Consider the following 69,754-nt stretch of genomic DNA (forward strand, 5'->3'; position numbering starts at 1 on the left):
TGAGACTGTCTGAGTGAGACTGGCAAGCAGACAAGGGGAGAGGAAAGAAATGTTGTACAAGGACAACAGGAGAAATCTCAGCATCATAATGAGCCGCTATCTGTGGAAAATATGCTGTTGGTGGTGGATTTTTTTTTAATTGTGAGGTTTTTTTCTCTTTAAGCTCTCATGGCTTCTCTACCACAAACTGCACTGCTCAGCTTATTTAAGTTGGAATGGTTCGGTTGCCTTGATACATGAATGACTGATCCTGCCATCTTCAGAGGCTAAATAACATTTCTGTCTTCACAGGTTGACTAGAAGAGATAAAGATGATGGGATGCCTTCAGCCCATTGTAGGAAGATATTACGATGCAAGAGAGTGAGAATTTACTAAATATTTTCTGCAATTCCTCTTCCCTCGGTGTCTTGACTACGCCTGTATTTGTAGACCTCTAGACCCCTGCCTTTTGAGTTCCATTTGTCAGGTTAAGTGTTTGCTACAGCTCTTTGCAGAAGCATCAGGCATTATTCCGCCTTGAGATCCTGCCAGTGCCCAAAGCCTCGGATCCATCTGGAGAGAAAAAATGAGCAGCATAAATACCCAGTTTGTATATTCTGAAAACTGATGGTTAGCTAAAAAGGTGGTTAGGCTCTCTTCTATTTTTGCGTTTGGGATCCTAAATCTGAGCGTGGGCTTATTACTCTGAATTATATATTAGAGGTAATTTCCTTTCCTGGATAGTGAATCCTACAGGAATGCAAATCTATTCCAAAAAGGATTGCTTGTATCTTTCAGACGCTGCATTTGTCTTGGCTAGTCCTCCTCTTCGGACAAACACATCGTCCAGTTAAAGTCACCGTGATCATTGCTTTTGCCCCCCATCCAGAAAATGAGAGATCATAGACTTAGCACGTTTTCCGGATGCTGAGATTGATATGCAGAGCACTGAAGGAGCAGCAGCTTGCTTTAGCAGCCACGCTCTTGTTGTGGTAGCCTTAAGCAGCCTCGATTGATGTATTTTTAATTTTCCAATGCATTGCCTCCTTTTCTGTGCTGATGTGCTTTGGCAAAGCAGTAATATTTCTAAACCTAAAAGAAGGGGTTATTTTGAAGTTCGCAGTTATGGTAGAGTGAGTATGAATGTTACGATAGATTCCTTAACAGTCTTGTTACATGCTGTAGGCCAGGATCATGCTGGCTGAGATTAACATAGCGCAAACTGCTGTTTAAATCTCCCCGCAGAAAAATCTTGGAATACCTGCGTGAAATTGTTACGTGAAAGCCTGATTAGTGGCACTGTTTCAGGCACAGAACAGAGCAGTAGGAAAAAGGCCATCAAGAGTTAAGGATTCATTGACACAATAAAGGGTAGACTTTTCCTCCCTTCCCTGCCAAGCCCTTTTAAAGATGTCTGAGTAGAAACCGAAAAGCTTGTCGGCCACCACTACTGACTGTGTCACTTCCTTTTCACAGATTCCTGTGCTGTGTCTCTTCACGCCTGCAATTACTCCTTTTATCTCTGTTTTTAAGGTACGGCTCCGCTTGCAATGCATCTGTTCTTATTTATTCTCTGTCCTTTCACTTTTCTAAACTTCATTGTATTCCTATAGAAATCACCTTTCTTTTTCGAGACTCCTGTCTGCCTTGCATTATCTTCCAAGGCCTAGAAGGTCTCTGCATCTTTTCTGTTACCCTTTTTCTATGGAACTTCTTTATCCTCTGTGTATACCTTATATCTTAAGCCCAGTTTCTTCAGCCATTTCCTTCATTCATCTTACTGCTGCTGGATTTTGTACACCTTGTCTGCAGCGTCTTGTCCTTTTGAGTTATAGATGGAAGACTTGAGTTGCAAAACTGCAGGGAACCCTAGACTTCCACAAAGGAATTTTGCAGCCAAATATAGATGTCCAATTCCACAGCAGGTTGGCAACTTTCTGATGTTATTTATGGGTTTTGGAGAAGTATTATTTCCCAAAGGCACTTATATAGCTGGATGTTGGATCAAGTTTTAGTTGGCTAATGAAAGTTTTGCATTGCTTTATGCTCTGCATACAGCCATGTTAACAGATAGAGGACTTGTCCTAAGCACAGTATGGCTCGTGATGAGTTGTGGCAGTTAACTGTGTATCGTTCATGCAAGCTGGGTGGTATATTTTTTCTAGAAGCACTGTTTAGTATCTCTTAAATTGCTGAATTGTGTCAGAATATGGAGTTCTCTTTACTCAAGCCCACCACACGCTGTAGTAATTTTCTAAATTCAGTTTGCATTCTACTTCCTAAAACCAAGGCTAACTCAGCTCTACCTCTGCAACCTCTAACTTGCACATACCTGTCACGTAGAGCTAGTACGAATGATGTGATCCTCCATTTAAATCTTCAATCTAGTTTTTTAATTAAAAGAGCTGCATAACATTACCATTCACAGGCTAGATCAATTTTACGCTTTAAGTTGTGGCGTTTAAGAGAACGGTGAGAATATTCAAGGACTTTCTCACTTCTGTGAACTCATTCTCCGGGTACTGGCAGGATCTCAGCACATCAGTTTGCTGAAGTTGCTGCTCCCAGTGACATTAATGGTACCAGACGCATTCCTTGCTGACTTCTGTTTGCCCTTTTTACCAAGAGTTTAACGTTGCCCTTTCAGGGCACATTTTTGCAATCATAAATAAGTTCTTTCCGTTTACCCAGTTGTGGTCTTGCAAGTGATAATGGGCAGAGATGTTCGCTTGAAACATTTCTTACAGAATAAACAGCAGCAGCCAAAGGTGAGGATGGGATTCTCAGTGCTTCGTTAGCACAGATGTGCTGGGAAAAGTTCCCTAAAAGCCCTGGAACCAAGCATATAAAGTGGGATTCTTGGAAGGGAATGTAAGCTGCCACCTACCTAACAGGGTTAACAACGGGAAAGGTGTTCTAGGGAATGCGGCAGCCTTGCAGCATTCATTCAAACTGGTACTGTTGTCACAGGCAACAGATAACTACCAGTTCTCATCTGGAATATATCTACACGCTGAATTAACCGTGACCATTGCAAGTGTCAACAAACCTGGAGTAGCGTAACCTGCTGTTCCTATGTTGACTAGTACTCATCTGAAAAGCAACCACCTCCAAAGCTGTTCCCTGCTGAAAGCGTGTGGGTATTTTTCCACTGCTATAATCACATTTGCGTTTTGCTGGAGACTCTGTCTCTATCTCCCTTCCTCCCTGCCACCCAGCAGCCTCATGAATTCAGTTGCATTCAGAGCTCTTGATGAGCACCAAAGGGAAGAACAAGATCTGGTGGCTCAGCGCTGTTTTTTCTGGGGACTTATTTTCCTGGGGAGGACTGATCTCTATGTGAAGGGGAATCTGTTATTCTTCAAATTTTGATTTGTTTTTTGTGTTTTAGGTAGTGAACTGAGCACTGATGGTCTCGCTTTTGGAGCAGAGTATGCTGTGTTGCAGTCTCGTGGCAGGACTTTGGCTCTTACACACCGGTGTGTCTGCAGTGTAGCACTAAGAGAAGGCTATGTTACTGAAGGTGAGAATGAAGCGGAGGTCGTACCTCGTGCTTATCTGTGAGACTTCCCCAAAAGCCTTCGGAAAAAAACAGGACAACACTGTTGTAATCAAGGCTGTCTCAGTAAAAAGACTCCCAAGTGAATCAAGTATCTGTTTGGTATGTCATGCCTGCGTATGGGGATGCTGCTTTCTTGTGTTAACAGCTGCTGTCCTACCATAAATTATCACACCTGAATAGGTTGAGACAGAGGACTAGGTGTATTCTGGTTGTACTGTTGTTCTGACGCTGGCACCACGTGGCCGTGGAAATTCAGACTTTCATGAGGGCCCTCATACTGTGCACGCCTCCGTACTTAGACATTTGTGACTTCATTGCAAGAGGTATTCGGTAACCAGCTACTGCAGTTTCTGCTGTGCCCCAAAAATCAAGTCTTCACATACCCAAATTAACAAGCCACCCCCCCCTTTTTTTTTGGCAGCTTTTTTGCCGTCCTCTAAATGCGCTAGCTCTCAGAGGGATTGTGAACATTAATACTCACCAAGCACTATGTAAATATTAAGTATTAAAAGTGTATTAATTTATATAGCACTTTAAATGCTATATAAATTCAACCTCGAATGAAAGCCCCTATCCAAAGATTTATAAAGAGCTTGTACGTTTTGGCATGGGGAGAAAGGAAAATACTTCTTTTTTTTTTTAAAGAAAAGGCAAAAGCTGAAGTCAAATGTCCTGTTATTTACTCATGTATTCATATTGCACAAAACAATATTTACATTTAAATGTATCGGTTTTCAAAGAGAACTTGTTAATTCCATTTTCCAACTTGGAAAGAAAATTATATATGCCAGAAGACTGCAGTAAAAGAGATTTAAAGGATTTCAAATACCATAAAAAAGAGACTATAATAAGTGACTAGTGGACCTGTCAGCTGTTTTAATTAAAACTGGGCTGCTTATTGATCTATCGTACGGATTTACCCCTATCTGCAACATTTCAGCAATATTCCCTTCAAGCATTTCAGAAAATAGCGCTTGTAAAGAGACATTAAAGAATATGGAAGTTGAGAATGGAAAAGTTTTATAACTAGGTGACATTTTGTACAAAGATCTTTTTTTTTCTTTTCTTTTTATAAGTAATGTGGTGAAATGAAAATAGCGTCAATGCAAATTTGGCGCAATTGGTTTTAAAGCCAGAAATGTGTCCTTAAATAGTGGCACCAGCTGTAGCAGAACATCTGCACTGAAAGAAACCGGTGCCGCGCTCTGGTTGTTCAAAAGAAACCGGAGGCACGGCTGTTTCACACCGAACCGGAGAAGGTGGTGACGTATCACAGGGATAAGAGCCCGTTGTTTAATTAAAGTTTACGGAGAGCTTGGCTGTGTTTACAGCGGTTGGCGGTGTGCGTGCCGTCTTCGTTTCCAGGCAGTGCCCAGTGAGCACCTGCTCTCAGTATTGCTGGCCTGGCAGGATGAAGCAACCTATGATTATTATTAAATTAGCTGTATTTTAAGAAAAAAAAAATAATAGGGAAAAGCACAATTGGTTTTCATTGCAAACCAAGAAGGGCTCGGAGCTTGCTGGTAGCACCAGGGGTCAAGGGATTTAAGAAATCAGGGGTAGATGTAGAGATGGTTTTCTCTTTAGAGTGGGAAACCTCATTGTTTTCTTTTTAGATGAGGAAACTGCCTCATTTTCCTCTTACTAACGCAGGAAACCCCCTCCTCATCACTAGGCCGGAGGGCTTTTAGTCCCTAAACCCCTATACAGCCCACGGCCATACTGCCCCGCGGCCTTTTAGGCTTCTCGATGTAAGGAATTTCACATGGGCGGTTAATGTGTACAGCAGCATAAAAAGAAAAGAGGGGTGAAAATCCCCCTGGGGTGTTTCCCGCCCCGCGTTTCCCCTCAGGGCCTCCCCGCGGCCTCAGCCCTCAGCTTTGGCCGCCATTTCCCGGGGGGGTGTGTGTTCGCGCCCGTGGGCGGGGCAGCTTGCCCCCGCGCCGCCTCCTATTGGCTGGTAGCGGGGAAGGTGGGCGTGGCTCCTTCGCTCAGACGTCCTTACTCACCCGGGAGCAGGGGCGGCCTGCCTTGGCGGCGCGGCGATTGGCCGCCAGCCGGGGGCTGCGGGACGTCACTCCTCCCCATCCCCGCGATAGGGTAGGGCGACGGGACGGGGCGGGGCCTCGCGAGGCGGTTCCCGACGCGCCGCCGAGGGGGGCGCTGAGGCCGCAGTAGCGCTTGGGCGGCGGCGGACGATGGTGGCGGCGATGGGCTCCGCGCTGCGCTTTCCCCTCCTGCTCCTCCTGGGGCTCGCCGCCCCCGCCGCCACGCTCGCCGGCTACATCGAGGTGGGTAGGGGCCGGCGGCGGCCGTTGGGGGCTCCGTGCCTCAGCCCTTCTCCTCAGGCGGCTGGGGCAGCGGGTGCGGCCCCGCTCCGAGCGGGCTCCCCCGGGGGGGTACCGGGGCAGAGGGGCCGGGCATCGTCTGGCGGCGGCTGAAGGTGGAGGAGAGGCCGTGGGGAAACGGGGCTTCGGCGCGGCCGAGGTGGGACTTTCTCGCCATCTTACCGGGATGTTTTCCCCGCCCGGGCGGCGAGTTAGCGCGGGGGGGGGGGGGGCTGCGTTATCGCCCGGGGTCAGCCTGCACCTGGGCTGCGGTGGTGAAGGCGGGAGATAAGTGGCGTGTTCAAGGTGTCTCTGCTTCCACGGAAGGAGCTGGAGGTTGACCAGCTTCTGTAAGACCTTCTGGGGCTAGGCGGTGATGAGTTCGTGTTTTTCCCCTTGTCCTCAGGAAAGCGCTCCAACCAGATACCTCCGGCCTCTTATCTGGCCAAAGATCGCATGGTTTAGCAGCTTCGTGTCACTGGGATGCTTTGGGTTTTTGTTGGTTTTGGGTTTTTTTTTGAGAAGTGACCTCTGCATTCTTGGCACGGTAGCAAGAACTGTGAGCTTCAGATTGGTCTAGAAGCTTAGAAGAGTATTAGAGGTCAATTTCGTAGAGAAAAGCCTCGGTTAAACGAATCCATTTGGTTGCTATCGGCTTGATAGACCCCGAATAAATCTTCGGGTTTGAACTGTTGCCTTATCTTTCGGCAGGGATGCTTCAGCCAAGTGTAAAGGGTGTGCGTTTGATATAAAATGGCTTAGATGCCGCAGTTCCTATATATAATATATACACATACACGTGTATATATGAGAATATATGTTACATTTGTATCTCTATATATGAAAGTAATTGGAGGAGGGAAATTCTAACTTTATCTCTAAACCCAAAAACTTCGTGTAATCTAGCTGTCTAAACGACAAGAGGGATAGGAAAAAAACCCTTGTCGATTTAAAACCATCCCACCGTAACCCATCTATTAGAGAGAAACGGCAAGACAGAGAGCAAAGTACCTGCTGAGCTTCAAACGTGGCGCATAAATAGAGTTTAATAATCTGCGCCTGAATGTTGTTTGGAAATGCAAAATAGCTACATCCGTCTTGTATAGGTTCTGGATTATTTAGGGATGGATAAAGAACAGGCTTGTGGCTACTTGTGAATGGCTTGATTTGACAGTTTACAGTAAAATTTAGCAAGCTTGGTGAAGCAGAACATTGACCTCAGCGTGATGCAAAAATCGGAAGCCCTAAGCTGGTGGTTATTAGTAACTGGCAGTAAGCACGGTTCTTAAATATTTTTATTATGTGTCGTGTGAAGTTAGTCTAGTCAGTGACTTTTGCTTATTCAGCCGCTATTGAGGAATAGTATTCCACCTACTTTGTACCAGTTCTGTTAAATTTCTATAAATCAATGGAACGTGGCGACAGTTGTCTCTGGAAAAACTTGTGCGGCGGTTGTCTTGCGGGAAAGATAACTTCAGGCTGGGTAGAGCTGCTCGGAGGGAGTCCAGCTAATGCCAAGGTCGGGTTACTTGGCGTTGCCTGGGTGGTAGGGGACTGTCCCGGCGGCTCCGCGGTGGCCGCGTTAAATCCGATCTCTTGCACCTGTCTGGAAACTCCTCCAGCTGTAGGGTACTTCCTCTGTCATATCCGAGACAAATTCGGCTGCTGTGCACATCCCTTCTGGAAGCTGCTGCTTATGGACATGTGCTACGAAACGCCAAGCTGGAAAACAAATCTAGCTGTCGTTTTATTCCGAAGCCTCGTGTCCGTCTCATGAAGCAGAACCCAGGATTCGCCAGTCACCGGATTGGCGAAGGGTTTGGCACAGAAGGGAGAGCAGCAGTGTCGCGGCTCGGCACCCCAGGAGGGGCTTGCAACCCCAGAGAATGGGGGCGTTGACCTCTTTGAGAAGGATTAAAGTGAAACCGTTTCTGCCTCATTCTTTCGCAGAGGATCGGGTTGGATTTAGAGGCTGTGGCTTGGCTCCTCACCTGCGGCAGCCTAGTCTTCGCTGACAGGAGTCGGTACGAGGTGGGGTTATGTTAGTGCACCAGGCTGTCCTCGGTGCCTCTTGGATCTGTTCAGCCATGCCTGCAGCAGAATTTGCATCCTCTGAAGGCACGGCAGCCACCTTAATCTGCTGACACAAAATGTCAACTGTGGCATTTTAATTCCGATTTTTGCTGCGCCCTCTGCCATTGTCTTGTCTGTGGGGGACTGCAGCTCTCGAGTCTATTGCTGCCAGATTTTTCTCAAGAATAGTATCTTGATGCAGAGCTTAGGAAGCAAAATGGTTATTTGGTTTTTATACTCTGATTGTTATTGAACGATATCAGGTAATGGGATGAAAAATATGCAAGAGATTGATTTATTTTTTTGTTGTGATAAAGGTGACGTTTGAGAGTGTACTGGAGTAAGGAAAATGCGTAGCAATGTCTGCAATTATTAGTTTAGTTGGATTGGCACGGTCCCATTAGGTGGATTTTCTTTCGCTTGATTATCTTAGCTACCAGTCCCTGTCCCTAGACCACCCGGTAATCTTCTTATCGACTACAATTTGTTTTTCTTTCTTTCCTGCACAGAGGAAGGGGAGTGGCAGATATATATATATTTTTTTTTTTAAATTATTGGTATGTGAACCTTTGAACAGGGCGTTCCCAAGGGCTTGTTGTTGGTGACAGTCAGTCTCCCTTTCAGATCATCGCGTGTTGATGGCAGATAACCTTTGATGATCTCTCTTCCAAAGGAATTTGAATAGAAAAGCTTAGAGAAATCATCGATACCCAGCAATTAACGTTTTTCTTTACATAGTAACATGTGTCCCAGGGTTGTGTCTGAATTCAGTGACTACTGTGTTTTGCTTGTGAAGTCCCCAAGAACTTCAAATAGGGCATTGATGCCAACTGGAAAAAGAAAATAAATCTATTCTAATTTGATCTGTATTCCAGTGATAAACTACTTCTGCTGTGCCCTCAAGGCCTTTAAAGATGCAAAGTTTCTCTTTTATCACTTGACCTTTTTGTATAATCAAATCTGAGGCGATGCAGACTTGATACTGCTTTTTTTAATCACGTTTGGCTTTAGTGGTCTTTTTCCAAAGCTACCTAGAATGCTTATGTCTGTTACCCCTCTGTTTCAAGTTACCAGGATTTGGGGTGAGAAAAAACAACGGTGTGTTTTGCAGCAGAATTGTGCATTTCATGTTATTATTTTTGTATTGTATGCTTAAATTCTCACTGACAAAAATATCAGTCTTGTGCCATTTCTGCAGACCTTAGGGACTTCTAATTGCCTGCTGCATTGAACAAAGAACTCCACCTAGGGGAAATTTCCACTTCTGTGTTGAAGTCCTGAGTAGAAACAGCTCAGTAAAATTCCAGCCTTGAGCGTGTGGCCTTTTTAGTTTGCTTTCAGTTCCTACAACTTCACTTCCCAGTAAGTGTTAGGAAATATACTTTAATATGAAAGTGATTATACGCAATGTCTCTTCGGAGCCTGAGCAAAAGCTGCTCTGAAGCAGGGATACATGTGAGGAAATAAAGCAAATCGGATGGACATCTGATACTGCAGAGAGGCTCTGGCATTTCTGCTGCATTGTAGAATGCCACGGGAAGGTAAGCTCTGCTCTTTGGAGGAGGCCTTCAGCTCTCCTTGTTTCACATGCGAAATTTTCTCTTAAATGTTATTTAGGCATTAATATCTCTACGAGGGATTAGATGATTTTTTTGTTAATATGTTTGTTGCATTGCCTGAGAGTTATTCAAAACCTATTCTGTGGGCGGCTTTAGCTGGATGTGAGCTTTGTTAGTACATACTGCTCCTCCTTCAGCACCTTATAGTGCAAGGAAGGATTAATGCACTGGCTGTGTTCTCTATGCCAGTTAGGCTTCTCTCTAGATGTTGCTTGTAAAAATTCTGCCTTTGCTTTTTTCCCCACGTGTGTGTCTTTTGGAGGCGTATGGACTCAATCTTGTAAACATGAGTTATTTTGACTGCGGCATCTGCTTCTACAAATGTACTTAAACCATAACCTTGTTCTTCAGTTGAAAATAGAAGAGAAATACACCATCCCTGACTATCTCTTTCTTGTTAGATCAACAAAGCCTTTACCTCCGGTTCTACACTTTGGCATTTCAGACTCCTCGTTAACTACTTAGGTTTTCTAAGTTGGCGTAATCCTTCAGATGCTTGCTCTCATGCTATTTATGTGCCGTAAAACTTAGTGTCATTGATTTTTTTTTTTTTTTTAGTTCATGCAGTCAGCACCTCTGAAATATGTTGTTAATTTAAGATGATGCTCGCTCTTAATTGGAATGCTTCAAATACTTGCAATGACCTGGAAACCATTCTGGTAAGGCTTCTAATTCGGAACTGTACTTCAACTTGCAAGATTGCCCCTTTTTTCTCCAAAAGTGTTGTCTACACCCATAATGGGCATGCTCCACTTTCTCTACTAGCAGCAAGTTTGTCACGGGCAAATGGCATATCCTATCACGGGTTTCACCATACTGTTTACCTTAAATGGGGCCCTTAGGGCACTTTGACTAGATTAATTTTGTACTTTCCATACCAATATTTTAATTTTCAGCATTTTGCTGTCGGTGCCAGTAAGTCTCAGGTTTGTGGGGAGAGGAAATGGATTGACAATGTCGTGCGAAGTCTCAAAGTAACTCTTCCATATATATATATTTATTGTATGCTTACTAGCGTGAATTGAAAAGCAGTAAGAAGGAAGGCACGAGCAGAGTGATTTGTCAGGTTTCTCTTTATCGTGGGTTGACCAAAATGGCATACTTCTTTCTTTCCTCTGGTTCAGGAGAGCTGATGGCTCCTCATTAGATACAACAGGCTAAAAGGTAACTTCAGCCTGTTACTACTGTGATGTAAATAGGGCAGGCTGTACTTCAGGTTGGGTGCTAAGGGGAAAGAAACAAATGAACCTTCGCTTCTGAGTGGCAGTGCACAAGGAAATGTGGTTTTCGGGAGAAAATAGTTTGGCTGGGGTTTTTTTAGAGTAATTTCTTAACGTTAGATTTGCACTTCTTTTAATTTATGAATCCCTGCAACTGTAGGCAGGGATATACTCCGCATGTAGATCTTGCGTGTGGATAACACTTTTTTTTAACTTGTTCAGCGCTAGATTTACTACCTTCACCCCCATCTGCTTTCTCAGTTGGAGTTAAATATATATCCCTGACTGCGCTTTCTTGAAGCTCTACTACCTCACGCGAGAACATGGAAAATCCACATGCAAAAGAAGATAGAAGTCAAATTCACCTTCTAGCGCGGCTTTTAAATGGTCGATACGTTCTAATGCTTGCTCCACGGTCTGATTGGGTTTGTGTCTTTGTAAAAGTTTAATTTCCAACTTGAGATGAATGATCAAAATACTAATGTTGTGCAAATGGTGTTAAACTAATCTTTCTAGCAGCAAAACATAGCTTGCTTGGCTTTATGTAATCAGGTGTCCACCTGATCAGACCCATGCAGCTAAGCTGCTTACCAGCACTTCATTTGGAAGTATTATAGCGGATGTTTTGTGTACAGCCAGTGGGGAAAAGAATACATTCATTATTTTTGAGAGATCGACCCATATATGTATTAAATTTAGTTCTAACGCTTTGTTGTCATATTTCATGCTGTCAGCCATGATCATGTTCTTGTACAAATGTATACATTGCAGACCTTCATTTTGGTTTATATCTTCAGCAGCCTGCTAGTCACTCTTAACTAGCATGCAGTCAAATGTTGCCGCTCTCCGTGGCATTCGATGTTTTATTTCACTTGCCATTTTCACTGGCGACAAAGGAAAGTCACGTCACGTCTTGGTTCTCTGTGTTTTGTAAGGGAGTGAACTGATGGATGAGGCATGGTCCAGAAAGTCTTTTGTGTTCTGTTACAGGCAGAGCTGGTCCCTGAACGTGTACGTATGTATTTCTTCATCTGTTTTAGAGATCAAGACTTGATCTCTCCTGGCCAAACTGGCACAATAGTCTGTGAGGACTGCTGCTGTTGTTGGGCTATTGCGATGTTAGTGTGCTGAGGGCAAGGATAATGGCTTTGCTTGAGGTGTTTTTTTTCCTTGCAGATTTTTTTTCTAAAGACGATTATGTTAGGCCTTGCAGTAACATCTCTTAGCAATGCTTTGAGGGAAGTCTTAGCTCTCAAGCCTGCTGAACAGTGTCTGGCTACAGAGTTTAATTTAATCTTCTTTGCGGGTACCTTTCTGGGGGATTCCTCTTCTGAACCTTTGAAAGTTTCACCAGTTATTTTGACTACTAGGATTTCCTGCACAGGCGAGCAGTATGGCAGGTTGCTGTGGCTAGGCAAGGCTTTTGGTTTATGAAGCGGGGTCTGAAGTTGTTATTCTGTGCAGTGGGTGAGCTTCAGAGAAGTTTACAGAGGAGTCGGAGTCAATAGTTGTTTGGCTCGGATGGCTTTTCTGTGTTTTGAGACTAACTGAAAATCCTTACGAAATGATGACTTGATGAGTTCAAGTTTTTCAAGTCACCAAATATGAAGGGCTTAAAAATTGCCAGCAATACGTAGATGCAGCCTGAAAAAAAACCCCAAAAAATACAGAAGGTGGGAGCTGACTCTTCTTTCCCGCTTGTCTCGGTAAAGTTTCCTGTGTCTTAGCTCCGGGGTAAGGCACTGAGTCATCAGTAGCGTTATGGTTCACCTCGACTATTTACGATGTGACTAATACATGGTATCATGCAAAGGTGCAGCGTGCATGATAACTGTGCTTCAGCACTCGGATTCCAGGCTTTGGCTCAGTGACAGAGATGCATTTAAGTAATTTCATAGAGTAAGCTTCTCTCTAACAAAATTAGAACAGTCAAAAGTATATTTTGATTCAGGTCAAGGACAGAGAGAGAGACAGACAGATACAGGCAAGCACACAGATATGGCTGGGGCCATAGTTCCTCTTTACTGTACCAGCAGGTTGATACTTGGTGAGGTTTCCGTTTAAGAAGTCTCCTTACTGACGACGTCATGTTTAAATAAAACGTAGTGTTTAACCTTGACAGTTCCTTTACTCGATTAGGTCTTTTTTCCTCCAACAAATATTTGCTCCTTAGGTTATATTTTCAAATGTCTGATACGTTCTGAGGTGTTGGTCAGTGTTTTGGGCTTTTTAATTCTTGTAGTAGACAGTTTTATTATTCTGTTAACTCTCTGCTATCACAGGGTCTTGCATTTTCTCACACAGCTGCTGTGCTTGGGTTCTTTAATCTGCCACCTCAAAGCACTAAAATAGTCAGTGAGGAGACCTCGAAAATTGTCTTCTGATGATGTTGTTGCAAAGATGAAACATCGGTTTGGTAAACTACTTGGTATTTTGCAGGAGTTGTCCTATGCTGACTTCAGTACTGAGATGCTTAAATCAAAAGCCAAACATTTGCATTTTTAATCTTTGGGCTTTTCTTTAAAGGCTCTTATGGTTGTTTTTTTTTAGCTCCAGCTCCCTGCCAAAAGCTTTGTCCCTTTCTTTTTGGATTTTGGGTTGATGAATCCCACGAGTTATGATGTCATTGCTTAGTGTGAAGTGACAGCAACAAAAAGAAAGAAAAATCTTACTGATACCATCTGTTACAATAAACGTTATGCACTCATGTTACATTTCAAGCGGATTTGGATTGCATATTCACAACAGAAGCTGGTCTCTGCTTAGACGTGTGGTAACCTCCAGCATAAAGCTTTTAATCACCGAATTCTCTATATGGTTTTTGGACTTGGTGTGACACGTTTCCAGGTCAAAGTTAAATAGTAGGGGTTTTTTATCAGTGTTTAATCTTTTCCCATTAATATTGGGACTAGTAACTTGCCAAAAATGGTCCTAGAGGAATCTGCATGAATTAGTATAATTCACTATCACCGGACGCTGGTTGACTTCTTACGCTGGTAGTCTTAACAATAATTGTGGCCTGAAATAGAGAGGGGCAGATTTGCTTTAATCTGCTAAGTATTCCTCTCAAAAGATTAAATGCAAAATGTTGATTCAAACCTGTGGTTTGAGTTCCCAGTAAGTATAACGGCAGTTGAACGTGAGTCTTTCCTTGCATAATTTATCAAAGCTCTTGCTGAAAAAATTGAATTTGATGTCTCGTTCGTTTTACACAGCAAGATCACATACGCGTTTAGAAACCCTAAAGAATGAAATAGTCTCAGGATCCAAGCTAAGCACATTAGCCTGTGTAACGGTCTTGGCCAAAGATTGATTCTCAAGTGTAGGATATGGCAGTGCTCATGCATGTACTTTAATGTTGCTGCCTGTCAGGAAAAAGGAAAACTGAGAAATTGTTGAGGGTGCACATTATAGTGGAAACCAGTTATTACTCTTGAACGGAGCAGGATGCTCGCAGCTCCCATTTGGACTGTTGGAATAAGATTAAGTGCCTCTAAGTAGTTTTGTGTTGCAGGGTTTCAAATAACTGCTTCATTTCCAGAGTCTTTAAGTAGAGCCTCGTAGCCCCAGCACTGGAAATGTCAAGCAGTGGAGAAGGGTTTCTTTTCTTGATAGCCAGCCAAAAAAGTTGGGCTTTTGTGTTTGTGACGTATTGGCGTATTAGAGCTCAGCCTTCGGACATGAATGTACACGGTGCCACGGACCTACCTGGGCAAGAGCCAGACCCCAGAAGAGGCCGGGTGGATTCTCGATGGGGGTTATGGAATGAAGTTGGGGTGTTCCTGTGGATGTGTGAAGCTTGGGCCTGGGACAGAGCATCCTGTCACAGAAAAAGAGACTCACGGGAGGCTTTAAAAACAGGGGAAAAAGCATTCCTGCCCCCGTCACTCCTGATAAATGCTGTCTTGTTCAAATTGCATCAATACTTGCTCTGCAACAAAGCTAGTCAGTATGTGCATATTCTGTTTAGGGCAACAGCCGCTTTCTCGGAAGCAATTTACCAATAACAAAGGCAGGAGATGAATGGCCTGCCAGAGTGCAGGCTTGATGCAATGTAATATTTTGCGCTGCTGTATCCCTGCGTTGTCCGCAGCTGGCTTTATGGTCTGAATCACAGCTTGTGATTTGCTTAGGTCCCTCACCTTCTGGCTAAACGCTTATGCTCTTGTTTTTATCGGTCTTTTTGTTGTATGCATGTACAAGGTATGTTTGAGTTTGCGAATAAGAACTTACACTAATCACATTTGAATCCATAGTACTGTGTTTTATACATAGTGTTTTAGATAAATTAATCCTTCATCTTGCTTCAGAATGTCTTCGTTTCTCAGGTTGAGACAAAGAAATAAGCATCAACCAGCCGATCACCTCGAAGTCCTTTTGCCTTCTCTCCCTGTCCACCAGATGCTTTGCTCAGCAACGTGGCTCCAAGGAAAGACTAACGTGAAGAGCTGGATTCCTAACGTAGCGAGGTTGTTAAGATGACAGGAAATCTTGTTTCAGATTTGCTTGAATGTAAAATCCGCAATACAGACAAAAGGCAATTTGAAGTTGAGGCTGAAATTCCTAGGTTTGGATGGATTTGTTGCGCTCAATTATGTTGAGCAAGCTTTTGCAACTTGCTTCACATGGGAATTAGTGTGATGAGAAGAATACTTTTCAAAGTATACCCGTATGGGAGGTTTTCCGCAGGGCATCTATAGCATGCTAATTCCCTCTTTCATTGCAGGGCACTGACTAGAATGCATCATTGTAGTCCTTTTGTAATAGATGCTGATGTATTTCAAGAGCATTACTGTTCTGAAACGGCCAGTGTCATACTTCTTAGTTGCGTGTATGCAAACAGCTAAACTGGTTGCTCCAGAGAAGAATATTATGAAGATGCCCACAAAACTTTGGGCTGCAAGCTTCATCTATACTGTAGAAGAGAAGAAGTGAGGAGCACTGCTTTCTAAGACTCAAAATGGCCTTTAGCTTCAGGCAGAAGCAAAGATGACTTGACTTCATTTGCCTTGCTGTCCTTGGTTTCAATGTGGCTTTTCGTGTTTCCTGTCGCTATCTTTAAAGACTTTTGCCAAAAGTTAAATCGTTATTCCGCATCGTGTAAGTGGCTGGTAGCTTTACTCACACTGTTCTGTTATTTTATTTAATAGTCTGTGGTTATTAAATTTATTTTGATCGTATAACTGAGGGCATAACAAATGTTTAGCCACAGCTGGCAGCCGAGTTAACCATCTAAGATGGGCTTAATGTGCACAGCTGTTTGTAGCTAAACTTTCAGCAGCTCTTCCCCTGGTGTTGACTTTGAGATGCATTGCCACTTATGTAGTTACTAATTTTTTTTTTTTAAGAGGATGCTACTGACCTGCCTGTAAGCTACTTCTTGTGCCATAAAAGGGACTGGTAGATTTTTACTGTTTATAGCAGTTAGCTTTAAATACTCCAGATCAAGTAAATTTTGTTTTGTAATATTTGCCTTGGAATGACTTCTGTGCTTTGGAGTATCTCTTCAAATACATCTCTGAGCAGCATCCATCTAACAATATGCGTCCACATCACATCTAGGATGACGTTCCTCAGTGATGAAGAGGATTAAAATAGTCATTAAGCTGCAAAATACACCACATGTTATGTAAAGTACAAAATAAAGATACAGACAGACTGAACATGCTGGAGTGGTACAATCTGTTGGAATGCATCAGGATGTGAACATCTTTATCTCGAGCCAAATTTCAAATGCTCATATTGCAGAAAAATGAAACTGGGGCTGAGTTTGGGTATGGAAACGCTCAGCCTATTGTTGTCTGCAGACACACTTTCTTGCTTTTATTTTCTCTTCTGTGTGTGAATGGATAGTTGGTCCCCTCTGCAGCACCTTGGCTCCCGAGTGAAACTTAAAATTGTGCGCTTAGTGGTATTTGTTAGGATACTTCTTGTAGCGGTGAGAATTTAACTTTGGGAACAAATAGTGGCCCCAAAGCAGAGCACTGTTCTTATTATTCCCACCTCTCTGGGCAAATATTCATATGCCTTTCATTGATAGCTACAACTATGAAAATACAGGCAACCTCTAATGAATCGTGTGAGTGGATAGTTAGTCCATTTGTCTTTGCTGTCCAAGCTTTAGAATTGCCACACACCCTTGACCCATGTGAATTCATTTTGTGCCTGTTACCTAACTGTTTTCCTCCTCAAACTGTTACTACAATCAGATATAAAAATTCTCAGTGCAATATTCTCCGAGTCTTCTAAATGTTCCTAGCCTCATAACACAAATTCATCTAGTACTGGTATTGCTGCTGTCTAGGCTAGCTACGGATTGTGCAGGAAGAGGCAGCCTCAAAGATAATTAAGACGTAGTCTGTTAAGGAGCTCGTTTGGGCTCTCAATTATTTATTTATTTATTTTAAGATGTCCAAAACAAGGATATGAGAATGAGATACGTTTCTAGCTGTCTCGTGCTATTGCATCATCAAGCTATATTTTCAACACGGCTTTCTCGGCTGCTGATCTGTTAGGATGTGAGACATCTGAATATATTCTATAGGGCTAATCCGCAACAGTGATTTGCCAGATTCTGGCGAGGTTTAATATTTGCAGCTGAGATGCATACACAGCCGTGTTTCTAAATTAATAAAAGGCCTTAGTGGACCATGTCTGAAGTCAACTAGTGAAAAACAAAACCACCGCTCCCTGGGCTTTGAACTTCACGCAACATTTTTATCCTTTGACTTTGAGAAAGCTCTATTGAAACTACTCAGCCTATGGCTAGGAAAATGGTGAGTGGCCTATTGCATCAATAAGCAAATCAATCTACCCTCCGATCACTGTCCTAGTGATGGGATTTACATGTTAAGTCAGCATTTCCATTGCTGTCCATATCTGCTTGTAAGGTCAAGGAAAGTAAAACTTGTTTGTCATGGCTGACCATTTATTTCTTTCTCACTCAAGTGTGTATCACGTAGGACAGGAGCATCTGAGCAGGCAGAAAAGCTTCTCTGAGGAAAAAATAAGTAGTCCTCCTCTTCTCCTGTCTGATAGCCTTTTCCAAACAGAAAAATAAAGAATTGTTTGGAATCCTTGTGTTCAAAATAACATATCTTGAAGTTTTTCTTTACTGTTCCTCCAGCTGGAGAATACCAAGGCTTCAGGCAAAAAAAAAAAAAGCTGCTAAAATGGACAGCCTGGACAAAGGGTTTTAAAAAAAATAAAAAATAGTAGTACCTTTCAGAGACCTTGAAGAGTAATTTCTCTTGAGGTGATGGAAGTTCTCGGTGTGTACAGCCTCTTTAAGGCATAACTAGATTGTCTAAAACTGTTCTGCCTGCTCTTTTTCAAAGAGCAATTTCTCTCGCTGTTGCAGAACAGGCAGTTTTTGCTTCCACGTTTGTAATAAAGCTTTCAGCTCATGATGGTTTTGTGCTTCAAAGCCCTTACTGAAGTGTCACATTTCTTAAAACTCGTCAAAGAACTGACCATCAGGTGTATGGACCTGCAGTATATAACTTCTTCCCCTAATCTAATGTTCAACTGTAGCTCAACTAAGTAGATGGAAAAGAAGGCGGTGCTGCTTTCTATCTCCTACCTTGAAAATTTCCAGAAAATGCTTAAGGAAACCTCAAGGAAATAAGTATCAGTGTGCACAGAGTTCATTCTTCCCACTGAAACCCGGAGGAAATTGCTAAGGAGTTGAAATATCATTTTATGAAAGATAAAAATCAGTTCTCCTGTTTTATTTCTGTGCAGTGCTACACAATCTGATACAGCTCAATAGACTGAAGAGCTGTAAAGCTCAGCATGTGAAAATCGTGTGTGTTTGTGCAACGTACAAAGCCGGTTAACTGTTATGCAGTGATACCCCTGAAATACTTGAGGTTTTAGGCTAGCTTCTGTTGAACTAGTTTTATTTTCTGGATGAGCAAAATCAGTAGAGGGGATCTGAACCTAGCCAGCTTTAGTCCGTGCTATAAATTACTACTTAATTTTCTAATAGCATTAAGCAGTTACTCTTAAGTAGAGATCTGTTGCTTCCCTGAAAGAAACTGTTTAATAGATCCATTAGAGTTTCAGTATGCTGGCCTAGCTATGATACAATGCTGTGACTATTAAACCCCAGCTGATAAATTAATGCTTCAGAATTAAAATGCTACTAAATTAGTCAGGATTGCTTTAGAAGAGTAAAAATTTGAAATCCATTAAGCCATTACTGAGGTCCTTCACTTCTATGACCCTGCTGCTGACAAAACTTTAGGGGTACTTCAGAAGGCTCTTCGTCATTTGACCTCTCTCTCGTGTCAGACTGCTAAATCTAGGTGTTTGAGCTCTAGGGGATAGATAGAAATCGTCCACCTTTTACCCTCTGCTTTGGAAGAAGGAAGTTGTGAGATTTGAGCCTAAATTCTGCTAATAGCACCGGGATCCTTCTGAGAGATGTTTGGCTCTTGGGAGACAAGCTTAAAAATAAACAAGTAAAGCTTTCGCCATCTGACTCTTGGAAGTAAGAAGCGTCGCTCCGAGCCGTCTTCCCGCACTTCAGCCTCTTTGCTGCTTAAGTAAGAACTGCTTGTCATTCTTTATCCTGCTCGTGTTTGCTTGCTTGCTCGCCTCCAGATTGCCAGCATTAGTGGAAGGAAACTGGCAGCCTTTCTTCAGTTCTGTTGCTGTTTACTGGGATCAAAAATAACTGCAGTCAGGAAAATGAAAGCCCGTTTTTTTGGTGAGAATTTGGGATGGTTTTGCTAAGTTAACTCTCTTGCATTTATTTTTTAGCCATGAGTGGTAGGAACTTTTCCTAATGAGCAGCTAACTGAAAACTAAACTTTCTTGGGGCCATGTTCGCGTTGAAGTTTTCTATTTAAGAAAAAAAATATCTTTTACTGTAGCTGAATAAACTTACCACATCAGTATGGGAATCTTTAAACAGGAAATACAAAGAGGTTGTTTTTAAGCACTGATTTCTGTGCCCCTAGACATTAAACGTTCTTACTTAAAAGATTTTGTTTTGCTTGCAAGCAATGATCTAAGGTGTTGCCTGAAAGATGCTCCATAACAAGCCATAAGCAGTTCTCAGAATAAATAACAGGAGGAGGTGTGTGGGAAGGTGCGTGGGGAGATGTTTTTGGTTTAAAATCCCAATTTGCATTATCTCCTAAATATATTTAATAAGAGCTAGAGTTAAGTTACCCGTTCTCGGTAATATCTGCTAACTGCTGACTATTTTCATAGGCCTGTAATTTACAGAATTAACCTGTGCTTTTGACAGAGCTTTAAAAGTTTTAGGTATAAACATATCCTCAGTTTGAATGCTGAAAACAGCAAGGCTGTTCCATAATTTTTTTGGTAACATGTTAATTTTAGTCTGGTTCAGCATATACTTGGCAAAGCTCTGGGAGCAGCAGCAAAGATGAAAGCAGCCCTGTACTTTTTAGCTGTGGGTTTCCTATTTTCAAAAGATGGTCATTAGCACGGTTTGGAAAGCCAAGACTTAAAAACCTCATGGTTTCCTCTTCCAGATTTGAAGTTTCATCTGGACTGTTTGGAGAGCAGAATTACCAATTAATTTGGGTTGGTGTGTTTGGTTTTTTTCCCAGAAGATTGTGAATTTGGGGATGGAAAGCGATCAGTATGACCCGCAGAGCTTCAGCAGGCTTAGAGCAATGCCTGTTGAATTCTTCCTGTGTGCTATAGGGAAGAAGTTCGTGTGTAGCCTGATCGCAGGACTTTAAGATACCAAATGAGTATTTTATCATGTTCCAAAACAATTGCAGTCTGTGCACACAAATAGCTGATCTGTGATACTGAACAACATCTGTAAAGCTTGAGCTCACGAATGGTTGAAACCAAAACCAAACTGCACCGCAGACTGCATTTTCACTTGTTATCTTTCCTTTATGTTGTGTTTTTCTCCAGGTATTTTTCCTTGCCACTTGAAATTCTCGATGCTCTGTTAAAATACGCCTTTCAGTTTCCTGCTTTTTTTTTTTGGCTAGTTGCATGTTAGATAAAAACACAATCTGTGCAGCCTTTTTATCTCAAGTCGTTTGAGTGGTTAGATGCGTGGTTAGACTGAGTAACCACAGGTTCCTACAGCGGTCTCTTTGTTGCAGGCTTTTTTGTGAAGCTCACGGAGAGCTTCGCAAGATCTCTAAAACAAATATTCAGGCTGTTTTGCGGGAGGTTTTTTGGTTTTGTTCCCCCCGGAATGCTAAATCACTTTGAATCAGTAGTAAGGGTTTGTTTTTTGCTTGCCTGACGTTAATGAGTTGTTCCCTCGGTCTCCTTTCTGCCGGTTTTGTCCAACTAGGAAAGCTAGCGGACGAGTGGTGTGTGTGTGTATGTATGTGAGTTGCGATGAGTTGTAGTACCAAAGTTATTTTTGCTTTGAACAAATTGTTTTGAAGCGATGAAAGATTTTGTAAATGTACTTTCCTGTGTATTATGGAATCTCTGTATCCTGGTAACCACAGGGATTATATTCGCTAACTCTTCTGTAGCTAAAGTGCCTCAAGATGGAAAGGACTTGCTATTGAACCGTGTGGAGAAGTTACTTACAAAATAGTGTATCTCAGGTACTCCTCCATATTAGTGCTGTTGTCAGTGAAGGCTTTATGCTATGAACAGTGATAGTTCATATCAACAGTCAGCTCAGTAATGAAAGTTAGATCTGAAAGGAGAGTCAAATGCTTTTCCTAATCGGGGTGAAACACTATTAAATCATAGCCCCTTCTCCTATGTTGTGTTTTGGATCTCCCTTCCAATTGTCCAAGAAGGCAAAATTGCTCTGTGGCCGTTTTCTTCGGTAGATCTTTAGCGTGCGTGAAAACATTAACTTGCACTGAAGTTTTCACTTGCTGGCTAGCTAACAAGACATCTTGAGTCTCTGTGGTTCAGATGCCCAAATAATTAATGTGGGAAAGCAGTAATTAGTCTTGCTGTGCAAGACAGAACGATGACACAGATTGGAGCGATGAGGGGTGGAGGATTAAACGGGGCTGAGCCCACTGACGGGTGACCTTAGGCAAGTCACTTGACTTTGTGCCTTAGTTTAGCCCAGTAATAAATAGGTCTAGCCTCCGTGTGCTGTAATATGACTTAGAATCGCTCCATAAAAAAAGGTACTTGAAATAGCCCCGTTGCTGTGTTTTGCTGAAGAGGGGAAGGAAGGGCCCGTAAGTGCAGCCGTCTGATGCTTTGCGTGAAAATTGTTCCTGACGTCCTTGTGACGAGTGGAAGGCAGCCTGGCTGATGGAGCATATTTGGACCTACCTGTGCACTGTGTAAGGATTATTAGCGGCATGATAGTACTGCCTACCTCTTCTCTCGCCCTTACATTTTTAGGGTGGCTTTTGTGGTAAACTGCTCCAGCCCCAGCCATTATACACAAACTTTAGTTTTGAAAGCTTGAGGCCTATCAATTAACCTTTTTTAAAGGACACCGTTCTGGATACAGTAACATTTGTTCAGGGAATGTTCCAACTGAGTTGTTCTGAACTTTGTCTCTCCGGGCTTAGAAAAGAGGATGCCGAAGGCAACCATGTTACACAAACAACTTCAGGAAGCCAAGACTATTCTGAATCGTGGCTTTACTGAATCTGAGTGCTGCTCCCTGAGACTAGCTACGCACCAGCACTGCCTGCAGTGTTGATTTCTCTATCTGAATGTGGCAGTTCCTGAGTGCAAATGTCTGACAGGCCGATTATCTGCCCAATGACTCATGTAGCCTTGGTTTATGGAGCATGATAAACTAGAGGAGGAGGAGGAAATAATCTGCTACCTCATTAGTACAAATTCCAAGGGCAGAAAGGCTGCCCGTGAGTCACAGGTACTTGGAAATCTCCCCTTTTCTCTGTAGAAAGGCAGAGGAAGGTGCAGAAGCCCTAAGGAATGCTTCGGGCTTCAGCAACGTTTTGCTCTTTGTAACGCTACGGATGGCGTCGGCACGTACGAAAGTACACAGATTATTGTCGCTGAACTTCCGAGTGTTCAAGGCTGCATGTTGGCCGTAAACAGCGGCGATCTAAATATAAACGGCACCCAAGCTAGCACTGCAGCTCCTGCGTTGGTTTCCAGTTTTCTGCTGGTGCAGAATCCTCTACCACAAAAGTCAATAAAGGACGGGCAGATGAGAACTCCACCCCTTCCAGCAAGTTAAAGTAAGCCAAAAACTGCTTTACTGAGATTTCTGCCATTTAAATTCAAAAGCAAACACAGGCTGGTATTATCAGCTCACACCAGATCTGCCTGCAGACAATAATTCTTCCTGTCTTGGACCCCTGCCCATGTGCATTATTGTAATTATCAGCAATTTAAAAAAAAATAAAGCAATAAAGCTAGGATGAGCTACTAGTCTGTAGATTTACTGCCTGCTGTGTCAGGCATTCATTAGCCTTCCTGGGTTCAAGCCACCTATCTGCTGAATAAAAGCAGGAAAAGAAGCTAAGGAAAACAAAGCGTGAAACACAATTTGAAGCACGAATAGAAAGCTCTGCTCATGTTTACAAGTTACAAATCCAAAAACAGGGGAATTTTAAGTATTCTGTTCAGAAGTTCTTGTGCATGAAGTCCCTCTGCCAACTTCCCTCGCTTTTTGATTGAAGCGTTGGTTTCCTGAATACTAGCTTGCCATAAACCATTAATTCACAGGTGAGATTCACGGCAGTGAACATTAGGTTTAAAGTCTGTGCGGCACGTCGAGACCCGGGAAGGCTCAGCTCTCCAATTCCAACCCAGCTGTTCTCGTTCCAAAAGCTTCAGCTTAACGCTTCACATCAGATTGCAGTGGTGGAGTTTGTGACTGCAACATCTCTTCTTGGGTTTTTATTTTTATTTTGCCAAGGGCTGGCCTCTCCTTATGGAAGCAGAAATACCTGTGAACTTCAGCTGTGTAGGCAGCAGTAACACGGGGTGTAGAGCTGGGCTTTGAAGCAGTCAAGTCCCTGCACGAATGTGCGTGCCAATTTTTCAGCCAAGGAAAGGGTGAAAAGTTAGAATACTCACACATTTAGAAGCGGCAGCCATCAAGGATTATGCTCACAGGAAGGCTGATAAGGTAGCAAGACTCATTTTTGTATCAAAGGAACTCTTGGAATTCCTCACTGGTCTTGAAGAAGTTCAGTCTGTATCCTCCATATCTGTGCATATTACACTGGTACAGGAAGAGTTGCAGTGCTGACACCCCTCTGTTGCTCTCTGGATAGAACAGGAAATGTATTTTATTTTTTTTTAAATCCAGAAAAGCGTCTTTTTTTTTTTTTCTTCTTTAAGTAAAGGTGGGAAGCGTAATTTATCTGGTTAAGGACTGTGTAGAACAGCATGTTCTGAAGTCCCTCAGGTTGTGGTTCATGTGCATTCTGATTTAATAAGCAGTATTACTTTCGAGGGGCTTGGCTTAATTAAAAACAAACAGCACAAGTAATCTTTCAAAGTACCGCCTGGCATTTTTTGTCAGTGTAGCAGCAAGTAGTTGTGGAATACTTATAAGTCTTCGGAGCAGGAAATCTGATCGGACCTGCAGACAATCCTGCAAAAGGCTGTGCGTTTTCTTTTGAGGCAGCAAATGCCCTCAGCAGCTATTAATCTCTGTTCTCTGGCCACCAAGTCAATGCAATTCACAATTAGAGCTTTTTTCAGCAGCTTATAAATTCTAGAGGCTGGAGTTTCAGTTTGAAAGCAACTTAATCTTCCAGGGTTTTATCCGGCCAGGGCTGCTCATGTATTGCTGCAGAGGAAGCCTGATGGCAAGCGCGAGCAGCGTGAGTTTTCCTAGCAGGCTCTCGGTATTTCTCAAGCCTTGCAGCCCTCCTGCCCTGTAACCAGGGCCAGCGTCTCTCCTCGTGCTTGTTCAACAGGGAGTGCACATGCCCAGTAGCTGACATGTTTGGACCAAACGCGTTAGCTGGGAGACTGTGATTTTCTATAATGCATATTCCTAGATTTTCTTTAGAAGCAATATGCTATGAGAACAACATTTTAGCATAAATGAAAAGCGAATCTTAAGATTTCCTGCTAAGGTCCCGTCCACTCTGGTTTTGCTGGAATAAAGACTCATGTTCTGGCTAATCTGATCAGACGGGCAAGGTTACTGTAATGTTTGACCTCACGGAAGATTCAGAATGTAGTTAAATTTGACGTTTTGCAGATACCTTTGTGCTATAAAGGAAGGCTCTCAGGAACTCACTTCCATGAAATATAATGAACAACAACCTTTCACAAAAGAGAAACTCCAATCGCCCTTCTAGGCTGAAGTCCCCATCCGCTTGCAGAAGGCTTTCCTGAGTAGCGTTCGACAGGGAGCTGAATAGACAGCATGCTCAGTAAGCGATGTTGTGATGAGGTTTAACAGAACGTGGAAATATAAGGCAAGGAAAATGAGTGTGGGTTTCATTTTTATGCCTTTTTGAACCAGAACTGCAGTGTATTGCATACATTTTGGGGGTAGATGTCAAATACTCTTTACTTTACATAAGCTGCTAGGAGTTCCTATATATTGTTGTTCCCAGCATTGAAGTAGAGGAACACTAGCGAGCAGAAACGACTTAAATTCACAAAAAATCTTCCCTAAAGAATGTCGTTGTGCTGTGCTGTGCCCATAATCTCTCTAGGCTTGCATCCCTCCTTTGAGATGATGGATACTTGCAGGAAGAAAAGGCATGACCCTTTTATAGAGCATAGAGCCCAGGCCCCTGGATGGGTAAAGCTCACCCATCAAACCTGCCGTCACAAGTAGAAGAGGCTAGTAGTAAATAAAAGACTGGATACTTGGGCAGAGACACTTCCATCAGAGAAAAAGAAGATTTGGAGGTTTGAATTCCAGTGTTTCAGGAGCATAAATCAGGCACTGCATGACAGGGTGAGGAATTTAACTGACATTAAGTGACCAGAGATTTATGTGTTTATGGAATCAAATACTTCTTTGGTCTTGGAAAGCAAACTGGATTACAGAATTATACCAAAAGGCAGAGCGGAATTTATCATGAAACATCTTGTAAATGCAAGTGCCAGTGAGGAAAGTAATGGTTTATGTAACGATCTTTTCCCAAATAACATTCATCTTGCTCTCATGTTATGAATATGTATTAGTAGGGTAATAGCTACTAAAATAATATTCGCCGAGGACGTACACAACTGGATGAACTCTCTGCCATTATGTGTACGTTGCCCCTCCCGAGCTGTCAGTCTGCTGATTTAGGAGATTGAATAGTTGCTCCCCAGCATTAAAGAGGCGGCTGCTTCCATTTATGGCTGGGAAATTCCCGAAGAAAAATGTGCTGTCAGTTTGTTCATCCCTCTGCAATGTGGAATGGGTGAATTCTCTGAAGTACCGAAGAGCTTAACTAGGGACAGGGCTTTATCCCCGCCTTTGTGCTGGTTTACGTGTTCCCTAACCCTGCTTTTGCAAAGTGATGCTTGAATGTAGACTAGCTAACTCCAGGCATCGTCCGCCTGAGCGATCCGCTTTTATTTTTGGTACACCGAAGGCAATTGTGGGGAGCAACAGAAACTTGACTTTGTCCCAAAAAACTCTTGCAGGTGACTTTCCTCACTACTTAAGTAGTAGCGTTAAAGGTGTGGCTTCCACTGATACAGATGACATTTGCTGTGCTGTATTCTCTCGTTACAGGTAGGATGAGATAAAAATGCTAAGTTCCACAACTGATGCGTTTGGCGGCTGGAGTGGATTGGCAGTGGTGAAAAATGGAAGCCCGTTAACTCAAAACTCCTTACCTTGCGGGTCATGGGGTTAAAGAGTCAACTTGTGATACTTACTCAACAGTGCAATTCAAGAAAAGATTTCTTCCATTCGGTTAAAAGTGATGAAATCAAGCAAGTAATTAGTCTCGTTTGTTCAGCTGTGAATTGGGGCTTAGCATGTTCTGGTAGCTACGGCAACAGCACTCGACTGATATGCAAACTATGTGAGCAATCCGGGGAGGAGGAATGATACCTTTGCCACAGTGCCGAGGTGTCAGGCCGGAGAGACAGCAAAAATAAACACGAGCTCACATCAGTACGTAAATAGCGGGTGGTCATGATTTCAGGAGGTTGGTATGTGTTTGAACAGGAGTTTTGCTCATGCAAGAGCTGTTACGAATGGATTACTTACGGATGTTTCTGCCTCTCGGGATGGAGCCTGCACCTCTCCTGCTTATGCAGTTACCTTATTTTGCTGCATACTTGTTAAGTTTGCTTTGAAGAAAACAGATTTCAAGCACAGGCGATGCTAATGATCTCCAAACCGTTCATAACACATACATTTTATTATCTTTTGATGCACTGTATTCTTCTTACAAGGGTTAATGCTTTGTGCATACTGGATCTTGCATTTCTTTTTGTTCTTTTCAGGGTTTAGCTGGAATCTTGGATGTAGTTGCAGTGTTGTCATAAAACAAAATTGTGTTACGGATTGTTTCCTTTAACGTGTCAAGTCTTGCGCTCTCTGGAAAGTGCTTGTTGGTACCAAAGTGTGTGTGTTTGGAGAGAGATAAAAAGGCCCTCTTAAAAAGTTTGCATGTGTGTGTTTATAGAGTTATGAAGGATCGTTCCACCTTTGCCTGTTTCTGCTGAAACGATACGTCAGGGAGGAAGGCAGTGCAAGAGGTTTTGCTGAGTGGTATCAGTTGGCATTTGTTAGAAGGACGTGTTTATTAAACAGTTTAATTTCTGAAAGATCAAAGTCATTGCACCCTGTTACCCAGCCTCAGTGTATTCATCAAAAGTCCTCCTATACCTGAAGCGCGTTAACTGTCTTCTCTCTGTTAGGACAGAGAGTACGACAAATGTTCCTACACTAAACTTGAAAGTATATATGAACTTGGAAGCATTTTGTTACTGGGACGTTGACGCTGGTATCTGTTATATATAGTCCAATATTTCATTACTTTCTGATTGGTACTAAAACTTGCTCTTGTGAGCGTCTGTTGGGTGAAAAGGTTAGAGTAAATAGAAGCCACTTGTATAAGACTGTTTCTCTTAAGTGATGGGCAGTTGAATAGTTCTTAAAACTCAAGGGATAATTTTTCTGAAGTTGTGAATTTATGCTTTTGTGTCTCGAGTTGGTCTTATCCCCCAAGCACTAGCCATGTGTTCGGCACTAAACAATCCTTGACTCTCTGAGTGTTGAAATGTCTTATCTCCAGGCAGTGGTTTTGTGTGTAAATGGGGAGGGGGAGAAATGAGCTAATTGTAATGGAGTTAATTTTTGCCTAAGATCCAGCAACTAGGAGCTGCGCACAGGGGTTGTCCACTTGAATTCTTCTCCTTGCTCCTTTATTTGCTTTAAGCATACATGTATTGATGTCAGTTGATGGGGATCTGCAGGCAATAGGGAGTGAACAGTGCCCACAGTAATGTATGCATTTTTGAGTGCATGAAAAGTTAAATGTGAAGGCAGGGCTGGTGGCCTAGGGTAGTGCTGCCTGCCAGGAAGAAAGCGGCTTAGGGGCAGTGGTGCCCTGAAGCCTTTGTGTATTGCTGTTTCTAATCTGCCTTGTCTGAAGTAGTTGAAATGGATTTCATTCCCCTAAACACCTTAAGAGCCTTCGATTTGGGAGTTCATCTGGTTTTTGCCTCGTACCTCTTTCTTTTCTTTTACAACAGCTAGTAGTTATGCAGGGAGAGGATGTTCAGCTCCCGGCATCCACTCAGTCTTTTCAGAAAAACCCCAACTCTGCAATTTAATTTAATCCCCTTTTTCTTCTTTTGGTCAGCCAGCAAGATTTCAGAAAGGGAACCTGACCTTGTTTTCATTGATCAGTCTGCAATTTGACCCGAATGTGGGTCTGGATTGTCGGGTTTTTGTCTGCTGGTGCAGGGCTGGGAGTGCACAGAATATGCATCAGAAGCCAGGCAGTACGAATACCCATAGGAGTGCACTGAATGAGAGGCAACAGGCTTTGAGGAGTGGGTTGCAGCAGCTATGTTTTTCTGATTCAGCAGAAGTCATCTTTACTTGTATGTTTGGGCAAGAAGCTTGGGTGTTTCTATCCCAAATATTTGAAGATTTCAGGAGGAACACATGGCTTCAAACTCTGAGCAGGATTCTTGCAGTGGGAAGCAGTTACTTCATTAGTAGTTGCAATACCCGCTTTGTGTGTAACCTCACAGAGGTGCTTCTGCCAAAAGTTATTAGTATTAGTTATTTATCTTCAAATATTGGTTTACATTTTTCAGACATCTGTTTTAGCCTTTGTGGACACAACCTTTAAGTGTGAATTACTCTTGGTTTTTTTTTTTGGTAAGCTGTTGTTGCAATAATAAAAATAGTTTGGAAAAACAAACACCTTGCTGGTGAAAACTTGGTGTGGGCTCACCAGCTTTAAGGAATGTGGTTACGAAATAAATTTGCAAGACTCCACTGATCTCTGGATTAAGTGGGAGCTCTCTGAGAAGATGCCGGAGGGTTTCTGGTTCTTGAGTTGCTCTGCTTTCAATCAGATAAAGCAATCAACATGTTTTGTTTTTGTTTGTCTTCACAGGCGCTGGCAGCCAATGCTGGGACAGGGTTTGCGGTGGCAGAGCCTCAAATTGCCATGTTCTGTGGGAAGCTAAATATGCATGTGAATATCCAGACTGGGAAATGGGAACCTGACACTTCCGGGACCAAGAGCTGCTTTGGAAGAAAGGAAGAGATTCTGCAGTACTGCCAGGAGGTGAGCTTTTCTGTGTGATCCTGAATCTTCACTGCTGCTAAGGAATTGGATTCCTATTTAGCCGGTCAGTAGCAAATTAACCGTGCAGGAGACTAACTTGCGTTTGACTAGCTCAGTTCCCTGAACTGTGTTGCTGTGTTACTGCCCAGGAAGAGCAGGGAAGACTCCGCAGTGGGATTTAGGAGCTACCTCTGATTTAGATTGGCTTCCACTGCCACAGAAGGTGCTCTGTCTGTAAGTCAGAGAGGTATCCATGTTTGTCTTCGCAGGGGTTTCTCCAGATGTTTTTCCTCTGAGCCAGTTAACCAGCATCTGGTCTGTGACTGTGCAAAATGGAACCTGACCTATTCTAATTAGAATGTGGCTGCGTTGTTCTCGGTAATGTGTTCAGATCGGCCAGAATGTTAGAAAAATATTTTCTTCAAAATGTTGACAGTATTTTTGGGCTCCTCATTCTTCATTGTAAAAACCATAATCTCCTTTCAGTGTGCTCCAGATACACTGCAGTATATTGGCCTTGATAAGTGTCTTTAATTGCTCCTCTGAGGTGACAGGCACATAAAATACCACAAGGAATGGGTTTCTTTAATGGGCAAGTGATAGAGCACACCATGTCTGGACTGGAAAACGTTTAAAACTGGTTTACAGGGATGGTATAACTGGGGCTACATTTGGTTCATGTAGCAGAAGCCTAAATATAAGTCGGTGTCTGGACTCGAGCAGGACACAGGGATCATATTAATACATCGTAAACGGAGCAGGCATAAGGAAACCTTGAGGAGGTATGTGCATATTAGCTTGACAAGTGACGAGAGAGTCTGAAGATGTTACTAAACCCTCTTTGTTGGTGATTGCCCTCTTCCAGAGGGTATTGTGCTGCACGAGACAGAATAGAACAGATAAATACTTCTGCTCCACTACTGTGCAAAGCCAAACACCTCAGCTTAGTGCCGATGAAGGCTCTTGCCCCTGACCTGGCTTTCGGCTGCCACAAAGAGGTGATGACACATTCCATTTCTCAAGCCCTGTGTGACAAACAGCTGGGGGGGCTTTTTTATGTCTCCAGCTGTTGTAAGCTTGATCCAGACGAGAATGCGTGTCCATGTGCAAATTTGAGCTGTTTTTTGTGTAGAGAATCAGCCTCGCTACTTCTGTTTAGGAGCCACTTTGCACATTCTTTGTCCTTTCTGGAGAGAAACCTATCTCTGCGTCTCGTTAAACAGATGTATCCAGACCTTCAGATTACGAACGTGGTGGAAGCCAATCAACCTGTCAGCATCGACAGCTGGTGCAAGAGAGGGAAGAAACAGTGCAAGGACCACACTCATATTGTTGTGCCCTACAAGTGCCTGGGTGAGTGCGTGGTATGATACGTTTGTGCATTCTTGTGGGAGGAGCAAAGAATTGCCTCCTGGCATCTTACAGAGAGAATGACTGAGTTTATAAGGCTTCGTTCATAACAGGTTGCCATTTCCACATCCAGCCTCCACTTATTTTACACGTTTTTATTTCCACAAGATGGAACTCTGCCTTTCTCGAACAGATCGACAGCTTGATAACAGCTGTGGTGGAATAATGGTGCCTGGCGTGAAAAAGAAATCCCCATTCTCTCTGCAACTGCCATAAAAACCTGAAGGCTATTGTATTTGAGTATCACAAAGACATTGGGATTTAATACTCTGATCCTATTCTTGTGGAGCTTTAATATTTTGTTGCCTTGGAGACTTAAATGCTCAGTGTGTTCAGGCTTCCTGCTTTGGTCTTGGCAAGAGATCTCTATTCTATTTCAATGACTATATTTAAACTTTGCTGTTTCAAAGAGGCCCTGCTTCTTGCAGCTGTATCCCATGTCCCCACTTTGAACTGTGGAAGAATATGAGATAAACTGTGATGGATTTCATGGTGCTTTCCAGAATCTATGCACCCACTTGAATCAGGCAACACGTTTCGCTTGTTTACCTTGCGGCTTTTGACCTGTAGGTTATGCCTGACACTGTGCTGCACCGCATGTCTTGTTAGCAGTAAGCTTAGTCTCAGCTGGCTGAATCTCTTTTCAGTTATCCACTGGAAAAGGCTTGTTTTGCCAAAAGTCTTGTGCGATCTTGGAGAGTCTGATTGCTGGGAGCGTTCAATGGGAACTGGTTTTCCTAATTTGTATCTGTATCTCAGGTTAGCGTGCGGTTTGACATAGGAGGGAACACAAGCAAATCTGCAGACCTGTATGGGTACTGCCCTCCTATGTGTAATACCTTCCACTAGACGATCATAAAGCACTTCATAAAAAATGAAATTTGATGCGGACACATGTTGGGAGAAAGATGTTTGTCTTTATAGATGTGGAAATTCAGGTTTGAGAAGCAACCAAACCCAGCTGATTATACTGAGAACTTCTAATGGAAGTAAGGATGAAAGCAAGAGCTCTGGATTTATAAGGGGTTATCTCTTTCAGACATAATCCTCCCCCAAGCCTGTTCTCCAGCTGAAAAATAGGCTGATTTTAGTGACCCCTCCCTACAATTTGATAAGCATTAAACTACTTGTTAAAAGTTTTTAGTTAGTGTCTTTCACAGTGTTCTTGACTTGTACGCCCAGCCCGCAAGGCAGCTTTGGTTTTCAGATCTGAGTTGCAAGTCAGTAGTCCATATGTGTGTAAAATACCTTCTCGTTGTCTTCAGCAGTCCACGAATTGCTTGTTGTAAACGGTGTTTCTCTGGGGTGCGTATGACTTTTTGAGTATAGTCGAACTATGGGGTTTTGTTCCATTCCTGCTTGCGTCTCCCTTGCTACATGAACGCACAGGCTATCTTGAGGTAGGATCTTGCTATCACAGCATGTTTAACCTTCTCCTGCCTCCCCCCGCCAATGAAAGCTCTTTTGTATTTCAAAGGTGAAGAGGGGGGAAGAGGAGAACCCATTAGCACTCTCACTGAACTGTAAAATAAAGGTAACAATAGGATGATGGGAGCAGGGCTGAGCCTGGTGAGGTGTGAAAAGACAAACTGCTGACAGTTCTGGCTAAGCTGCTAGGTGACATGGAAACACCTCTTCTGCCTGCTCTGATCTGAAAAGGGAGAGGATTTTTCTCTTTTGATAGCAGTGGCCATGAATGGGGAAGGTGTAGCGTGTAAGGGTTTTCCAATTCCTAGGTGAATTGAGAGAATCTTCCATGTGTCTTATGCAGCGGTGCTAGGATTCAGTGTTTTTCAAAAGTAGCTGTTCAATGGCTACTGTTTGTTAATGATTATTTTATCTGATCCGTTTGAGTCTTCTGCCTTCAGTCCTCAGAACCAGAACCTGATGACCTTACAGGTCTTTTCCAACCTTAATGATTCTGTGAACCGCAGTCTCTTGGTTTTAAAGTTTGGTCAGGTGTAGCGTTCTTATCAGATGCATTTAAACCTCTCGTGAGGGGGAAGGAGGAAAGATTATCAACTCAAGATTCTAACTGGCCTGTTTTGAGATAAGAAAATGGGGAAAATACCATTTCTCTGTTGCATCTGTTAGTTTAAAATTTAACTAATTGAAAAGAGATTATGAATGCTAGTTGATGCCATTATCTTGCAATTGTCATCAGATAACCTGTCCCTAAACTCTACTTGTGTATAGCGCATAGAACTGTCCCATGAGCCTTTGGTATCAATACTAAGGGCTGCAAAAAAAAATGGTCACGCAAAATGTTAAAGTTTATTTTGAAAAGATAGTGTTGAAGACTGGACAGTTGGACAAATAATGCTGCTCCCTGGAGACTCCATGAGAAAAGGCCTTTGACTTAAAAAACTTTTCCTCCAGTTTTAACAAATGATTCCTGAAGCTGCTGGTCATGTGCGCAAGGTACGTTGCTTTGAAACACTTGGACTGAAGATCTTTTCCTGGTCTTCTCAGAATATCTAGATGTCTCCTTATTTTAAAATTACTGGAAGTGGCATTTAAATCTGCAAGAAAGAAAGAAGTATCTCAACTTTGAGAAAATTTCACGTTTTGGATTCCAGTGGCAGTGTTTTGTTAGGACTTTGGGGCTAAGAACAGAAACTAATGCTCCTCTAGTTCTGCTACTTCGTTCACGTGTATTGATACCAAACTGGCTTGTGGTGGAAATTTAGGCTCTGTAGTTTTTTAAGTCCAACTAATACAGAGTCTGTAGAGCAGACTGATTCTCTCTCTCTCCCTCCCTCCTTCCCCAAAAGCAAAAGTCTGGTTTTAAGATTGTGTCAAAACTTCATCATGCTGGCGAGGTTGTGGTTATCTAAACGTTGGAATGCAGTGTATTTGCTGACTCTGGTTCTACTCTGTTTTTTGGGCTGTATAGTTTTTTATTTCTCCAGCCCTCTGTGTTTTGGTTAGGACTGTCCCAGTCAGGGAATGTGCTGCAGCTGATCCTGAATTAAACCATCTGGAAACAAAACAAAACAAAAACAAACAAGGCTTGCTCAGATACCCAGATACTGAAAACATAGATAACACTCGTGGCATATAAAAAATTCCAGGCTGTTACAGCACCAGACGGCATGAACTAGCTTTGGTATGATGCAGCTCATTTAGAAATTGGTGATTAAGTGGTTTGAAAACTTCCGTATGCAGATGCAATCTTTTCAAAGATTTGCAGAAAATCTCTTTGGTCAATCCTGTCTGTTCCATGAACAGCTATTTATTAACTTGCACTGTAAACTTTGCCTTCAGCCGTAGCGTTCGCATAATGTTTCAGCGATCAGCCCCTAGTCCTGTTTTTACCTTGGAAACTCTGAGGCTCTGTTTTTCTGTAAATTTGCAGAGATAGCTGCTGATGTGACCTGTCGCCGCCATTAAGAAAATACCAAACCTTTAAGGCACTTGCAACGAAGTGTACTTTGGGGGAGTTCTGATACTGGCTTTGGTTTCTGTTGGAAGTTGGACACGTGTGAACTACGGACATTTCTTCTTTTTCAGTGGGTGAGTTTGTAAGCGATGTCCTGCTGGTTCCAGAGAAGTGCCGATTCTTCCACAAGGAGCGGATGGATGTGTGTGAAAGCCATCAGCACTGGCACACAGTGGCAAAAGAGGTAATTGAGCTGCTCTGGCAGGAATATTTGTTCTGGATCTGTCTGCTTGGATGCTTGTAGTATTGGAGCATAACAGCGTTTATCTCTGGGGTCTGTTATTCCCGTGTTGCAGTCTGCGGACTGAGGCAGAAAGCAATGAAAAAAAAAATTAAAAGTACTCAAGTGACTTAAAAAGCCTCTGTAGCTAGCTGAGTTAGTCTTCACTCGTGAAAAGCTGCCCTAAGTAGCTTGCCCAGGATCATACTCTAGGATGGAGCTAGGGATTGAAATCAGGTCTCTAGGATATCGCTTTAACCAACGGCTCATCCTTCTTTTCAGGGTAGAGTGCTACAGTGGCCATAGGATGTTTCCTGTTTTTCTTGCACATTTTGCATTAATGTACCTGCTGCTGCTGGGGATTTGGTTGGGAGTGCTTGCTCGGGGACAATCTGAGTTTCGTTGTGACTGATTAGTGGAGGTTTTACATAAGAGATGGATTATCTTCTCAGAATAAATCTAGCCCATGGGTGTTTGTTTTTTTTTTTTTTATCTGACTAGCAAAAATGTGGCAAATCCTCTGCACACCCATTTGAACTGGGGATAATAAAAACAAGATCATGACGAAATGTACATGTTTTCCATTTTGTAGAAACGGCAACACAATGATTAGCTGTGATGGTGCTAGTAAAGATGAGGTCAAGGATGCACCAGTTGAACTTCCTATTTCTTTAAAATCCTGGGAGCAAAAACCCATCTAAATAAAGCTGTGCTAGAGGAGTCACCTTTTAATTGAGGATAAACTTGTTAATGTCTAATTTAAAAATCACTTGCTTTGAACATAGTTGGAGAACTATTCCAGAAATATTTGGCTCGTTTTACATCCCTGCTGTAACAAAGCAAAGCACAAAAGGGTTCTGATGTACATAATACAGCCTTTCTTACTTCATTCTTTTCTGGGGCACCACAAAGCCGTGTATTTCCTTAGCTTAAGAGAAGTGTATAGACATAATGTCTAATCACAGTTTGCATTTGGCTTTTTCTTGAATTATCTGATTGATTTTCATCTGTAGCATGTTAAAATAATCTTGACACAAAGTCCATTTGAGCGATTGTTCACTTACTCCAATGTAAAGTTTAATAGATAAAGTTTAATGAAATGGCCAGCCCAGAAAAGCAAACAACAGTTCTGTTTCTTTCGACTTCTCTCTCCCTTGAGTTGGCACAAAAGATGTGGTTATTTTTCCTGAACTTAGCCAGGCTGACAAATCATCAGTTGTTAGGGGCTGGGTGGTGTTTGAAATGCTAACACCGGGAAGCACTGCATGGCTCTGAATCTGGGACTTCCCTGGGGCTTTTGCTTAAGCTACAAGTTTCAAATCCGTTTTCCTCTGATGTTCAGACTTAGGTTGTATGTTGCTGTTGTCTTTTTGCTGTACGATTTAGACCATTGGTGGCCTCCTTGGGATCTATGGTAGGCAAACTTCAGCTTTATCCAAAGCAAGAGGATGACGCTAATCTGACATAAATGGGCTCCTCTTTCAGGCCTGTCTGACAGAAGGGATGATCCTGCACAGTTATGGCATGCTGCTGCCCTGTGGAGTAGACCAGTTCCATGGAACGGAATATGTATGTTGTCCTCAGACAAAGGTTGTGGAAGAGGCTTTGTCCAAAGAGGAAGAGGATGAAGACGAGGATGAAGACTATGACCTTTATAAAAGGTAGGGTTCTTACTGGCATAGATGTTAACAGCTCTGTGTGTGAAGTTGCCGTACGTAAATACTTCACGCGGTGCCTCCCTTGCGGTGAGGATTGAGAGGAGAATTTCTGTGCTTTTGAATTTCCCAAAGGAGTGTCCTGAGCCTGAAAAAGCCTTGCAGAAGGAGAAATGGCTTTGCAGTGCTCCTATTACTGAAGGAGCTATAAAGCCCCCCTCCCTTCATCCTTAGACAGTCAAAAAGTCTGTCTAATTGCTGCAGTAGGTACCTCCCCCAAATGTGGTAGACTTTCGCTTACTGAAAAGAAGCTGATGCAAAAATGCAAGGAAACCCCACTGAGCCAGAGGCAGGAGAAGCTCTGCCTGTGATAGCAGGTGTGTCTGTAACCAGGGAAGTCCTGTTGCTGCCGTTGATGGGCTGATCAATAGTTGATACATTTATTTTTCCCATCTCTTGTGTTTCTAGAGCAGATGGAGAGAGAGTTGTTTTTCTGGTATGTCAAAATTTGGCTGCAAAGTGATTAGCCTTAACTTTACCCCCTAACTGAACTGTATCCCTTCAGTGAGTTCCCTACAGAAGCAGGTGTAGAAGACTTCACAGGAACAGCTGTGGAGGAAGATGAGGATGAAGATGATGAAGGGGAAGAGGAGGAGGATGTGGTGGAAGACCGTGATTACTATTATGATAGCTACAAAGTTGATGATTACAATGAAGAGACCCCCACAGAGCCTAGCAACGACAAAGCTGTTTCCGAAAAAGAAGTCAGCAGCGATATGAAATGTAAGACACATTCTAGCCCACAGGCCTCTTGCTTCCTTGAGAGTATTCTTGTTGGCTGTCAGTTGGTGATAGGTTTTTGATCAAGTCAATAAATGCCACTTGGAAGTTTTATTTGCCAGATAAGTTAGCAAACAGAGGAAAGCTGATGATGCTTATGTTTCAAGTGTTGAAATTAACTCTCTAGAGCATGGGCCATATGTTTCCAGATAAACAGCCGTTCTGCTGGCAGAAAGCCCAGTGTTTGTCACATTGAACGAGCACCTCCATGAAGGTGCAGTGTTGAGTCGGAAAACCGTATCTGCGTAGGCTAATTTTGAAAAATCTTAGAGGCATTTGGGGTATGCTAAGAATTTAAAATCAGAGTTTTGGGTGATTATCTTGGATTTGGTGTTTTATACCAGTTTACGGAAAGGAAGCTAAAAGTGGTGGGCCGTACTCTGCAGAGGTGGCATAAAGGTGCCCTCTGGCCATTTAAGGGTGAGGAAGATACTTGGTGCTGCCTTAATAGCCTTTGCATAAACCCTTCTCTTTCATGAAAGAAAGTCAGCCAACACAATTGGCCCAGTTTTATTATATGAGTAATATATACTTACTGCAGTAGTAATATATACTATAGTTGCGGTAGCTTTTGTTAAGTGGTAGGTGCCATTGCAGAGGGCATCTGCTGATTGTGTGGTGCCTCAGCATTATATGATGTCCTGTACTTCACGTGTAGAAGTGTCTGCAGAGGAAGGAGGAGGGGAGAGGGAATGAAATTCAATTAGCTACAGATCACTGAATCATTGCCAGCAGTTCTTGCATCTTTTTGGTAAAATGCCAGCATGCTGCAGATAATTCTACTGCCTGAAACAAGGCTTAGCTCATATATGTGCAGGACAGATCTGCAGCTGTTGAAACAGGCTTGAAACAATGTGATTGGGGTGTCCGTTTTGGGGGTATGCACTCTTTTTTCCCCAAAGTACCGCGAACGGTTGCTAACTTCCACACCGAATCTGTTCTCTTGCCTCAAAATAACCCAGCTGCTTATATTGCCCGCTTATTGTGAAGCAGTCCACATGCCGTGGCTACCTGGAGTTTCAATATTTAGCATATAGATGTTTCAAAACTTAAAAACCTGGCAGCTGAGATTGCCATGGTGATCATGCTCCTTTTGCTTAGCCTGCCTTTTCACTTGCTCTTATACCTCGCCTTTAAGATGCGAAGTGTCTATCCAGGCAGAGTGCAGCGGAACAGGACATCTTGGAATGCTTTAAGCAGCCCTAATGGGTTTTCTTTCCATCATGTTGGTTTTACACAGTGGAGGCTCAACGACTGGGACACCCGAGGCTGGCATCAGCAAAATAGATCCTTGCTGTTTCAGCCTCTAGCTAAGGAGAAATCACTCAAGCAGATGAGAGCTCCGTGTCGAGACAACTGCTCGGGTAGCCTACTGCTGCATGTTGCTCCAAAGCACCATGTGCAGGCGCTTCCCTGAATAGCGCTGGCAGTAGCGCTGGATGATTTTGCCATGTTAAAAATCCTCCCAAAACTGACAAAAGCCCTTTGGTCGTTGAAGTAGCCATGCTGAGGCCAGTGCTAGTGCCCCAGAAGAAGGTGTGAACTAGAGCCACCGCTGCTTTGTGTAAGTCGCTCGGCGAGGCCTGTGCTCCTCACTAGCTCATGTTCTAACTCGTCTCCACACAGCTGTCTGCTCCCAGGAGGCGATGACAGGGCCCTGCCGGGCTGTGATGCCTCGTTGGTACTTCGACCCTAACAAGAGAAAATGCATTCGCTTTATATATGGAGGCTGCGGAGGCAACAGGAACAATTTTGAGTCAGAGGAGTATTGTATGGCTGTGTGTAAAAAGATGAGTAAGTCCTGCCTCCCACTGGCCCTTTTGCAGCTAGCCACTGTCTGTCTGGTGTTTGGTGTCCCCTCCTCCTTGCCTAGGTCAAGAGAGGATACATGTGTAGCTTATCCTTTTGGTTCTGGTGTCTGCAGCAGTTCTGTCTGTCCTTTTGCAGCAGTCTCCTCTTGTCTCGGCTTCTCCAGGTCTTTAGGGTGAACTTTCCTGGGGAAAGTGGCTCTCAACGTATGCTGTCTGTGCTCACCGTTGGCTTGCAGCTCTTGCTAAGGGCTTAGTTGTCCTCTTCCAGATCTATAGCAGGGACCAGGGGCTGTCTCTAACCTCTTGTCAAAACACATAACTTGCCTGTGTGTGTAACTGGCTTTTATTCCAAATATACGGAAGGAAGCGCTCGCTTTCCGCAGTCGTGTTACCGTGCATATGTTTGACCAGTCGGTCCTGAAAAGTAGGCTGCTACTCGCCGTTCTCCTGGTAGTAGGCATTTTCTTGCTATTTTATTTTGGGAACGTACCACAGAAGTAGTATAGAATTCAGATTCCCACTTTCAACTCGGTTTGAAATATGAATCATGACTCAATCCCTGCGTTTTTGAGAGCTTGAGGTTTTTGGCACGAATTTCAACTGGCTTTTATGTCAGATGATAAAACTACCAAAAACATTTTAACCTCCTTATTAATCTTATTGTTGAACTCCAGCACTTCCACTTCAGCTACCATTAAAGCCTTTTGAAAGGCTTTTTGTGTTATCTGGGGCTTGGCAGTCTGACTATACAGCCATAATCCTGTTTACAAAATGGGCTTCATGCAAGTGCTTTAGATTGGGCTGATCTAACTGAAGTGGTGAAATAAAAGATGCGGATGTCAGGAGCTTTTTGTACAAAAGTTTGTCCTGCTACAGAGGGATTTGGGGCTGGAAAGAGAGTTGTCTGTGTCCAAGCTTGGTTCAGGAATGCCACGAGCAGGCCCAGAATACAGTACTGACCTGACGTTGTCCCTTGCACGCAACAATAATGCCTAATGTTGTATATTGCCGTTATTTCATGCAGTAATCTTTTCCCCTTCTTCACTCCTCCCTCCCTAGTTAAAGGTTGGTGGATTCAGATTCATGCTAAACTCTTACCCTGTATTCATGCTAAAGTGCCAGGTAAATTTTTTTCTGAAGTATGCTGTCTTTCAATGATGTGTTGGAGGTTTTTTTCCGCCCGAATAACTAAGACGGTTGAAAGGTTGCCTTCAGTTTCCCTTTCTGCCCTCCCTCTGCTGAAGGGCGACAACGGAGTGCATCGTGTTTGCCGTAGATCCTTTCAGAAAGGGCTCTGGGATGTGTAGTTTCTAAAACTGTAGCACAGAAACTTGGTTCAGCGTTTCCTGAACTGCAGTATGTGGAGTACAGAGCCCCTGTTGTGGATTTTGCAGATGCGTGAAATTGTCAGTTCTGAAATTTTATTTCTCCCCTTGTCGAATTTGAATGTCTTAAAAGATGCAAACCGTCCAGTTTATTGGACAAGTCAATTTGTCACACTGAGCCTCCTTCTGTTGCTGTCTTGTCTAATATTATTGCCTGTTAGTCCTGCATGGTGCATCTGGTAGGGAAGGTAGGTTTGAAGTGTAAAATATCGGGTAGTGTTTTGTGCAGATTTATTGTCAAGCTCCCTAATCATATCAGTGATGTCTGGAGCCAGCTTGTCAGCGAACAGCTAATGCACAAAATGTCATTTAAACTATCCCAAGCCAATGTGGAAGGGAAGAGAAAACAAGTTCTTTATTCTGCAATCCAAGTCATTCTGTTGCTGGAGCTGAATAATGCTCGTTTCAGAACTAATGAGAAGACCGAACAGGTGCTGGTTGCCGCAGTGCATTACCGTGTTTTGGGGATGATGTAACTAACTGATGTTGTGCAGTGAATTGGCAGCTTAAAGATACCAAAATGGACTCTTGGTAGGTGGCGGTTCAATAAACGCGGCCTGCCAGATTGTTAATTATGCAGGCGTGGAGATTCCTCTCCCTACCTCTCCTTTGCAGTCCAGGATCACAGTTTTCCAAACCTCCGCTTATCCTTACCCTCTCTTTGCAGTGCCAACTGATGATGTAGATGTCTACTTTGAAACCCCCGCTGATGACAACGAACATGCCCGCTTCCAGAAGGCGAAAGAGCAGCTGGAGGTCAGACACCACAACCGCATGGACCGGGTGAGCGTCTAGCTTCAGTCATTTGTGCTGCGCTGCATAGTTGCTGCCCGTGTTTTTCTGGACAAATTGATCGTGAACTGACTTCCTTTCCAGTCTCCGGTCTTCTGCGTGTTTCTTGCGTATGACCACGCCATGGCAGTTGGATTTCATTTCTTCAGCGTGCTGCTGGGAGAGAGGAATCACTGGGGACACTTGGCTTGCTGCTCAGAGGGCTTAAGTGCTAGGTTTAAACCCCACAGCAGCTCTATCGTGCCTTCAAAACCTAGCCGGGCTGTACGAGGATCTACCTGTGAAGGCAGATTAGCTCGCAAAGATCAGACTTAAATTTGTGTCTTGTTGATGTGTTCTGTCCTTTTCTTGTCCAGGTGAAAAAGGAATGGGAGGAAGCAGAACACCAAGCCGTAAATCTCCCCAAGGCAGAAAGGCAGACTCTCATTCAGGTAAGAGTTGAAGGACCTGAAGAGGCAAGTTACTGGTGCTTGGCCTTCGTCTTCTCACTAAACTAAAGGAGAGATGCTAATATTCAAAGCCAAAAGATGACTGAGATGGAAGAACAGCTTTCCTGTTCTGTCAACAGCTGCCTTTTAGAGGAGGTTTGATTCAGTTGCGTGCTTTGTTCTTAAAGCTGGAGATGATCCGATACTGTGCCAGGTCCTTTCCTAAGCCCAGTAGTGGGAGGCTATCTCACCCCTCAAGCATTGCGACAGCAGAACCAAATTGTAACTTCAGACCTTTGGCCTGTTTTGCACTAACCAGTGGCCTCACAGCCCAGTTCGCATTGGCCCTGACTCTCTGGACACACATTTCCTGTTTGGGCAGACTTAGTGAAAACCACTTAGGCAGCAGATAAAGCTGGTTTGCTGCCAAAATGCCAATCTTGTGCCTTATGAGGAGAGTTCAGTTAGACGGTGAAGTTAAATCAGGGATATTCTCAGTATGGGATCGTTAGGGACAGGCTTTTCTGGCAGTGACAGCTATATGAAGTTCCCTCAAAACAATATACAACTAAAGTGACCGACTTTTAAGCCCACTTTGGATTTTACCCTGGAGCACAGTTTTCTCTCTGCATTTTTTAACATAAGCCGCTGTAAGTCCAAAAGAGTTTTCCATCACCTCTGTTGAAACATAACAATGCTTAATGGACTTTTCTGGCTCGTTTGGAGATGTGAGTTATGGCCTTTCTAATAGAATATATAGGGATTTGATCTGAAGGCATGCTGATGAAAAATCCCCTATGCAATACCTTTGTAAACTTTTTAAAATTCAGATTCATGGCTCTAGGCTGAAGGGATCTGTTCTGTTTCCATATTGCGCGGTTGAGGGAAAGAGTTAATACTGTGCCATTCGTGTTCAGTACAGTCTGGATCTCCCAACTTGAACATGATCTTTATCTGCAAGGCTATGTGCCTGCTTCAGGCCTTTGAAATGGGTTGTGAAGGAAGTTTGGAAGGCAAATTGTCGCTATTGGATTTGCGAAGATGAAATCTGCATCAACATCTGTCAGTGCCCTTCTCTCCTAGTGTAAATGCCTAGGACATGCAATGTGACAGGCTCCATTTGTTCCCAGGAGTTATGTGACAGACAGTAGGTGACCCTGATGCATGTGGCGCATTTCATGCAGACTCCTTTCTTTGTTCCAGCACTTCCAGGCAATGGTGAAATCTCTGGAGAAAGAGGCAGCAAGTGAGAAGCAGCAGCTTGTGGAAACTCACCTGGCTCGTGTGGAAGCCATGTTGAATGATCGCCGTCGGATTGCTCTGGAGAACTACCTGGCTGCCCTGCAGGCCGACCCGCCGCGGGTGAGTTTCTTTGCAACGAATTTTGAGAATAGGGTAGCACTGGGTGGGGTGGCACGTGGGAACGGCTTGGCAAGATGACTGTCTGTGACTTGCCGGGGCAGAAGCTGGGAATAGGTTCACAGTAAAGCTTTCTCCATCGTGGTGGTTTGTGCTGAAGACCGAGCGGCGGGTCTCCTAATTGACTCACTTTACTCTCTGCCTGGTTAAAAAACCCTCGGCTTTGTTTAGTGTTCATAAGGCATAGTGTTCTGAGTCAAACAGACTTAATTTAAAAAGAAAATATCTAAGAGGTTAGCGCAGGTGATTGATCTGCCCAGTAACAAAGCAGGCTCACATCTGAAGTGCTGTATTTCAGCTGTGAGTTTTATTTGAATCAAATGGATTTGAACTCTTCCCCTCCTCGAATCCTGCAGCCTCACCGCATCCTGCAAGCTCTGAAGCGCTATGTTCGTGCTGAGAACAAGGACCGTCTGCACACCATCCGCCATTACCAGCACGTCCTGGCAGTTGACCCAGAAAAGGCTGCACAGATGAAATCTCAGGTATAAGAATGTTTCTATCAAGGGAGGCATTGTTACCCAGCCCTGGCTGTCGGAGACTCCAGAAGCCGTGCGTCAAGTCCTCACGCTAATTTGCTGGGTACTATAGCAACTTCTCATACTTGGGCAGAGATCTCCCGTTCTGTATGCATAGTGCCTGTCACCAGATACGCTGTCTGTACGATTTTCCTTGGTGCTTGACTCGGTGTTAAAAAATGGAACGCTGGTTTTAGCCATGAATTTTTGTTGGTCACAATGAAGAGTCTAGGGGTTTAGAATTAGTTCGGTATCATTTTTGTGTTTCCTTTTGTCAAACACCCATGGAGTTATTTGCTGGGGACTTGGTCATCCTTGAACAGACTTCCTTATTTATTTCAAGACCTGGTGCCTATTTGTTCCTTTCATTAGGCTCGTTCTTCACGATGCCTGTGTTTTGGGGTTGTGGGAATTCTCTTGTGCCTCTGCAGAGTTATTGCCTTGTTTCCAAAGGGTAAGATATAATTCTTGCCAAGCACTTGATCATCATTGTTAGCTTTATTAGAAAGTCTGTTTTGATGAGTTTACTTTGTGCTCTTGCAATATGTTTTACTCCTGAACAGCCAGAAAGTAATTTTCCTTCTGCTGAGTAGCGCATGTGAATGTGCTGCATCAAGTGGATGTCAAACCTGGCCATTGTACTTGAAAGAGTAGTTGGAGATATTACACAAATCTTTTGAATTACGTCCTGATACTTGTTTTTACAACCCGCTTTTAAAATGGTGAAAGATGTACTGAAAGGCCTAAGATTCAAATTAAGAATGGTCTGTTAACACTGAAAGGTCTGCTCATAAGGGTATGTCCTTCCGCAAGTTCAGAGAGAAGCAGAGAGAACTGACTGTGCAGTCCCAGCCGTAGGAATGTAATCTGTGTTTTACCAGTCCCAGTTTACCAGGGAAAAAATGCTTGATTACTTGGCTCTATAACCAGTAGATTGAAATATCATGGTTTAAGAGTAAGACAGGGACTGGAGTCTTTTACTGTCTCCTCTGGTGAGGTGTGTGTGGAGTAGTGTTGCAGTGATTTTCTAGAAGTGAACCTCACACTTGGAGGTGCCGGGTCCCATGGGTTTCCTGTTGTTTCTGGGTGCTAGCGGGTGTACCTTCAACGCTTGTCGCTCGGGTTGTCTGCCACCGATTCTGTGATTCTTATTAAGCTGCACATCCTCAGAAAGAGCGGTAGCAATTGTGGTATTTACAAGCTGATGTTGGGCTTGTGATGCGGAATGTGTGGTAGCGTTTTCAGAGGCAGCTTAGCATATCGAGCACAGTCCACCCTGACCCTTTGTTCTGATGCTGCCAAAGCCCAAGAGAGAGTGTGTGAACTGCATTCTTAAGCTGAAACCTAAACAGTCCTTAATTCATTCTGAAGGCTGCAGTGTCAACAAATCGACATGGGAGGGATGTGGGTGGTACAGTTCAATTTCCATTTGCTTTACTTTTCAGATGCACTTTAAGCTCCTCAATCGATTCTCTTGATTGACAAGCTGCCACATGTAAAATTAAATTGCTTTCATCCTTGCTCTTAAAGGTCAGGTACACGTCAGATTGTAAAACGGGTCCATTCAGGTCCTTAGCTTTTTCCAACACCTGGCCGTCCATATAAATGTTTTTCTTGGTCTGCATGATCCCTGATTATGCAGCACCCTCTTCAGGTCAGGCTTGACTTCACCAGTGAATTTAATATGCTAGGGAAGAGCGATATGAGGTTGCGTAGAGTTTGAATTTATTTCTCAAACGAAGGGAGAATGCTGTTGCCAGGGGATGGGGGTCGTGGCTGTAAGACAAATGTAATGCCACCGTTGTTCTGAAAGGCACCTTTGTTCCGAAAGCAGAGTTGATAAATAATGTTGTCTGCTCCCTTCGCGTCTATCTTTTCTAGTATTCAGGAACGATAATCCATTTAATAAAGCACTTGCTTGTAGCTGCTGCAGGAAGTGAATTATGACCGTATCTGGCGTATGGGAAATACTAGCTTCAGTGTTACCAGTGGAGAGAGAGCCGGTTACAGCAGGAGTCAGCTGAATCCTCTCTCTCACCCCCAACCTTTCCCAAAATACTGAGAGAGCCATGTACAAATGGCCAGTTCCAGTGAAGCGTGACATGTTAGAGAGCATCAGTCAGAGAATTGGACTAGATGGACCTGTGTCCCATTCTATTGTCCATCATGGCAGATCCACCGGTAGTAGATACTTCATTAAACAAGTGATGTACCAGTACCAGTCAGTGACTGACAGTCTTTGCTTCCTCCAACACGCTCTTGTACATCTGCAGGTGATGACACATCTCCATGTGATTGAGGAGCGGATGAATCAAAGCTTGTCTCTGCTCTACAAGGTGCCATATGTGGCTGAAGAAATCCAGGATGAGATTGGTGAGCGTCTCCGTGTGCCAGCTCTTGTGCCACCGTGTTAGACTACAAGCTTTTATATCAAGTGAAGTGGGCTCCAGAAAGATTGCTAGCTCCTTTGAGGGGATGCCCTCAACAGCAAGCACTTGGGCTTAGGCTTAGGTACCGTAGGGCAGATTGTCTCAGTTTTGCAACACAGCCAGTCAGAATAGCTAGTTCCTAAGAACTTTCACTGTCCGTTTAAAAAAAAAAAAAAGTCAACAACATTCAGAATAGCAAAGCTCTCTTAAAGGGAGATGAAAAAGATCCACAAAAAAAGCAGCTGCTTTCCCGCTTTACAGGAGTTTAATCCCGTCTTGCCAAAACCTCTTGCCACATCAAACCTCTTGGCCGTTATTTGTATGTATTTCTAGCTAACGCGTTTACTGAGAATTCCAGATGAGACTTCAGAGCATGCAAGATAAGATAACCTGGCAGCCCCGAACAGTGTTCCCCTGCAGCCCTGCCTCAGCTAGGTTCAAACCATCTGCCCCTTTCTGTTCCTGCCAGGCTTCATGCGGTTTGTGTAATATTTCCTCTTACTCCTTTCAGATGAGCTGCTTCAGGAACAGCGTGCAGACATGGATCAGTTCACATCCTCCATTTCTGAATCCCAGGTGGATGTCAGAGTGAGCTCTGAGGAAAGTGAAGAAATTCCCCTGGAGGGCAAACCTTTCCGTCCGTTCCAGGTGAAAACCTTCCCAGCCTTGCCTGAAAGCGAAGGTATGTGGAACTGGAAATTGGGTTCACTGGCTTTACAAAAATGTAGGGGCTTTTTCTTAGCCGGTAGGCTCAGCTCGGTGGCCCAGAAAGCTCCATCCCTTTGGGTGATTTAAGAGTAAAGCAGTCGCCCCAGCTGTACCCCTTAGACTCTGTCCGTTGGAAAGAGGCAGTGCTGCTAGTAATTTGCACCGAGCTGCTGTCTTGATTTTCCCATTCTTCTCTTTGCAAAATTGTTTTATCTCTTTCCACTTTGCAGGGAGTGTTAAATTTTTACTGGGTGGCTTGACTCTGGAATTGATTTGCAGTCTGTAACCAAAACGCTCTCATGTAATGTTAAGTCTTTGTGCTGTGATCTGCTGAAGGGCTGCAGGAATTCTCTTTAGTTTTTTTTTTAAATAGATATCTATTTTTTGTATCGTCGGGTGTTGACAGCTGGTGTGTGCATGTGTATGTATTTTAAAAATGCTTGAACAGAGTCCTGAGCTTAAAGAAAGCTGTAGACTAAAAGCCTTTCCCAGGGTCTGAGTCAGAAATCATGCGCAAGCCTTTTTTCCTTTCTCTCTTAATCTCCTTTCTCTGCTATTTTTGTTTTTGTTTTCCCTCTTGCTAGATCCTCAGCCGGATTTGTACCATCCAATGAAAAAAGGTTGGTTCTAAGCTGCTCCCTCACAGTGCTTTCGATCACTCTCCTACCTTCTCAGTGTGTTTGATAGCTTCATTTTAGTTTCATGCTCACCTTTATTTTCATTTCCCTGCTCTCATTTAGATCAGTAACTTTCAATTTTGCTTGTTTAGGCCTGGTGTTAAAGAAATGAGCTAGTCTGAGCGTCTAACTGATTGTGTATGTTCCTCTCTGATGGGCTCACAAGGTGTCTCAGAGTGCGCAGAGTAGCATTTTGCTCTCGAGAAATGCGGGCGTAGCAGTCTATCTGCAACCGTGCAGTACTTTGCATCCCTCTATGTGTACTCGTGTTCGACACTTCTCAAAATAAACCTTGCGATGTTGATGGTAAATGGTCTAGAGGCTCTTCTGCCTGCCGTGGAATTTGTCCTTACCACCCGATGACAGCAGTAAACTAGGAATGAGAGAGCTGCAGCAGACAGAGGCTGTGTTTCCCGGCTAAATGTCCTCATAGGTATTACAGAGTGCAGCTGTTCTGGGACAGATAAATTAGGAGATTCCTTCTTTGTGTTTGTGGTCTCCTCAGCATCACCTGTTCACACGTGACATCTCTCCGTACTAGCAAAGTCCTGTGTGATTATCCGTTTCTCCTTTAGCTCGTTATTAACTCAGTGCCTGGCTAAAAAGGGGCTGCCTGAGCTTTAAGAGCGGCATGGAAATAGTGGCATTAAATGAAATCCTCTGTTAGCGATACGGTCTCAGGTAAAGATCAGGCCTGGCTGATCTGCTACCACAGGATCTAGTCCCTGAAGTCGAAATGGAAGGCTAATTCCTAAAATGCTTTTGCAGAGCAGTGGTACATGGGCTGTGGGGGGGGAGTAAACCGGGCATTTTATCTGCCTTTGGTTCCAAATAAATTGTGCAGAATATCGAAGGAGAGCAAAGGATTTTGCTAATAACCATTTAATATGAACACAAATAGTTTTGTGACATGGTGAAGGCCAGATAGCTTGAAACTATTCTCATTATCAGCATTTCCCTACAAATGTGAGTCACCTTCATCCCTCTTGTGGAACAGTGTACAGCTAATTCAGTGTACTGACTGCTCTGGAAAGAACTGGGACAGCCTTTAGTCTGGTGTGTGGTGTTTTTTTTTTTTTTTTTTTTTTTGACAACTGCTTTGTTGACTTAAAGGTGATAAATATAGGCTGATTCTCCCTGTTTGGGTAGATGGAAGAGTTTCTGATGACTTGGGGACAAGACTATATCCTGCACTTGCCCCTTCTCTCCTTGCCCTTTTCATTTCACGAGGGCTGCTAGGGAGTTTGGGCGGGGGGTGTTGTGCGTGTGTGTGAGGTTTTTTTTTCCCTGGGAAGTATATAATCTAAACTGTGCCTTTGAGCTACGTAGAACTGGGTCTGTTATTTGGTACAGCACTCTGTGACAAATAGCAAAGCTCAGTGCCGCAGCTGAACTCCCAGCCCTGGAGACTATGCTATGTTGGCTCCTGAGAATTGAGTAAAGCAGCCATAGGCCAAAAGCTGACACAGGAGTTCTCTAAAAACTATTTGTGGCTAGTCTCTCCAGAAAATCCCAATCATTGACTTTCACAATAACACGACCTGCTTCAACAGCCATGAGAAGTCAGACTGGCAGTCTTGGTCGTGCTTGGAATCTGATTACTGTCTCCAAAGAAGCGTACAGGAAAAGGGGATGCACTAAAACCTGAGATGCTTCTTTTGGGAGGAGTTGGAGTGAAACATTAGTTTCTTTGGCATTTTCAGGCAGTAAAAGCTTGTCACTGTACAAACTTGCCTCGGGGCCAACTAGCCTTTCCTTGCATCTCATCAAGGAACATGCTGCCAATTTCAGCAGCAGTTGACATAATGTCTTAGGCAACCTGCAAGCTCAGCAGCTTGTGGAGAGGTGTATGCAATCACCGGCGAAGTGTTAAGTGCTGTATTAATGTTTCCCCCACCTCATGCTCCTCGTTGGAGAGGCCTCGCTGCAGCTTTGAGGCACCGCTGTCCTCCTGCTTTTGCATGAAGGAGGCATAGGTGTTGTGAAGGACATTACGTTGTCCTTACTGATCATAGAAAACTCTAACTTGCTATGTTATGTTAGGTCTGAGTATCTTGCATCAGGCTCTTCTGTTATTGATCTGATCTATTTATAAATGCTTCAGATGAAAACAGTTTATGCAGAGCAGCCGCCTTCTGTTAATTGATATTCTTCTCTTGAGCCTATGCTAGTTTCAGCCTAGAAATGGGTGAGTGATGTTCTGGGACAAAGGCTAGTGTAGTTCTTTGCTCCTCCCTTGCCCTGGGATTTATTGTTTCTGGGCTTGTGCCAGATATGGGACAGCAGCTCATTACAGAGCCGCGCTGGGTGACCTTGAAATTCTCATTCCCGAGGCGCTTGCTGATGCGCTCGATTTCAAAAGAATGGGCGATGCTGACCGTGCGGTTGAAAGCCTTCCCTGCATGCTGGCTCTCAGCAGAGGGGAGATGCGTACTTCCGTCACGGGGGTCACGGTGAGGTGGTGGTGACCCATGGTGACATTTGCAGAAAGGAACTGCGCGCTCACAATTTGTGTTATATGTTGCCTTGGACCTTCTAACAGCAGCATGTAACAGTATGGTATTTCTGGATTTACTCTTCAGCCTGTTTTTGGTGAGTCCTGTCTGCTCCTCTCATTGCCACCTCATTTCCCTTCATTAACAGAATCCCCCCCAATCACTTGTCACTGTAGCATAGCTTATGAGCTCCCCTTCTGACACAACAGCATGAAGACAGATTAATAATCAGCGGTCCATGCGGTTAAACACGCTAGCCATGGCAGCTCTACAGAGAGTAGGTAACCCTTCCTCAAGGTCACTGAGGGCTGACTAACGGTCCCTGCCTTGCTCTCTTGGTGCAGGTTCTGGCATGACTGAGTTGGATGGGCTGATTGGCGCTGAAGAAAAAGTGATTAACAGCAAGAACAAAGTGGATGAAAATGTGGTGAGCCCTCTACCTTTATTTTGTACAGCAAAGCCTGCCGTGGACACTAATTAATGGCAGTGGCTTATTTCCACGTCCCCTTCCTGCTTACAGAATGTCACTGTATTCATTATCCATATGGTGTGGGGGAGTCGGTTTTCTGACTACCGTAGGCTCTTAATACTGATTAGCATCAGAAGGGTGGGAGGGTGAGGGAAGGAGAGAGATCTAGATCTTTGGCAGTCTGAGCTGGAGAAGTGTCTGATTTAGTAACTGCTTTCCCAAGCAGAGACCCTTTGAATACGCCTTTATTTTAGCTAGGTAGCTTGCTGTCTGAATACACCAAATGCGGGTGTGTTCCATCTGTCTTCCCACCTATTTTTCACGGCAAGAAAGGCCTTACCACCTTCTGAAGGTGAGCGACCCACTAGGTATTAGCTCTGTTTACAGTGTAGAGAATTCGCTAGGTCTGAGCGGCAGCCAACTTGCCTCAGTTCCCTGGGTTTAAAAAAAAAAAAAATTCGACTTTTGAGAGTTTCCTTTCAAAATTGTTTTAAAGCCACAGGTTAGATCTGACACGACAGAAATGCTGTGTCCGAGGCAAGTGCCTGGTTCTTTAGTTTGAGGTAGTCTGGGCATCCGCGTGGTTGCAGTACTAACTCAGGTGGCTTTAAAAGTTGGGAACATCCCACGCTGTTGAGGGCAGGGAAAAGATGGTAGGTGGTTCTGAGCCTTCGCTACTATGCATTAAAGGTCTCTCGTCTGCTGCCGTGTTCTTTCCCCCACCTGTTTTGTATGGCTCCTTTCATAAAACGTTTTTGTGACTGTTTTCAGGTAATTGATGAAACCCTTGATGTGAAGGAAATGATTTTCAATGCAGAGCGTGTCGGTGGGCTGGTGGACGAGCCGGTACGTACGTGGCTGCCGAGGCTAGCCGAGTGATGGGCGAATTCCTAAAGCTGGATTTCGGTTCCTGTGTCTTACTGAATGCCAGGGGTTCGGTGCCGTGACACTGCTCTGGGAGGTCATGCAGTATAACGCAGTACAGCATTTCTGCATAAAGATGTAAACAGGAAACGCACAGAGATGCTAACCTGACTCTTTTGTTGCAAAAGTGTTTTGTGGGATAGGAAAGCGGTGTGGGTCAGTGCCCGTCCAGAATGCCCAAGTGGGGAAAACAGTTGTGTGTTCATTATCCTTTTGGCGAAATATTTAGAGGTGAAATATTTACACTGTCCAGCATAATCAGTCATGTCTTGATACCGCAGATGGTTGGAAGACCTTATTGGTGGCCGCCTCTTAGGTTTGCCTTTAGTAGCGCATCTCCCGCATCGCTCTTCCTCTACCCGCTCCGTTGTTTTCTTCCCTCCAGGATAATGACAACTCCCTTCGCGATGACTTCAGTTTCAGCAGCAGCGCCCTTATTGGTCTGTTGGTGATTGCTGTTGCCATAGCTACCGTTATAGTCATCAGCTTGGTGATGCTGAGGAAGAGGCAGTATGGGACCATCAGCCATGGAATTGTGGAGGTGAGAAACGACTCCTGCTCCATAACGGAGGATGGAAATAGTCAGCATTGAGTCACATGTTGTGTGTAGGGGCGAAGATGGCAGTAGCTGCCAAGCCATCAACTGCTCTGCTTCTAGCTAGATGGGACTTAACTCTGGAGATGCTGATATTGCCATCGCTTATTTATTAATATGCAGGTATCGGTCGTCGGCGTGCCATGCTGGGACCTGTCACTTCACAGTTGTATTCGCTTATCGCAAGGGATTCCATTAGGCTTCCCTGTCTGGCTCAGGGTAGGATTTAGCAGTAAATGAGCTTTTCAGGCGATATCTTTAGCAGGGGAGTAAGTCAGTCAATCTGTAGCAATTTGTCCTCCCAACTAACGTAACAACTGTTAAGACGGCGCGATGGGCTGAATGCTGAGAAGCGGTGCTTTCTTCTTCCTTCTGCTCCCAACGTGCGCGTTTCTGATGACAACTTAATGGAGCCCGGAGAAAGCTGCATTTCCCCTTTGCCCGACCGATGCGGGAAATCGTAACGACCTCTTTAACGAGAGGAGCGGGTCCCAAATTTGTAACGTCAGCGAACTTGTTAGCGATTTGTGGAGAACATCCCCAAAGAGGCATGGGCAGGCAAGGAGGCATTAGCACCCGAACGAGGAACTGTGCTAAGCAAATTAGTTTTTGTGGCTTACCTTTTTTTCTTGCTGCTTGCCGCGGTATTTATCCAGCGTTTGTCTGCCAGCTCTTGTTAGTATGAAGTAAGGCCTTTGACCAGTAACCGGCTGTTCTTTCTAAAGGTTGACCCGATGCTTACCCCAGAAGAGCGGCATCTGAGCAAGATGCAAAACCATGGCTATGAGAACCCGACTTACAAATACCTGGAGCAGATGCAGATATAAAAGAGATGAAGATACAGTAGCCCTGACCGGGAAAGGAGCAGGGCAGAGGGCCAAAGGGGTCCAGCGTTTTGGATCAACTACTGACCAACAGTTGCTTCGAGAGGACTTCATCTTACATTCAGAACTCCTGGATCATTAAGACTATAATTACTACTGTAGAGTTGCAATTTCCATTCTTTTAAATGGGTGAAGAAATGATAATATAACAATATGATATATAAATCTCCTTAAATGGGAAAAATGGATCTATTGCAGATATTTGACTGAGATGTAGTTTTCTTTTTTTTTTAAATAATCTGAAAAATACCAGTTCCGTTGTACTGTTGTCTGATACAAGCTCTATATATATAAAATGGGAAATGTTGATTTTTATTTCTGATAGACCACCTGTATATCGAGGGTCACTTGTACCAGCCCGCCTTGTAAAAAGGAGACAGTTGTGGCTCTTCAGTCATTTTGGCTTTTATATATAAAGCAGTATTCTTTTTTCTTTTTTTTCTTTTTTTTTTTTAAAGTGAATTTTGCTGGGAGTTGCAAAGAGATTAATTTAGGAATAGGAACTATGACAACATAAGGAAGGAAGCAATTGGGAATGGTAACTAACACAAATCCTAAGAAAAAGAAAAAAAAAAAAAAAAGAAAAAACCCATCCTCATATGCCAGTGATGTGCACCCTGCTGCTTAGCAGTTTGGGCTCTAGGAATCGAGACTCCCTGGAGGCAAGGAGTTAAAAGGCTTCTAGCATCTCTGTTTATAGTTATTCTAGTGGAATGTTAGAACATGGTTTGTGCATACTGGGGTCTGCACATTCCCCTTCCAGATTCAGTTCTGCTCTAGAGTTGGAAGTTCCTGGTCTTGAATTTAAATCCTCCGTTCTGAACCAGTTTCCTTCAGTACTCACCTGGCATTAACAGCCCCCTTTGCTACTACTTTCTAATTTTCCCCAACTCTCCTGCCTCACCAACATGGTAAGTAGTTAAAAGACGCGGGTTTTTGAGCCTTTGCATCTCTTTTGGCGATCTTGGGCCATAGGCACGGCTTTGGGTGTTTGCCCAGAAATGACAAATCACTGCAATAATCAGTACCTTGGGAGCTGATGAACGTGGGCTTCACTTTAACTGGGGTTAAAACAGGAGTTCACTTAACTGGGGTTAAGAGGGGGGTAAGTTGGGAAAGGGATACTGCCTGCTTTAAGGGAAATTGGATGCATAGGCCCTGAGAAGAACGAAGGGGTATTGTTCCACTCGCCATCACGTCTTCGTAATGCTTGTATAGTTGGTGTTAATGCTCACGGCTTTTTTAAATCTGGAGGTTCTGGTAACCTGTGGTGTATTTTTTCTATTTTTCCTGTGACTTTATTTTTTCTTCCCCCTTCCGTGTCTCTTCCCACTATGCACAGATTTACCTGCAAACTCCTTAGTGTGGTCTGTGGGGAATGTACAAAGTTTAAACACATCAATAAACACTTTAACTTCCAGATCGTTTCTTCTCTTTATTCACGGGCTCGCTTAAGTTTCTCTCTCCCACCGTGTCCTTGCCAAACCTGCGGAGACCTTTCCCCGCCTTTTTGTCCACCTCTGCTTCGGCGAGAAGGAATGTGTTGGTATTGAGAACGTCTAGCTGTGCCCAGAGTCTTTTGTGGTACTTCCAGATCCTGCTGACCTTTGCAGAGAGAAGGAGACGCGATACTAAACCAACACCCGGGACTCCCTGAACAACGTCACGTCCTCACGCTGCAGCCATTAAGACGCTGGAGCGCTGGTCAGTTAGAGCTGTGGCTGCTGTTTGTCATCTGGCTGGCCATAGAAGACCTCACGAGTGGTTTGGCGGTGGTAAAAATGCCGGAACCACTCCCTGGATGAAGGCGGCCGCTGGCACGGCTTCTCAGAGTGAGCAGAGCCAAAGCGCTCTGCAAAAGCAAGCTGTTCCTGCCGCTCGGCCATCCACCTGCACTTCCTAGCCAGCTGTAGGAGCAGGTCCAGGTGGTGAGGAAGGGGATTTGGGTAGCACGGCGATTGCGCCGGCTTCGCGCTCGGAGCCTGTATGGCCCGCGAGCCTTAGGAATAGGGTTGGACAGCAGAAGGGGAAATCTTCAGATTCATAAGTAAGAGGGCGTAGAAAAAGACAGGCCTCAAACAGTGACAGAGTTTCCTTAAATGCTTCCTGCTGTGGATGGCCAGATCTGAAGTACTTTGAAGACATAAAGAGCCCGGGGCAGTAATTGGCTAACTATGGTTAGCGTTTACTGTATCGCTTCTGATGTTTTTGTTTTACAAAGGGAAGTAACTTGACTGTTTGGTTTAACTTTCTCCTCCAGAACGCCTAAAACTAACAGCCTGTAAAGCTCACGGCTGTTTCTGCTGCTGTATGTCATTCCTCTTCTGTTTTCCTTCTTTGAAGTGTGACCTCGAACGCAGATCCCTCCCCTCTCACGTCTCGTTCAAGTGATCGAAGAGTCATTGCCGTTTGAACGCTGTTTTAGGAGGCCAAGAGACAGAATTAATCTTCCTTCGCATTGATCTGAGCGGTTCCCAATAGGTCTAAATGAAGAGGGGGAGAGGAGGTAAGAGGAAAGATGAAAGCTTAGCAATTTCGAATAGGAAACAATTGCGTGTCCTGTTTCTCCTTAAACGTGGGCTCCTCGGTTCCACTGGAACTTCCACGTTCTGGTTAAATTATTCAGACTCTGCAGGAAAGAACAGATGCTGTCCTAGAAACTGCCGTCTGTTGGCTTGTCACAACTACTTGGGAAAGGGTTTTGATTTTAGAGCTGTAAATTTCATTTAAATGATGCCGGAGCAAACGTTCAGTCCAAAGCTGTTTCTTGAACTGCAGCCTCAGGTAGGGTGACCTGAAAGAGAAACAAATTACGGAGGCTGTGGATTGAATTCCAGAATTGAATTTGGGTATTAGATTTTTCCTTCGATAAATTCTATTAGTCCTACAAAATAAATACAGCAGACTGGAATCAAAGTCTGTTAGTTACATGCTTTGGCGCAGACTGCTGAGCGCTCGGGATCGATTCTTTGTGATGGATTTTGACCGCAGGTTCTGAAAAGTAATGTTTTAAAGTATTCACTTGGAAGATTGGCACTCAGACGTGTCCCGGGATGTTGCTGGTACCAGCCGTCCAAGCGAAGGGCTGATACCCCGGCAGAGAGGCTGCGGGGTAGTTGGGGGAATCGTCAAAAGTTTCATCGTGGTAAGACGCTTAAAATGAGATGGTCGAGAGCGCGGTGGTTGGTAAAAGACTTGCAGAGTGTCATAGAGAGCTGCACTTCAGAAGAAAACTGAATTTAAAAAAAAAAAAGGAGTCCTCTGTTTACCTTTTAAGAGGAGCAGCGTAGTTCTCTGTTAAGGAAAAAGGACGTTTGAGAGAGGGGCCTTTGGGAACGCTGAGCAGAGGAGGGAGCGCTAGGTCAGTTAGTCTCCTTTCTTGCTGTAAAGCTGTTTTTAAATATCGCTTCTCCCAGGGCGCGGTGGGCTAATGTACATTGAAACCATTCTGTGCGCAGCGCTAGATGGATGTAACGTGGGCGGATTTATTTTAGCAGCCTCGCTTGTCTTTCACGTGGAAAGCAATACTTCCCGAGAAGCATGGGGAGCACGTTTTCTATCGTTCAGCCCCGTCAACAGAAGAGATTGAAGGTGCTTCCGAGGAGAGGAGCCCAAGTACGTGGAAATGCGGTGCCCTTCCCTGCGCTGCTCCGTCGAAAGGTAACGATAACCTGATGGAGCACACAAAACCTCCTAATCCTTGGCCCAGGGTGTTTCAGCCCTGGGCATCCACGTTTCTGGGAGCAAGCTGCAAATCTCAAGGTTAGGTGTGCTACGTTCTTTTGGCCGGTTCTAGTGCAGTGCTTAAAGTTGGTGTTATCACACGGGAGTTTTTTTGTGTGGGTCTCCAGAGCAGTTGCAACTCGGTATTTGGTATCAGCGCTTTGCTCATGGCTGTATTGCAATGACAGAGGCTTTTAGGTGTGCACAGGAAGGGTCAAACAGGGAGAAAGACTATTTTTGTAGGACGTAGTAACAGGTAACGGACAAGCAGAGTAATAAAAAGTGAGGTAGGGAAAGTGAGTGGAGCTCAATGCTGACGTTAGGTAGTTTGGAAAGCGTGAAAATACCTTGGTCAAGCCTTTGAAAAACGGTGGGCTGCTGGAAACGAGTGTTGATCTCCGTGCTGTACGCAGACGGAGTCGGTATAATAACCTTGTCTGGGCCGACCCGACGTCCCACCTGCCGGGCGCTGCCGGCGAGTGCACGCAGCCGTTTCTCAGCCCCTGTAAAAAGCTGTTCGTGCTCTCGGGTCTCGGTGGGACCACGTGCGAATCACCTGGCCGCGATCCTTAGCAACAGCACGGGATGAAAGCCTCGGGGAGCTGTAAGGCAGCAGGCTTAAAAGCTGTTTCTCCAGTGCAAGAAGCGAGGGCATCCTTAACCCATGCCGTTCCTTCCCAGGCAGCGCTAGGATGCCTCTCCCCAAATTCACCCTTTGATCCCCGCGGGCACTGGTAGCTTCACCGCAGATGCGATGAGAAGGCTCTGCGGAGCGCGGCGCGTAGCAGAGACGAGGCGTTAATGCGTGCGTATGCGATTCTGCAGGAACGAGCGTGTTCAAAACGCAGGAGTTCAGCTGTATTTACCAGTGACCCGTGGGGTGCCTGTGCTTTGTTGCAGGAGCACTTAACCCCTGGCCTGTAGGCTCTCCGTGCGGTCAGCCAGGACGGTTTAATGTAGACCGTTTTATTTCAAGCAGCTTGCCTTTCCCGAGGGCCATTTGCGAACAGGCTGCAGGCTAAACGAGTTGGTTGGTAAATAGCATCAGCCGGCCTCTGGATGGCATCTGGGAGGTTCTCCGAGCGGCTGCCATGCCCGTGCCGAACAAACCTGGTGCTCGGGAGCATTGGACTGAAGGTGTTGGGAAAAGCTGGAGCCTGAGGGAGTGGTCCGATCCCCCCGAAAGGTTGCCATGGGGTACGTCAGTGGGCGGGGGTAAAGGCCCCGTGATCGCCGAGTTAAGAGCTCAGGAGGAGGTGATGGAGCACTGTCCGTGAAGCTTAATACCCTCTTCCAAAATTGCTGGCTCTAACTGGAACAACTTGGAGATGTTCCTGTTTTCTGGAGGCTTCCTCGTCCTCCCTCCTTACAGCTTCATGGGGCTGTGGGTCCTGCAGCCGGGCTGCGTGTGTGGCGGAAAGGTACGTGACTTGGCAGATTTTCTGGTTGCCGTGCTTTAGACCTCCCCAAATGGTCCCTTTGATCGCCGGATGGGAGAGCAGGAGGGGCAGGGGGAGTCTCTTTTACCTGGGAATCTTCCTCCTGGCATCCTCTGAGTGCCCGCAGTCTCCGTGGCAACGCGAGCTGGTCCAAATCCTTCCTCTGAGCCCGGGCTGGAGGCGACTCCGGAGGCGCAAACCTCTCGAAGGCTGGCTGCCCCGGCCCGGGAGCTTCTCACCGTGCTTTCGTGCGAGAGCACGGGTTCCCCCGGAAGGCACCCTCAGCCCTTCCTCTTCCTCACCTGCCCCCTGCAAATGGTAGGTGGTGGGGAGCAAAGAGCCCGTGCCCGCACAACTGTGGCTTTTCCCTGCCCGACTGCCTGGCAATAAGTAAAGCACTTGAGGCTTTGAACATGTTTGGGCTTTGCTTTGAAACTTCTGCTCGTGCCGGCTGCGTGCGTTGCTGCTCCTTCCAGGTATCTGTGCTCGGGGAGGATGCGATTTCCCTCCGTCCTGTGGAGGCTGCCTCTGATGCGAAGCCCGGCGACCTCCGAGACCACAGCGTGCCATCGGTTTTACCAGGAGCCTGCGGGGTTTCTTCCGTCAGAGGAAATGGAAGACGCGTTTCCCGCAAGAGAGGAAGCTGTTCAGCAGGCGGATGAAAGGTATCTAGCATGTAAGCTGCAGTCACTCTGCGTATAGCTATAAAGCTGATGAGGGGCATCTCTGGTGCCGTACCCTCGAGAAGGTCCACGGTAGCAAACCCTGCGGGCTTGCCGGGTGGCAGGGACTCTTCTGACTGCTTTCCCCAGCAAGCTGAGCTCTGTATCCTAAATTTCTGGGGAGGCTGGGCGTCCTGCAGTACGCCTTCGTTTGCTGCTGACGAGATCCCGCGGGTTCTTCTACTGGGAGAAACAAGTGCGAGCTTCAATTGTGTTGAAATTCTCTCCCTGTAAAACTTCCTGCTCTAACGTCTGAGAGGCGGAGGGTGCTTTTTTTATTCTGCTGCTCACGGTGGGTAATGTCGATGAGGGGTGAGGAAGATGCAGTTGTGACTGCGTTGGATTGAATATCCCTTCTAGGTGGTATCAGAGCAGTTGTTTAGTGCGTCCTCCTGCAAGGTCTCCGAGATGAAGGGGTCAGGCTAGCGACAGCAAGCTCAAAGTACAGAACTCTGCAGTTTAACGGTGTGTTGGATGGTGCCAGCGTGGATTTTTTTTTTTAGCTGAAAGCACAGCTGCTTCAGAGAAGATACCTGCAGGGAGAAATCGGTGTAAAGGCTTTCCGAGCAGAGGGAGGAGGGATTGATTCCCTCGCCCGCTCCCTGGGTGGCTGCTTTATGTTTGTGCTCCCCGAGGAGCTGCCGGGAAGGGCACCCAGCATCGACCTGCAATTCTGGAGCTGGGCTTGGTGCCCCCAGGACCTGCCTTTGAACGTAGAGCAAAGAGAAGCAGTCCTAAAAGCGATCGAGTTGAAAAGAGGCGTTACATGGTGGGCTTTTTGTGTCGCTGCCCGGGGCGTGTTGTTTTTCTGAGTGTTTACCGGGGCCTCGGGTTTCTGCAGCAGAGACTGGCACAAGAACAGAGCCGAGCCGATTCTCTTGGGGCTGGCACCGCGTAATCAAATGCAAGGTGAGTAATAATGGTTTTCTCCAGCGTGGCGGTTTGGCAGGGAATAATCCCGCAGCTGGTGCAGGCTCATGGAGAAACGTAGGTTGGAAGGGACTTCTGGAGGGCATCTCGCCTGACTCCCGCTGAAAGGGCCACCTCTGAAGTCAGATCAGGTCGCTGTGCGGTTGACTATAATGCTGCCTTCTTCTGCAGCGGCTCCCCTTCCCCTCTCTGTGGGTGTCGGGGCACGAAAAAGCATCGGAGTTATTATATGAAGTCAGTAGAGTCTGAAGGTGAATTCCTACTCCGTCTTAACAGCAGGCTATAGGGAAAAAGGCATCCTTTTTTCCTCCGCTGGCCAAATGTACTTATTTGTGTGCAGCTTTTTTTCTGGGGATGCAGTCCTTGCGATGCTAAACCATACTTCTATGTCATCTGAGTGGAGGGAAGGGTTCTGGCTGTCACCTTTTGGGATCTGTTCTTTTGATGTGATGGGATAATCTGCTGTACAGGCTTCGCAATTTTTGTCTTACCCTGTGAAGAAGGAGTCGTGGGCACGAGCTGTCAGCAGGCACGAGGAAGGCGACACTCCTTGCACAGCATCTTTGGAGGGCGGCTCGTTGCCACGTGAGTACTTGCATGCGGGAAAAGAAATAAACTGCGGGCAAAGCGATGGTCTGAACTTTGGTTTTAACGCTTGCTGGCAGCAAAAGCTCGGAGCAAGTCACCGGAGCTCAGTCCAGCTACTGAGAATCAGAGCCAGGCTGGGACTATCGCCCCTGCGGCAACGTTTGGACCGAGCTCTCGGGTACCATGGCTGTTCTGCTGGGTCGCAGAGCCAAGCTCCAGCTGCTTAATGTAATAATCCCTATTCTACAGATGATGTGTATTTTGTGGCCTCCTCTGGGCGTTGTTTTTTCTTACTACTGTCTCCTTGTTTTGAAGGGTGAATGCCAAGAACGTCACAGAGGACGTCACTGCGCTACAGCAGCCTTCATTCATTTTTAGGACGATGAGTCAAGAACTACAAGCTGCAGATGAGAAAAAACCTGAAAAGTCCTTGTATTTTACTTTCAGGCCTATTTGCTTAAGTTTATTTAGGAAAAAAAGAGAACGCTTGAATTTCCTATGATCTGAAATCATTAGTGGAGTTGAACCTTCCCCAGAAATCAGTTTTGGGATCCAGCAGGGCATTGCATGCTCTTGGCTTAGACATTCAAGTGTTCTCTACTTTGGTAGACTATATAATCAGTAAGGGAGGTGGGACTCGATTGAGTCCATCCAGCAATGCAATGGTTTGGAATATCTTTATGAAGAAAGACAGTAGCACAGAAATTATGATTTATTTCCCCCTCACACACACAAAGGACTTGGAAACGGGCTCACTTTAAAGAGATGTTGGTATTCTGTTACTAGATGGCTGATGGGGGACAGGACCATGCAAAGCTCTGAGGTGGTTGGTGTATTGTTTTTGCTGAAATTTCAGGAGCGAGTCCTCTTTGCTATGTACTTAATAATAATACAGAGATGATGAGAGGCTTCTGGAGCTGAATAAAAATGCAGGACTCAGTCTCTTTTTTTGGGGGGGGCCCTTCCCCCCCACCTTGTAAAAACTCTAAAGGGGGTGGGGCTGCAATTTTCACTTCTACAGTAGTAGACGTCAGGCTGGAACCTATCTCGTGCGTTTGGGGTTTGGGAGGGCGTACGGGTTTGGGGGTGGTTGTTATTATTATTTTAGTGTTTAATTTTTATTGATTTTTTTATTTTATTGTTTAATTTGTATTTTCTTTAATGCTTTTATTATTATTTTTGAGCTGTTATGTTGTGTTTTACTTGAACAGACTTAGAGTAGGTGATTCCTTGCAGAGAGGTGGATGCCTTCATCTGCAGCCATACAGCAGTCTTTACCTGAACTGTCCCCAGTTAAAAGATACCACCATGCAAGTGGTGTAAATCATCTTTTATTCTGAGGCTTCTCCACTTGTACCTGTTACAACTCTACAACAAGAGAAAACATACATACAACAAGAGAAAACATACATACAACAAGAGAAAACATACATACAACAAGAGAAAACATACATACAACAAGAGAAAACATACATACAACAAGAGAAAACATACATACAACAAGAGAAAACATACATACAACAAGAGAAAACATACATACAACAAGAGAAAACATACATACAACAAGAGAAAACATACAACACTTAAAACACTGAATAAAAGCTTTCTGTCAAAAGAAGAAGAGATGGATTTCTCCTCCTTCGCTCACTCTTTACCCCTGCAGAGCTAAAAAAACAGCTTTACAGTCATCTTTATACCTCCCTTGCTGTCTGATAGACAGTACAGTCTCCAGCACTGCTCTTAAGCCTGGTCCAAAATATAAACTAGTCTCTACATAAGAGGAATCAAGCAATACATGAGCTCACACAAGTCTCAGCCCATCAGCTCAAAGTGATAATTGATCAATTAGTTAATCAATTAGTTAATTAAGCAAACTGCTACAGACACAGCTCCAGGACCTAAGCTGTGAAGTACATTTCCAGTCCTTTGTCTTTTTGCCATTTAAATCTAAATTTTACCCACGCTACAGAACAACATCAGCTAGCTCTAACTGTAGACACACAGATGCACGGTAACTTAGTTTTGCTTCGGTCATTAAGAAAAAAGAGCAGCTGAGCTTTTTCCATTCTTCTGCATTGGATCCTCTCGGAAAGACAGGGTAGGTGCACGATTTTAGGCCGACTCCTCTTCTCTGGTTGCGTCTTCTGTAACAAGGAGTTTTGTTGCAGCGTTAATTTAAAGCAGAACTATGGTGCCGTGGCAGCAGAGAGCAAAAACTTTTTACTTAAACCCAAAAACTTTTTACTTAAACCACTACTGGTCAGACACAGAAGAATACCAGATTGGTTGGTCTAAGACAAGTATTTTGAATTTAAAGGCAGGCTAAATCAGTTTTGTAAGAGTTTAAGCATAAAACTTTCTGGTTAGGTGACACTGCTGGGGCCCAAGCTGTAGTTAAGAGCCAGACATCTCCCGCAAGCCTTTCGCTTGAGCCATGCCACAGCTTCTCCAGGGAAGTCTTTCAGACAAATGCTGGCAAGGGCTGGGTTTTGGTCATTGGGTTGCAAATGGAGGCTCCCAGTGAGGAGGAAACAGAGCTGCACTGCATCCATCAGATGCCTTTAGCCCACAGGGAGGGGAAAAAAAAAAAAAAAGCCCCAAACCCAACAAAACAGACATTTTTTTCCACCCTCACATCTCGGTGGTGGTACTCACCGGGTGATGGAGCAGTTGAAGTGACACTGGTAGCACATATTAGGCAGTCAGGTCAGCAAAAGAGATGTGCCACAAATACGCTGCAAATCAAGTGACAGGTTATCCAATAGATTCACAAATAAAGCCATCTTTCTACTAAGCTCACACATCAAAGCGGGCACTACAGACATTTTATTTTCCAACAGCATCACCCTGTCTAGAGAAATGAGGGGCAATTACAGTCCTCGGGGGAGGAAGGCTGGGAGGTGAGTAAGAGGCAACTGCTGTTCTTTCATCATCACAGCACCAGTTGGAGAGAATAGCTAATAAAAGCTATTCCAGTTTTTGATACATTATTAAGGGCTTGAGCTGCGTTTCTAAGCTGTGCTGGCAGCTCATCATTTAATCCAGGTAGCCCATGTCCATGCCCCAATATCACCACACATTGTTATTTCTACCCAGCACATGCATTCAAAACAGATCCTGGAGAAGGTAAGCCCTAACAATCATACTAAGCATTTAGAACAACCTTTCTTTATGTTTATACACAACCTCTCACACCTCGGGCCATGCAATAAGCCAGAAGCCCAAGACAGGAGCCGCAGAGATAAGCCTGACTGCTGTGCAGTTGGGGACTCGGAGGATGACCTCGGGTTTGCTGAGGACAAAAGGCTTGCCAGATTTTAGCAGTTGCATCAAGATGTTTTCAGACTTCTTTAAGCAAAACAGTAGGATGGGGTAGTTACAAAGTTATTGGACTCCACTTTGCTATATGGAAATGTCGAAAGCGGTTACCACCACTCTTGGTGCACGCATCTGTTCCCTGGCTGCCTACTGTGTTTCATTGCCTTGATCTTTACACCGTCAACGCACCAACTGCTGAGCAGTAGTTGGGGAAAGCTGACAGGGCTCTGTCTCGCTGACGTTCCTCCTACGCCTATCCACGTGCAGCTGAGCTCTACCGAGGAGTGACAAGGGCAGGGACTTACCTGAAGCCACCGAGGAAAACAGCCTCTCTCAGCCAGATGTTGACCTGGGACCATCTCGGGTGACCAACGGTACTGTACTGGTCCAGTGTCAACGGTGCTTCCCGTGGTGAGAAGGATTCTCTTGTTGAACTTCAAAATGCCCCACAGAACCAGCGCAAGTAGGTAGCTCAAGACCAACCTGGGCAGGTAGACACAACGCGTGAACTTCACCACGTCTTGTAGGACAACTAGATATTAATAGGCTTAAGTATAAAATACAGATTGTAATTGTTTTGGGTTAAGGATGTTTTGAAATACCTCCACTGTACCCAGAGTTTTTGGCTCACCTGAAGCTGCCAACATGCTTCTATGATGTTTTACAAAGCGGCAGCTCTCATCAGAAGTAATATGCACATTACACCCTGCTTGTTTGCTGAACAGCCATAAATCAACAGTGCTGCTGTTTGATACCAAAGGATGCCCGACGAACACGGCAATTTGTTTTGCGAAACACATTGGCACACCTGTTTTTTTTTAATTTTATCCCCCCCCCCCCCCCGAAATACAGTCAATCCTATCTATTTTCAAAGCAGTGCTGGAAGAAAAAAAACCACAACAAACACCTACCTGAAATTCATATGCCTGTCCATGTCTCGGGCAAGACACGAGTGATGTGAGCAGTACAAGACAGGTTAGACTCCACAGATTATATATCAAGGGGGAAATTGTACGTTATTTCAATAATGCCACTCTAACACAAGTGTCACCAAGACTCTTAAAATGCATGATTTTTTGAACATCACGTTACACACGTGCATTCAGCAAAGTGTTTGCTGGTCTGGAGTCCCACAACTTTTAGTAGAAATACATTAACAAATAATGATTAGTTTATCATCCCTATCACACTGTATAACTCCTGCCGAAACCCGGTGCTACACAATCACAGAACAGCCAGAATGTCACGCAGCAGGAGCGGCCTCCTCCCCACCAAACACTTAACAACATTTTGTGGGGCATTTTGTGTTGGTCTCCTCTCCCAAGCGACTAGTGACAGGACAAGAGGAAAGCGCCTCAAGTTGCGCCAGGGGAGGTTTAGGCTGGATGTTAGGAAAAATGTCTTTCCTGAGAGAGTGGTGAAACACTGGAAGAAGCTGCCCAGGGAGGTGGTGGAGTCACCATCACTGGAGGTGTTCAAGGAACGTGTAGCTGTGGCATTGCAGGATGTGGTTTAATGGGCATGGTGGGGTTGGGTTGATGGTTGGACTTGATGATCTTACAGGTCTTTTCCAACCTTAGTGGTTCTGTGACCACCATCCAGACACAGCCCAAGATGCTGAACCATGCTGCCGAACATGCACCAGCTAGGAATTCAATCCACCAAGGTTCTAAGCACTTCAACCTGACCCAGGAAAAGGCTAAAGCACATGCCTGCCCAGTTTTAGGACAAAAACCGCAGCATCTCCATGAACGTTGCGTGATGGCACGCTTAGCTGGATGAGGACAGAGCCCTCAGCCCTTTGCAGAACGGGCACCTAGGAGGGAGGCTGTGTTTACCACTACAGATAAGCCAACACATCTGCAAGCAAGTGCTCAGAAACAAACCTGCAATGGCCCAAGCCATCAGGCACCCGGCCCTCAAATCAGTGCCAACATCAGTATGGGACCCTTTTGCCAAGTTTCACCAGCAGATGCAACAGCGGTAGACGAACGCCTCAACATCCTCACCAGAAAAAAAACTACCCCAGCCCAAAGTGGGAAATTTTCCCCTCCTTTACAGCACTTATCTGTATGCTTTGATTTCCCATGAAAGCTTGCACCCTCTTCTTCATGCAGCTAAATACTCTGTTCATTAATGGAGAGGGAGATTTGCACTTGATCTGAACAGCTCTAATACTATAGCAGGCCTCCCTCTGCTTATCCTAGGACAGACATCAGGCTTCCCCCACTGAGGCATCAACTGCACTGACTCACTAAACCCTAACCCCAAATTGCTTCTTTTTAAAATACCTCTTGCTTCGCACAGGAGATAAAGCCAAGCAGCTGCGACACCTCGTGCACATCGTTCCCGGGAACCAGCGGGGAGGGCAGGGGAGATGTATGTGTCTGGCTTCGGGTTTTCAATCTTGATCTGTCCCTCTTGGGATCCTCTTCCATCTCTTTAGGCAGATGCAATGAAAATCTTGATACGGATGCTGTTTCAAACAGCACTGCGAGGCACAGCTCACCGGGCACCGATATCCCCCTTTTGCAGCTGGGATGGACCTTCCCTGAACCAACATTTCTCTGGCATGTACAAGATGACAGCTAGCACGCACCCGGCATTTGACAGGAGTGAAAAATGGCCAAACATCCCTGTACCGCTCGCCGTGAGTCTTACCAACTGCTCTGTCCTGACCCCTCCGGGATGGTTCGCAGAATCACAGAATCATTAAGGTTGGAAAAGACCTGTAAGATCATCAAGCCCAACCATCAACCCAACACCACCGTGCCCACTAAACCATGTCCCGCAGTTGTTCGCGATCGAGGTCCACGAGCAACCCCCTGCCCAAACTCCGAAGGGCAGGCAGCAAGTGGGTAAGCCCATCTCTAGTAACGCCACGCAAAGCAGGTAGGGCCCAGCTACTGCATCACTAAAACGGCTAATCTGTTAACTAGCGTACGTAGCCGACCCATGCGTTTTGGGTGCGATTCGAGTTATGCGTACTGACAGATAATGCGTAAGCATATACTGCTTACTGTTGTTATTTAAATCACTCGAGTTAATAGGCAAGAAATGCATTAAGATTTTAAAGGAAAAAAATATCCTAAGTTCTGGAAGAGAAAAAGTGACCTAGAAAATTCAATTGTCCCCTGAACAGTTTGGAAACCAAGGTCGCTAATTAAACTGCTACAGTAGTTTTTAGTGGTGCTCAAAGTGCTAATTTCAAGTCTTCTTTAAACTGTGAATCTCCAGAAAGTCTCTCAGTAATAACAATAAGTTTTGCATACGGATGCCAGGTACCGAGAGTCTGCAAAGCACTTGAGCTCTGCTAGCAGCACCTTTCCATACCGTCTCAAGAAGCTTCTCCTCCCTCCAGCTGCAGTACCCTAAATCACACCTTGCGTTCGCCAGCCATTCTACCCAAGGCTTTCACGACCAGTTCCTCCAGGCTAAAAGCTTGTCCCTGACATTTGCCAGCAGCAGAGGATTTGTGGAAAGGGGAAAACTTCCGTCTCCCCCTTTCAGTGGTCTTCGCCCAGCCCTTAACCACATATTGACTTAAATCTGCAAGCACAAGGGTCTCTATTCCTTCCAAACAATTCAGCATGCACGCGCTCTGGGTAGCTCAATCACTTCCCCAAGTCTAATTGTGCAGCAGAGAATATTTGCCAATAAAAACACCGCTCTTAGTGTTTCTGTATGCTAATAGACAGGAAACAAAGATAAAATGGAGGTAAGTATTACCTTAGCTCCTGGCTCATGCGCTACCCGTTAGTTAAACATTGACCTGCTAATGTGCGGATCAGCGTAGAGATGTGGCTTCGCTTTCTGGCCAAGGTACTTCCAGGAGGAGGTCACAGCCCACGAAAAAAGAAAAATCAGTGCTGGAGTGGCACACTCGCATCGCTGCCGTCTCCCTGGGGACCGACAGCACAGACAGACCGTAGGAGCTTCGCAAGGAATCAAACGTTCTTTCACAAAAATCACACTACATCAGCAGGGGAACAGCATCAGTTGGGTCTGTGTATAATAACGAGGTCCCCGGCAAATGAACCCCCCCAGGCACACATCGTAACCCACCTTGGAGAGGCAGGGATTGCAATGGCGCGGGATGACACAGCTCTATGCTCCCACCCTATTTCAGGGTCGCCCGGGTCTGTCCGTAGCACTCTACCAGCATGGACAGCAATGGTTTTGGGTGGATGGTGCCGGCTTTCCTGATCAATAACACTTGCACATTGCCTAGTCAATGGGTTTTATTGCCTTCCAGCTTCAACAGGAAAAAGCGCTTTGAGTTAAAGGCTTGTTACAGAGGATATCAATTCCACGTGCAGGCTAGCACTAGGAACGGCTCTACAAATGCAATTACAGCCGCAACAATCTCACAATCTCATTTCTTCTTTCTACTCTATTGACCCAAGGAACATTAGTCATATCTCAAATATGGGGCATCTCTATCGCCCAACTAGATGACAGGTAATTTTGCATGCCCTGTTCAAAGAAACCCTCGTGCGTTAGCTTTAGGCTCAGAGCGTGAGCCCGCTAAGCTTGTTAAAACACACAGCTGGATGATCAGTCAGTATTTGCTCTTATTTGCATTTCTCCAAGGTAAGAAGAAACATCCCCACTAAAGACCTAAATTTTAAGTAGCAAAAGCCTCGGTAAGAGAGGGATTCAGCATTACCTAGCTAACACCAGGGCAAGAAGAAACACGAAAAAAAGTAACATTAGTTGATCAAAGGGGAAAGAGATTTTTTTTTCCCTTTCTTTTCAATCACAGTGCCGTACACAGGGTTATAACCTATGCACTAAGCTTCCCGCTAATGGCAGCTAGTCTATAACAAGTTGACTGAACAACCCTGCTTCTCATCCCATGAGGATTATTAATAATCAGAGCACATCACCTCCACGGAGCACATTTGAAGCTCTCACTCTGGCAGGGGACATCCACATCAGCCCTCGTTAAAGGCAACCCTCCTCACCAGATCCTGGGGAAACCATTGCTCGTGAACGGCAGGCTGCTTTGCAACCCCAAATAATAGTCCCCTGCGTGTGGGTGCCAAACGTGGGAGCCCAAAACGCTGCGCTCGCCTTGGTTTCTTTGCTCCCCAAGGTCCTTTTCTTGACAGCTGCCAGCAGCACGAAGCATCGGTCTCCTTCCAGCCCTGCTCCAAAAGGCAAAAATAAAATAAAGTACGAAGCGTTCGCTCTTCCAGGGACCTCCTGTGGGGCTGGGAATTGCAAGCGCTTTGAGCCAGGTTGAATTTTTCTTTCCTCCTGACGTTTCCTTGAGTCTTTGGAGTCGTGCAGACCAGCAGTGAAGTGTTTAGACTAAGCTGTCTTCTGCACATCTTTGGGGAGGAGTACAGCAAAGGTGTTAAAAGATAATAACAACAACGCTGTTTGCGCTCCCCTGTTCACCCAGCCCAGCCCTTAGTGAAGGACACGGCGCAACCTTTTAAATGTTGATGATGAACTTTCTGATGACTTTGCTGTTCTTTCACTAATCCTGCTTAACAATGGCTTTTAAATTTGGTTTTGATCTCCCTGTACTATTCTGCTGCAAACCAAATGAAGGACCTAAAGGGGAAAAATCCACATACCCCCGGACATCAAGTGCAAAGCAGACACCGAGAAGTGAAAGGCATTGTTTGGAAGCGACCAGCTCCAGGGAGGGAATAAATCACAGAATCACTAAGGTTGGAAAAGACCTGTAAGATCATCAAGTCCAACCATCAACCCAACCCCACCATGCCCACTAAACCATGTCCCGCAGTGCCACGTCCACACGTTCCTTGAACGTTGGTTTAGCAGAAAAGCCATGCCCGAGCCGAGATTGCTGCACGGCCCAGCTCTTGGAGACTCACCAGAAGTATCCGTACGCCCAACTCGGGCCTGCTGAAGCCATCATCTTCCTTCAAGTGTCTCTCTGTAAGCTGAGCCCTGCCCGGCAAACACGCCATCTCCCAGGCATGCCAAAATCCATCGCAACCGGGGTGCTTCACCTATCTAACTTGTCCTCTCGGCTTCTGATTAAAAGCATGCAAGAAATCAGCTACATGACAGCGCTAACAGGGAAACCTCCACCCCTTCCATCCGCTGGCCACCCACCCCTTTCTCCTGGCAGATTTGGCCATGTTACATCACACGCAGTCCCATCCCTCCGATATTTCACCCACCTCCCAAACCATTTTGTAGCTGGACATCGCCTTAACCATGCCTTCAATCTCAAGGCATCGTATTCAAGAGATCCATCGAGGTAGTTCATTAAAGTACTTTATTGGTGATCATGTATACTCTGTGCACGTTAAGCTTTTGTACAAAACCCCCTCCAATTAACACCAGAGTGAGCGACAGCCACCAGGAGCTTTGAACGCCGGTTTGGCTCCCTTCTGCAGAACCAGAAGCGAAAACAATGTTTAAAAAATAGTTAAATCAGCCACACCAGTTGGACTCTACCAGCAAACCAGTTCTGCAGTTCGCAGCCCAAGCTGCAGCATGAAAAATTAAAAAACTCCCTCCC

General features: G+C 44.7%; 1 protein-coding gene across 2 annotated transcripts; it reads left to right on the forward strand.

Moving 5' to 3' along the window:
• Positions 1 to 5,752: 5,752 nt before the first annotated feature.
• On the forward strand, positions 5,753 to 53,946 carry APLP2 (amyloid beta precursor like protein 2). Of its 2 annotated transcripts, XM_059829781.1 has the most exons (18): positions 5,753 to 5,833; positions 29,252 to 29,425; positions 30,649 to 30,778; positions 34,349 to 34,461; positions 35,983 to 36,158; positions 36,718 to 36,935; positions 38,619 to 38,786; positions 40,856 to 40,971; positions 41,337 to 41,411; positions 42,612 to 42,770; positions 43,184 to 43,312; positions 45,619 to 45,718; positions 46,286 to 46,456; positions 47,067 to 47,102; positions 49,999 to 50,081; positions 50,895 to 50,969; positions 51,433 to 51,588; positions 52,368 to 53,946. In XM_059829781.1, exons 1-18 carry the CDS (start codon positions 5,753 to 5,755, stop codon positions 52,467 to 52,469), a joined length of 2,262 nt encoding a protein of 753 aa, XP_059685764.1. In that variant the 3' UTR covers positions 52,470 to 53,946. The 2 variants fall into 2 exon arrangements, with proteins under 2 accessions (XP_059685764.1, XP_059685765.1); XM_059829782.1 differs by lacking the exons at positions 5,753 to 5,833; positions 38,619 to 38,786 and having other exon boundaries at positions 29,272 to 29,425.
• Positions 53,947 to 69,754: the final 15,808 nt, after the last annotated feature.

Source organism: Gavia stellata, chromosome 26 (assembly GCF_030936135.1).
Source record: "Gavia stellata isolate bGavSte3 chromosome 26, bGavSte3.hap2, whole genome shotgun sequence".
In the NCBI taxonomy this organism is placed as follows: Eukaryota; Metazoa; Chordata; class Aves; order Gaviiformes; family Gaviidae; genus Gavia; species Gavia stellata.

Coding starts and splice junctions, on each gene's coding strand:
- APLP2 (XM_059829781.1), top strand. CDS start 5,753: ATGGGCTCCGCGCTGCGCTTTCCCCTCCTGCTCCTCCTGGGGCTCGCC. Junction 43,313..45,618: donor CTGCACAGATGAAATCTCAG/GTATAAGAATGT, acceptor GTACATCTGCAG/GTGATGACACATCTCCATGT. Junction 46,457..47,066: donor AGCCTTGCCTGAAAGCGAAG/GTATGTGGAACT, acceptor CCCTCTTGCTAG/ATCCTCAGCCGGATTTGTAC.